This window comes from Sciurus carolinensis, chromosome 5 (genome assembly GCF_902686445.1).
Source record: "Sciurus carolinensis chromosome 5, mSciCar1.2, whole genome shotgun sequence".
In the NCBI taxonomy this organism is placed as follows: domain Eukaryota; kingdom Metazoa; phylum Chordata; class Mammalia; order Rodentia; family Sciuridae; genus Sciurus; species Sciurus carolinensis.
In genome coordinates, this window is record NC_062217.1 from 104,645,270 (window position 1) to 104,717,358 (window position 72,089).

Consider the following 72,089-nt stretch of genomic DNA (forward strand, 5'->3'; position numbering starts at 1 on the left):
CTTGGGGATGTCCCTGGCTGCCCTGTACTGGTCCCTGAATCTGCCTGTGGGCCGGAGCTCATCGTGATGGCTCAGGGACTTGGAACTGGTTCTGTGCAGAAAGTCTCTCACTGGGGGTCCTGCTCCAAGAAGCAGGAGAAGCTGGCCATGTGTGAGGAGTCCACCAGAGTGCGCAGGGCTGCCTGGGGAAGACTCTAGCTGCCCTGCCCTACTGTGATAAGCCGCCCCTATCTGGGCCTGCTGCCCAGGCCGAGCTTCACCCGGTGGGGGAGACTCACCCTGTGACTCTATTTTAGTCCGAGTCTCTCAATGCCTGGGTTCTGGAGCAACTGGAGATGCAGTCACCCTCTAGTCCACCATCTTGGATCGCCCTGTGGAAAGCGCCTGCGGCCAGAGGGGGCAGGGCCGCCTCAAGAAAATTGTTAAAAATGTGAAAAAAAACAGAGAAGAGCTAAATAGAAGATAATTGTAAACAACAGTATGAATTTGGAATATGTCTTCTCAAAAGAGATCATAGAAATGGCCAATAGATACATAAAAAGACATTCGACATCACTAAACAAATGAAAATCAAATCCACAGTGAGATTCCCCTTCACTCTATTAGGAATTTTTATTACTCCACTATATAAAGAAAAATGACAAGTGCTAGAGCGATGTGAAGAAAAGGGACCTCTTGCATACTATTTGGGAGAATTTGTTACTTACTGTTATGATAAACAATATTGAGGCTCCTCAAAAAAAATAAAAATAGAACTATCCTGTGTTAGTTTTTCTGTTGCTGTCACCAAAATACCTGAGAACTAACAACAACTTAGAAGAGCAAGAGTTTATTTGGGGCTCACAGTTTCAGAGTTTCAGTCCATTGTTGGCCAGTTCCATTGCTCTGGGCCTGAGGCAAAACATCATGGCAAAACAGTATGGTGGAGGAAAGATGCTTAATTCATGATGGAAGAGTACCAAAAAGAGAAAGAAGATTCCAGGGCCAAAATACAAACCCAAAAGTCATGTCCTCAGTGAACTTCTTCTTCCATCTCTCATCAATCTATCTGAAGTTAATAATCAGTACAGCAAGTCTTTCAACTTATTATTATTATTATTGTTATTATTATTAACATTTGGTACTAGGGATTAAACTCAGGAGCACTTGGCCACTGAGTCACATTCCCAGTTTTTTTTTTTTTTTGTATTTTATTTAGAGACAGGGTCTCACTGAGTTGCTTAGTACCTCACTTTTGCCAAGCCTGGCTTTGAAGTTGCAATTCTCTTGCCTCAGATTCCAGAGCCACCGGGGTTACAGGCGTGTGGCTACCATGCCTGACTCAAATTATTAATCTATGGAATAGATTAATCCACCAATTAGCAGTTACGAGTCTCATAAACTAATCATTTAACCCCTGAATATTTCGTCATTGTCTCACACATAAACTTTTCAGAGTACACCTCATATGTGAAACATAACATACGCTATGATCCATAAATTCCACTAATGGTTACATAGGAAATGAAATTAGTATGTCAATGACACATCCATATTCCTATGTTCACTGTTACACTATTTGTAAAAGCAAAGAAATGAAAACAACTGAGTGTCCTTCAACTGGTGAATGGATAAAAAAATGCAGTTTATGTATACACAATGGAATACTATTTAGACATTAAAAATAATGAAATCTTCTCATTTCTTACAACATGGATAAAACTGGTATGTTTCATCATTATGAAAAATTAAATAAGGCACTCACAGAAAGACAGACATCACCTCAACTCACTCCTATGTGGAATTCAAATGTATTAATATCATAGAAATTAGGAGTGGAATGATGGTTACCAAAACCTCGGGAGAGTAGGGAGAAAAGAAGGATGGGGACAAGTTGTTCAAGGAGTACTAATTTACAGTTAAGTAGAAATAACAATTTTGCTTTGCTATTCATTGAAGTGTTGACTATAGATATCATAATATATTTGTTTAAAAGAGTTAGAAGAAAGGACTTGTGATGTTTTCAACATAAAGAAATGATAAATGTTTGGGGAAATAGATATGTTAACCTAATTTAAGTTTCCCAATATATGCATTGATGGAAACATCACATTGTTTCACATAAATACACAAACTTTTTCTTTATGAGTTAAAAAAAAATTAAGTAAAAAAGGAAAAGAAATTAAAATCACAGGGGCATGCCACTCTGGCAGACATTCTAATGAATCTGACAGAAGCTAAAACTAAGTATGTCATATAGTACTTAATTGAGCTACTATCTCAGGTGAATTCCAAACATCATGAAGAGACCAATCCCCAGTTTTGCCTACAATTATGTCTCCTGCCAGCACCCTGGACTCAGCTGATTGTGAACAAGTCCCACACAGGATCAGGAGGTCTACTTCTAGATAGCCAAGAGATATCCTAAGGTCAAGTCATTATCTCATTTACAAAGTAATTGAGATTAACCTGCAGATCTTTGGACTGTCAACAATTCAGTCAGCTTTTACAGTGCTATGACCAAAAGACCTGACGAGAATTATTTTAGAAAAGGAAAAGTGTATTTTGGGGCTCACAATTTCAGAGGTCTCCGTTCATATGGCCCACTCAGTTGCTCTCAGCTAGAGGGTAGGCAGAATATCATGGCGTAAGAGTGTGGTAGAGGAAATAAGCCAGAAACATGGCACTAGGAAAGAGAGAGAGAGAGAGACAGAGAGAGAGAGACAGAGAGAGAGAAACAGAGAGAGAGAGAGAGAGAGCTCCGCTCTAAAATAATGAAATATATACCCCAAAAGTATACCCCCAATGACCCACCTAATCTAGCCACACCCTACCTGCCTACAGTTACCACCCAGTTAATCCCTATCAGTGGACTAAAACATTGTTTATTTAAGGCTCTCATAACCCAATCATTTCACCTCTAAACTTTCTGGCATTGCCTCACACATGAACTTCTGGAGGACACCTCATATCTGAACCATAACAACATAAAGGATCAATATGTGGGTCCAAAAGAAAAAAATGGTCCTAACCAAGATATTTTGTGTTCTACACTCATCCACAGAAACTCATGATCTAAAAGTAACTCGGATTTGTTGTAAAATTTGATTTTGACTTCCATTGCATTGGTTTGGTGATAGGAAGTATCACCAAGATGTGGTGGAATTGATTGTCTTATATGAGTTAACGAAGAGGAGAATAAAATTTAGAACCAGCCATGTTCATGTGCATTTTTCTATTTTTAAGACAAATGGACGGGATACAAACCCAGCAACAGGCCAGATTGCCAGATATAGTTGCAGTTTGATTTAGGCAATTGTGTCCTTATCAGCCCCATTTATCTTTGGGGATCTGACCCCAAATACTAAGGTTGTTGCTCTCTCTCTGCCACCATAAAATCAGTGTTTTTCATTTTAGTATGAATATTTTTACATTTTTTCTAGTAATCTATCTGCACAGACTTTTCATACAGAAATCAGGAATAAGAGCAACAAAATCATTTTTAAGTCATATGTTGAATTAGAAACAACAGGCTTCTGTTGGTCATATTTCCACCCAAAATATATGAAATCAAACTGGCCCAAGTTTACTTTCAGAGAAAAAGCAGAACCATAATATGCAAGGACTGAGAGAATAAAGAGACAACCTAGTGGGGGAAAAAAACAGAATCCTGTCATACGCAGGAACATGGGTAGAATTGAAGGTTGTTGTTATTACTTGAAATAAGATAGATAGAGAAAGAGAAATACCATGTGTTCTCATTTGTAGAAATGAATAAGTCAACCTCTTAGAAGAACAGAATGTAATAGTGGTTATTAGAGAGTAAGAAGGGCAACAGGAGAGGTATGGAAAGAAGGTCAATAAGGGACATCAAACGTAAAGGCCTCTGGCTAAACATAGAGTGGAGGAATTGGTTCTGGTTTTTCTGAAGCTTAGGAGGGTAACTTTGGGTCAGAACAATCTATGATATATTTCAAAATCACTAAAAAAGAAGAGAATGGAATTCACAGAACATAAAAATGATTAATGTTTGGAGAGATGGAAATACTTATTGCCTTGATTTGATTATTACATATTGTGTACATGTTTCAAATTATCACAACTGCATCCCATAAAGATGTACAGATATTATGTCTCAGTAAAAATATAAGAAAAAAAATCTTTTAAAATTCCAAGAATTATCTAGAAAAATCCTAAAATTTAAGTAGATTTTAGTAACCTTCCCACCTTTGTTTTGTTCATTACTTAGAAAGTCACAAAAACAGAAGGTGACCTATTTAGGAGACAGCTGCAGTTAGTGATCTAATGTCTTACTAAGGTATGTGAGTCTGGAGGAGGTAAAGTAAGTCAAGTTAGAAATATTTTTAGACTGGTTTTTGAGAAGTCCATTCCAATGCTCAACAATTCCAGACATCTGAGCGTGACAAGGAGCAAGATTGCCTATTAAATTCCTCGACTGTCAGGCCATTGTCAGAGAGATTTTGTCAGAAAAAGTAAAAGATATTCAGACTATGAATGGTTTAGAAAACCAAAAACATGAAGTGGACAAGTTTCAAGAAGTACAAAGGTTATGTCTGGAATAGACTAAATCAGGTTGGAATAGTGATAATATTCACTGAAAATTGTCAACAGTGGAGAGTCCCCATCTGTAGTCATAAGAGAGGGCTCAAATATGACATAATTAATCAATGGAGAGTAGGCAAGGTCAATATCAAATGAAATGTCCCCTTCGTGGCAAGAGAAATAGAGCAACTTTGAGCTACAGACATTCAGTCCTGGATTCTTCAGCAGAATCTAAGCTCATCAGAAAATGAAATACTTTGAGTACCTTATATTAGTTAGCCAAACAATCTGATCAGTTGCATAATTGTTTCCATAATTTGTAGCCCCACATGGGGTGTTTTTCATTTTTTATTATATGATCTTCCTAGCCAAGAGTCACTGAAAATGTAACAAGTCTTGCCTTGGGGAGTATTCACTAAACCTGTGAGAGCAACCTTGAGTTCTAATCATTGAACTACATGACCATAATAATTTTCGGTTCTGAGTAGCCTGCACTGATATTGAACAGATGCAGCAGCCCTGGGACACCATCAGAACTTAGCAGAATGTCAGTGAATCCTGTCCACACATTTAGGGGAATCTCAGTGAATTCAGGACCTCATTGAACCAAGAAATTTGTTTATCAATGAGAGAGCAGAGGATAATGTTTTTATCAAGGAGGTAATTGCAATACCCTTGTGTAAAAACGAGATGATAAACCACATCAGGCAAATGTGCCATTTTCACTTGATTAGGTAGGACCCTTTCTTTGTCAGTCCCTAGGTCTGAGAGGGAACATCAGGCCAGAAAGTCACAAGCCCTCACAGGGCAGGTAAACAGTTACAAATCTTTTTTTAGAAAAAAAGTAAAGGAAGGAAGTGAGAGAAAAAAAAGAGAACAAAGAGAAGGGAAAAGGAGAAGAGCAAGGGAAGGGGAAAAGGAAGGAAAAGGAGAAGGAAGAGAAGAGACACTTGAAACCTGAGCCAGGCAGGTGGTGCTGTTTTACTGGTAACTAGTCTGGGAAATTAACTGCACTGGAAATTCAACTAGGACAGTCATCCAGTGCTTCATTAAAGATATTCTTTTCTTTTTACTCTGGGATTCTCCATTGCTTTTTAGATCATATGAAAAAAGACAAGGAATCACCACTCTACAAGGAAAGTCTCTGAACAAAAGTATCTCCTGATTATTTATGAGTATTTACAGCAAAAATTCATAAGATACCATTAACACTAATTCTTCATTCCTACACAATAGCATACTGAACTGGGTGAGAGACATCCATCTACACGTCTGTTGGATTTATACTTTTTTTTTTCCCAGTAAGTACACATGTGACACTTGTGATAAGGGACTAGAATAGCTACACAGATACTGTACTATCCCCTGCCTTAGTAAGGTGAATATGAATGGGCAGGCTTTAGGGGACCAGGTTTAGGGGCAACCTGAGAAAGACACTGGGAGCTTGGGAGTCTTTTAGTTTGGTTTGCCCTCTGGGTGTGTAACTTATCACCAAGGTTCCTTCTAACTCTCTTAAATGTCCTGGCTTAGAGGCCTCCTCTGTAACCCTTCCTGTCTATGCAGACTATCACTTTTGCAGTCTGCATTGCCACCCCTGTGCCCTTGGTGTCTGGTCGGGTACACAGAAACTGGAAATTTTCAGATTTTGTCAAATGCAAAGATGAAAGTGAAGGATGCTTTGATCATTGCATTATCAATTTAATACCACTGAGATATTCATGATCCTGGCCTTCAGGTATCTTTGGCTAACATGAAAGCTGCTCTGTGCAGCACTCTAGGCTGGCATGAGAAACTTCAATTCTCAATGAAAACAAGACTAGCAATTTCTAATGTGAAACCCTTTCTAACTATTAGAAATTATTATTTCTTCCACTAAAGATTCAGCCAGCTCTCCCAGATGTTCTCATACCTTATCCTCTCTGAGAGGTTGTTTTCTAATCTTGTGGGAGGAACCCTGCCTGAGTATTAAGATGGGAGATGCTTCTAGAGAGCTAGGTTGAGCCATGTCCTAGAAGTTGTTGAATACTATATGATTTTGGATTAAATCTTAGAAGTGATGACAAAACACAGAAAGATTATGTTAGATGGTGAGTAAAACTATTTCAGATGATAAATTTGTATGTGATTAAGATTATTCTGAGTGAATTAGGGTTTTTTTAAGAGAGAAAAATCTAAAACCAAGAATCCTCATTAAGCTCCATTAGAATAGTTTTGAACAGTTATTTTCAAGACTTTGGCCAGGGATATAGCTATGCAAATATGGAAAAATATTCTTTTATGAAGCAAATGTGAAGATAAATAGGACAAGAAGGTCGTTACTCGCATAGGGAGGAAAAGAAAGCAGGGGAAGCAGAGTGACGAATGCATGGGTTCCATAGATGAAAACCATTAAAATGACTAGGATATGGTTAAGAAGCAATGTGCTCAATAGAATCAGGGGTGAATTGATAAAATAATTTCTCTTTAGAATATGCAGAATTTGAAGTTTTGGGGCAACGAAAGAGGACATGTCTACAGAATGCATGCTTAATTTGTCTGCCATTAAAATGAGTATGTTTTTGAAAGAAATTAGCAATTATGTATAGTTATTAACAACAATTGGCATAAACATGGACTATTCTGGGTCAGGAAACACCGATACCCCATTTATTGGATAATATACAACAAAAAAAAAGAGAGATTAAGGTTGACATTTTCAATTATAGGAATCAATGTAAAACCATCTCATAAAAATATATTTTTGCATTGTATTTCTCTTTAATTATAGCAATTGATATACTGCTTCACAGTTTTCAAAGAGCTTTTTTGTTTATCTCCTGACTGATAAACAGATGAAGTAAGCCAGAGGGAGGTCCTGCTCTACACTGGTGAAATATATCTGATTGGTCTCTTTTCCTTCCAAATAGTTAATATTGTTTGTACACTAGAATAGACAGTAAACTCCCTGGAGATTTTTCTTGTTCCATGTAGAGCTATAACCCAAATACCAAATGCAGTGTCTATTTCATAAGAACAATCAATACATATTGAATAAATGAACAAAAGAAATTTCCACTGTGAAAGAACTATCATTTTGGAGTCTATCATGATGCAAATTGTCTACCTGAATCTCAAGAAAAACATTTTACTTCTTGTGATTACTTATTTCAATCCATTTTCTGAGATGTGTACTTCTCTGAAGTAGGAAGAAAATGATTTGGGGAACAAAAGCAGGAAGAAACTTGAAATTAGATTGTGTCATGCTATCACATAAAATTAAAAATTTAAAACATGTACAAGGACACTTAGAAAAATTTAAGACAACAATCCAGTATTTGAAAGTCCTTGAGTCTGTTCAATGGAAGCAAATGTAATGAAAAATTATTTTGACCCAAATATTGCTATTGAACAAGTGTAAAAAAGAAAAAGTATCTTTATTTTTCTATAGCTCAATTAAACCTTTTCAAACTCCACTCAAAGAGAGATCTAAACTCTCTAATTATCAATTTATCAGTGTTTTCTGGCTTAAACAGTCTACCTTTTAAATTTTTTTTATTTGTTCTTTTTAGTTATACATGACAATAGAATGTATTTTGACTTATTATACATATATGGAGTATAATTTCCATTCTTGTGGTAGTACATGATGTGGAGTTACACTGGCCATGTATTCATGTATGAACATAGGAAAGTAATGTCCAATTCACTCTACTTAGTCTACCTTTTAGTAAATTCTTAGATATTCAGCTCCCTCCTTCACTCCTCTTCCAGTTCAAGATAATGTCTGGAAAACCGCAGAGTTGCTCAGAGTTTTCTTATGATGACATAGAAGCAGGATCTTGGATCCAAGTATAGGTATTGCAGCTCTATGAGTCCTTGCTTGCATATGATGATATTTCCCTTTGTCATCTATTTATAGTTCTGCCTGTGGACATAATATGCTAAAATCTTCAAATAGTAAGCCTGTGACCTGTTCTCTGGTCTAGATCTTGTGACTTTCTCTGCTAACGTACGTCCCCTCTTCTTTTCCTGCACTTAGATATCCCTTGGAAGTCTCTCTGCAAATTTGTCTTCTGCCCCATTCCTCACTGTAACACTTGAACCTTGCCATACTGACCCTACTCAAGTCCTAAAGGCTGTGCTCTGCACTTTCTCATCTCTTCCATATCATTGCATGTGAATCTCTTCTATTTAGTGTGGGGTTGAAAGTGGACTGGCAGGAGCTAACCTTGGACCTCAGTCGATCTTTACAGCTGCTGATTTTATTTTGAAGAGTCTGTACATGTAGGCATAAAGCATCCAGAAAAAGTCTCCAAACTCTCAAACAAGGACCTAGGAGAAAAACTCTTGTGTTCTAACTCGCTTCACCATTCAGAGACATGGGGACAAGGGTGGGCAATAAAAGGAGAAATTGCAGTTGATACATGTCACCACCTTCTTCTCACAATCCAGTCACTTCAACCTGGAGTAAGTAGGTTTCTTTTTTCCTCTTCCTCCTCAGATGTGACTTCTTCTTTAGTTTAGCCATCTTAAAACGATTCCCCCTCCCCACACACTTCTTTTATTTTATTTAAGTAGTGTGTATAATATGCAGGTTTGTTCTAAAAGCTTAGCAAAAGTTATCTAATTTAATCCTCATAACGACCCAGAAGATAAGTACTATTATTATCCTCATAGATAAAGGGTTTAGCTAGTAGTGGCACAGCCAGGATTTGGGCCCATGTGGTTAAGCACAAATTGAAGTTTAATCACCAGGTTATGCTCTTTCTATTTGTTGGTAAGGTGCAATGACAAACAAAAAACATGAATTATACATGAATGGTTCATCAGTTTAATATGTTCAAAATATTACTCAACATCCTTTGTTATTAAGGTATTCAAATGAATAACAGGGTTTGAGATGGTTTTATAAATCCAGGGTATGGTGAGAAATGAAATAGAGAAAAAAGGCCAAGGGTAAGGGTTGCTAACTCAAACAGGAAAAAAAAAAAAAAGGTTGTTGGGGAATAATGTTGAGAAGTGGTCTCTGATTTTAACAAAAGAAATGCCCAGTAGTATATTCATTAGTACACTGAAGTTTGAATCTGTGCTTTCTCTGTGGGCATTTTCTCCATTATGTTGCTTAGAACTTTTTTCTCATGCATCATACATTTCATCTTACATATAAAATCTCTTAAGTGATGTCTCCTGTTCAGATTTTTTAAAGTGATTACCTAGTTTGTATATGTAATATAGTCATAGGTCCAATCTACAGAAATAGATTCCCTAATGATTGAGTTCTTGCCTAACATTACACTTACATTTCTATTTCCTGATCTCACACTATTGCATTTTATGAAAATGTGAAATTACATTATGGGTAATTTTTAGAACATAATTTAATTCTCTTACATTTATGGCCTTTACACAAAGTTATCTTTTTTACTTGACTTGCATCTTAACCTGGGGAATTCTTATGGCCTCTCCTCTTCCCTAATTATATGCAAAATCTTGTCTCTCTGACCACCGTCTACTGTCCTTTAGGCATCTGTCCTCTAAAAAGTCTTTCTTGACTTACAGATTAATTTCTGCAGCCCTTTATGGAAGTGCAATCAGGTCTATTAATAATTTCTTTAAGATGGCACACAGACACTGAGTTCACACTGACTTGTGAGATTCAGTTACTAAATTTTAAAGTATTGGAAGCTGGTTATTAAGGTATCAGTTCCTAGAAATTGACCATGGTGGGAGTGTTTATATCATGCAAATCTACAAACACAATGCATCATTTTTCTTTTGTTTTTCTGGAGAGCTGGTTTACTAGCACATAGTTGAAAATAATGTTTGTATCTATTGTTATTCAAATATGAATATAAAATACTAGTATGATGGGTAAAATTAAGCTACACAAGCAAGCATTTAAGATGATGTCATATTCTTCAAGTTTATACCTATCTTTTAGGAGACTGTTTTATTGGTCTGAAAAATGTTTCCTCGTCTAGAATTTCAAGGGGGGAAAGACACTCCAAACACATCTGTATTCTGAAGAAATGGGTTTGTGTTTACATATGCCATCATCAGCAAACAACACAGCTTAGAGCTGTGAAAATTGCAGACCTTTACAACATGGTTGTTGATTAATGATTTAATTAAAGTAGGATTAATATAAATCTGTTGGCAAGAAAGAATGCTAGTGAAAGTCGAAAATATTCTGGCAGTCTACCCTTCTTGCAGTCACTGTAGAAGGTGATAATAACAGAGTGACATCACCAACTTCAACACATGAAGATCTGGAAGAAAGGCTGATGTTTGCAAGCACTGCAAGAAGAAATTGAGAAGCGAGGGAATAATTTTAATGACAGCAATGTATCATATGGTGTACTTTTTAATAATGACTCAAAAAATTTCTTCAGTTCTTGGCAAAAGGCAAAGTTGAATTCTCTTAAATCATTGCTTTTTTAAACTTTATGCACACTATGAATTTTGGACCTAATCCTATTTCACTTTTTGATCTGACAGAAGAGATCAGAGCTTTATTTGTGGCCTAAATAACTAATGTATAAAACGATAGGCACACAGTCTGTGTGCTAATCTAAGCTCTCTATTTACTCTTCCCCTATCTTTATTTCCCTTTCATCACACTCTTTCAACCTGATTTCTCCTCCTGTGGACTTTGTATTTTTGTAAATCACCCTAAGACACTTTTTGTTCTGAAATGAGTTATAAATAAATAACACAGACAGGAAATGGCACAGACCTGGTTCTTTAAAGCAGTTGCACTTGGAAATCTTGCTTGTTTCAAAGGAATACTATGCTCATTGTTTCAGTTTTCACTAATAAAGGTTCTAGGACACTTATATCCAAACTAATTTTTATAGATATGAAAATTGAAACAGAGTTTGAAATCTGATCAATGTAATATAGAAACAAAGGAATTATATAGGTAAGATTTATTCTCAAATTTTCCCCACAGATACAAACATTAGGAAATGATTGAATAATGACATGGTGGTGACTTAGAACCCAAATTATTTCATCCCTAATGCAAAGATCAGTAGTTCCTTAGCAATATTTGTCTCCCAGTAGCAAGAATATGGTATTAACTGAATGATCCTATTTAGATACTCATTTCTTGTCTATACTTATTACTAACCAGGTAAATTAGGAGAATTATATCCCAATTATACATACTAGTATAAGTAAGTTTTTAAATTAATTTTAAAAGGCATTTAGTATGTATATCTTACTTTTAAAATCATACCTTTGTGGCATCTGAAATACACAGTTTTAGGTTCCCCTAACTAAAAAAAAAATTTTTCTTAATTTTATCTGAATTTATATATGTACCTCTGAAAAAAATGCAGTATCTTACATGGAAATAGTACAATTAAAATATTTAAGCACATAAAAACAATATTTTAAGATTAATATACTATTTTTTTTGGTACCAGGGATTGATATTAGGGTCACTCAACCACTGTGCCTCATCCCCAGCCCTATTTTTTATTTTATTTAGAGACATGGTCTCACTGAGTTGCTTAGCGCCTCACCTTTGCTGAGGTTGTCTTTGAACTCAGGATCCTCCTGCCTCAACCTCCGGAGTCACTGGGACTACAGGCGTGCACCACTGTCCCCAGTGAGATTAATATATTATATTCATGAATTTAATGTATTACTAAAGTAATTTAAATGTAAGTGGATTTTGGTTTTTATCATTCATATATATTTAAGGCATATATATTTCCCCTCAATGTACTATAACTGATATTTTTGTAAGATTAGAGAATTCTGATTTCCTTTTAAGATATGTCAAGGCAAAGTAATCTGAAAAGGCATAAAAGGTAAATGGGGTAAGTTCATACAGAGTCATAGAGTTTGACATTTCCAAAACTCCTCTATCATTTATGCAAATGATGCCATTGCAATTAGGGTAGGAAGAACATCTCCACATAGGCTAGATTTTGATAAATATCTTATCTCTTAAGATATCTGCTTAAACCAAGCCATAACCAAGCCCTTTTTATTTTTATTTTGAGACAGAATCTCAAGTTGCATAGGGCCTCACTAAGTTGCTGTGGCTGTCTTTGACTTGGAATCCTCCTTCACCAGCATCCTGAGCCACGGGGATTATAGGTGTGCACCACCACAACCTACAATCTACTTTAAGGTATATTTAAGGTATTTACATTGAAATGTGACATATCAGATGACAGATGTCTAAGCACTTCCCTTGATCACAGATACAAGGCTCGGAAACAATCTTTCTTGTAGCTTAGCTTCTTAAGGTACTCTTTAACAGTGCTTTTCTCAATTTAAATTGAGCAGAGGCCCAACTCTGAAGAAGAAAAAAAAATAGGTTCCTTTTATTTCTCTTTAAAGGCATATATTATTATTAGTCCCATAGAAGAAAAACTATATTTTCTCATAACTTAAATTATCTACTATGTGGAAAAGGTCAAATGAAATTTACATTGGCCACTAAGAAGGTAAAATACAAGTATGTGGACAAATCTGTGAAAAAGAATATAAGGCAAATTTGTAACCTTTTTACTTCATGTATACCATCAAAGAACTGGAAAAATAAGTTTAGATTTAATATCTGATTTTATTTCTTAGCTTAGGGGGGATGTCTATATTGCCATTTTCCAATGAGATAAATGGTAAAATGGTTGACACAATGGTATATATTATAAAATGATAGGGTGGGAACTTATTCACTCTATTTACTAAAGTATTTTTGTTAAGTTTATTCAAGGAGGTATGCTGCCCACTGGAAATACATGGATAAATAAAATTCTGTTCTATTATAGGTAGAATAAAATATAAAGTGGCAAAAATTCTCTTTGTTTAATATGGTTTAAGATGCTTAAGATAAGGTGTTTCAGATTATTTGTGATAAAAGACAGTTGAAATTATTATATTACCAGCATTAAAAAGTTAGAGCTTCATGTGTCCAGGAAAGGGAGATCATATTCAGATGGACAGATAGGTGGATAGATGGACAGATGGATACAAATACAGATATACATATACATATGGAGAGAGAGGTATATTAATTATGGATCTTTGAAATATTGAAGATATTTCAAAGATATATTTGAAATATTGAAGATATTTCAAAGATATATATTGTAGCTTCACATTGATTATGCTTAATTTATTTTTGCTGTCATTTATCACTTCTGTGAACATAATTGACAGAATGTATGCAGATACTCAGTGTTTACATGATTATAAAATGTTTCTATGAATAAGTAAGCAGTGTGTTAGAAAACACATTCTCACTCTACAGAACTTGTAGCATAAGCACATGAGTGAAATGAAAAAAAGAATGGTTAGGAGCTTTAAAATACACTTCTAAACATCATAATATAATAATTTGCAGAGAAGTCTTTTCTTTTTATTGTGAAACTGAAATACTAACCACTTAAATAGGAAAATAGTTACTGGTTTTATCCATCTGACGCAATAATGAGGAATCATTTTTTTCAAATGCAAATTTATTTTTGAAACATTGTGTAATGTATAACAATGCATTTTTAACTTAAACTTTCTAATTCAGATTCTTCATACAGTAACATAATATTTGTTAAGGAAGCATGGGTGTTTGGATAAAGAAATTGGGGAAGCAGTGGTATGCTAATAATTTTTCAAACTATAGACAACCTTCAAATCTTTCATATATGTGCTTAACTTACCATAAATTTAAAATATGTTATAATGGAAAAAAGTACCAGTCTAAAAGTAAACATTGTGATTATAAAGATCGAGGCCAATTAATGCAAAAACAGAAGAAAAAAGTAAAACAAATCCACTTATCATTTGAATATAGGGGAAAACTCTCCATGAAAAAATAGAGGTCCTCAATACTATTTTGAACCTATCCCTCAGCCTTATCGTTGTGTTATTTGCAGGCACCTATAGGCATCTGCCCTGAGAATAGATTATTAGCACTTTCTGCCTATTTTACTAGTTAATTGAAGTGGTACATAAAACCCACTTATGGTATAAATTGCAGACGGTGAATGAAGCAGAACAAGAGAAAAAACGAGAATTATGAAAAAAAAAGAAAAAAAGTATCTTCCTTCAAGAATCAGTATTCAATTATTTCTGACTCTACCTAATACATAAGTGTTATTAACAATTCTTTAATAGTAACTACCTTAACCATTAGGAAGAACCTACTTATGGTAAGTAACATGTTTTAATGTCCCTATTACAATTTGGTTTAATAACATGAGTGACATATCACATATAAAATTCAAGGCAAACTTTTTTCACATGTTCAAAAAAGATGCTTTTGGTCAACTTATAGTTGCAATTCTATGATAACTGTCAGGGTCTTTAATTAATAGAAAAAGATAAGTCTAGAAACAAAGGTCAGCAAATGTGACTTTATGGTTATTGTATGACAAATGACCGTGTCACCTTGATCAGATATACTCCTTTTAGCTCACCTGTCCCTTAATGCCCACAAGACCTCCTGAAATCAGTGGTTTTAGCAATATTGTTCTTATATCAGTATACTCTCATTGTATCAGTGATTATCTGCTATTTATTTTGAATTATTGAAAGCTGGTGCTGATTAAGAACAAAAATGAATTCCTGCACCCTTCTAGGAAAAATAACCATAAATTTCTTTATAAATATTTAAATAGGAAGGTCATTCATATGAAGTATTCTTAAGATTAAACATACTCGGGAATTTCCCCTGTGTTCCACAATTTTAATCCTGAGTCAAGGATTTATAAAATAGTGAAAGTTTTATCAAAGTAACTATTCAGTTGGCCCAGATTTATTTAGTTAGTATTAATTTTGCTGCCCTCTATTCTTTCTCCCCAAAATACTGACCAAATATTTTAATTAGTTGATCTACATAAATACTGCTTTAGACTATCTCCAATAAGGTATAAATTAACTTCATGATCAATTTTACTAAAATGATAATTTCAAATGTAATGAAATATTTATGATAAATAGCTTAAAATATTTGCATTTTTCCTTGTAAAAATTGTGCCAGAAAATACAACAGCATCTCATATGTCAGGATATTAGTCTTCTGCCAACATATTTCCAGAACATTGTCCAGATTGCAACAGTGATCAAAGAACACTTCTGAGAATCACACAGCTGTTGCCCAAATCCACATACCTTATCCCCATATCAGTCTTGATGATTTTTAATAACAATAAGCAAATAAACAAACAAACAAAAAACTCTCCACCAGTATATTAGAAGCTGCAACTGAAATAAAATTTTTGAGAAAGGCATAGTAATGAGTTAAATTTTATAGTCAAAAAAATTGCAGGAAAAATACATTAGGCTGTATGCACAGCAATTATTATGGAATACTGGATGAGAAGACCTTGGAACATCAAAATAATACTAAGTTATAATCAGTGATCTGACTGGGCTCATAGAGAAATAAGATATGCTTAATCTAACTTTTATATAAATGATTTTATAGTAAAAATAATTGTTTTAGGGCTTTAACGAATAAGCCCTGAAGTTCAATATACAGATCACTGATTCACAAAATTTAATGTATATTCAAATCAACTTAGGATCTTGTGAAAATGCAGATTCTTGTTGGGTAGAACTGGGAGGTATGGGCATGATTCTATATTTCTAACAAGCTTGTATTAATGATGATAGTTTTTCCAACAAGGGTATAAAAATGCATTGATTTCCAATCAAATTAGATAAATGAGTTGTTACTATGTCTTATTTCAAATATTTTTGAAAATCTGAAATGAACACATACTAGTAATATATGTTGGCACACTTTGGAAATAAGGAAATAGCATTATAATAAAGTGTTTTAAGGTGTGAAAAATGTAAGAGGGGGTATAAATAATAATGTGTTATTCAATCCTTCAACCATATACTAAGCATGCACGAAGCAATGTGAATGAAATCTGGAATTGGTCAATACTGTGCAAAATTTGAGGTGAGCTATATCTCTATCATACTAAGTCATAGTCAATAGAATTCTGAATTCTCTTAAACTATGTTGTTTCATTCTTTCTACATCTGGAGAGTACGCAACATACAAGGCAAATTTTTCTAAAAGAATAATTCATTGTAGTTCTATTAATGGTGAAACACTGTGCTTTGTTCAGGGGTGAAAAATGAACAACTGTTCTTTGACTTAAAATGAAAAATGCCCAGGAAATCATTTTCTGACTCTGAACTATAGAACCATAAATAATAAAACCAAAATAAACTATAAATATTTTGGAACTTGGAGAAGTTAAATATAATAATACCTTTGAAGTTATAGATTTACAGCCTTTGTAGGCATTTCACGTATTATACAAATTTGTGACTCTGTAAAATTCTTTTTTGCTGGGTTCATAAAATATTCATGTCCAGTGATAATATGGTGAGACTTTTCTGGTCTTACCATGACTTCCACAATGAAACTGTGGTTCTAGGTGCAATACTGCCTATTTGACCATTGACCCTTCTCAGTGAGTTTTCATTGAGGGTGAGAGATTGTTTTGTTGCTCCAATTATTAATTTCAAGTAGCTAAATGAAATTATCTACAATGTGTAATATGGATAATCTGTTTGTAGCGGGAAGCAGGTATAATTGTAAATTAAGTTCTTAAAAAATTATGACCTTAATTGTTCCATGTTCCGTCAAAGGTGTGTGGGTGTGGGTGTATGTGTGTGTAAAAATCTGTAAAATTTTAAAATGGATAATAAGAAAAGTAAACTCATGATTCAGAATAATTTAAAGGTTATTCCAACCTTTACTACTATCTTTCATTTAAAAAAAACAGGATAATATAGACAACAATTATATAAATCTGTTACCTATAAAAATCCTCTAATATTTTTCCCCATTTGCCTATTGAAAATAAAACTATGTATACTGAAAAATGTTCTGTGAAGCTATAAATGAAGCACAATCTATGTTAATTAACAAAATGTGAATGATTACTTAGTAAATCATGTGTTTACTAAAATGAAAAATAATTCAAAACACCCAAAATAGCTAAATGTTTAAAATATTGTGTTATTTAGTGAATTGATTCTGTCCAAAAAGATTTTCTGGGAAAAACAACTAATTGATACAAATGTGAGTGCAAATCTGTTTTTTAATTTTAAAGCATATTGTTCAAACTTTTAGCTTGTGTGCATGATATAAATCCCATACATTGTTTTCTCAGTGACAATAAAAAGCACAGTTCATGAAAAACTGAAGTAAAATTTAAAATAACTTTTAAAAACTCAGTCACAGTTTTGTCATTGGTATATGGAGGTTGTTCCAGGGACCCATCCAAAGCTCTTCATCGTCTGACTGTGTGTGGTCACTAAGGAATTCCACAGTCTCCTTGATGTTCTTATTGTCAACCATGGACTCCTGTTACACTGTGCTTTTCAGCATACTCCCCAATGTCTTTGCTGCTGTATGGTCAGTCACCACAGGGCAAGGAACAAATGTAACCAGCTTTGGTCTTTTGTTCACTTTCTCAGTAGAAAATGGCCCCCTTGACAATGTGTTCAGAGGTACATTCTCCTCATGTGTCACTGCCAACTTGTCTAATTTCTTAAAGTGCCTGCCCTGACGGACAGGGGAAGTAACTTTCAAGTTATCAGTGAGACAGGCACGGCGGGTTCTCACCACAGAACCATTCTGTGCAATATATATATTGCCATTGATATTACTGTGGATATTAGCATTGTGAAGACGGTTTCTCTGACATTCCGGAGCACTGTCTTCTCCAGTTGAGCTAGTTTCATATTCTAGATCAACAACTAATTTCATCATTCTCTTTCTTGCCCACTGACAAAATAAAAGGGGGGGGGAAAGTGTTAGTCATTATCAAAGGAACTAAAGAGTCAAAGAACACAACACCTGTGAAATTTTAAAAAATGATATTTAAAAAGCTATCAGGGGAGTTTCAAGATGGGGGACTAGAGAGCAGTTGCATTTCATGTTGCTCCAGGACTAAGGATTCAAAAGAGGAGATAGTGAGAGACTTGGAACCAACTCAAAGACACTGGGTGAGTCTCTCCCATTGGGGAGGCGTCCTGGATGGAGCAGTAGCCCTGGAACGCAGGGAACTTTGTGAAGTAGAGTTGCTTGGCGAGACGCCCCTCCCCCCACTGGAGCGGTAAACACGGACCACTGGGATCATCGTAGAGGAGGCAGCTCAGCACAGCGCTTGGACTCAGAGCAACCACTGGGACTCCGGGTGGCTGCCTGAGGAGGAGCAGCATGGCGAGCTGTTTAGACTCAGAGCGATCCCTTCTGAACACCGGGGGGCTGACCGTGGGAAGAGGAGGAATGTGGCGGGTCGCTTAGACTGGGACTGACTGCATCAGAGCCACAGGCGGTTGCCAGAGGAGGAGGCGAGTGGTGAGTTGTTTGGACTCAAAGTGACCACTCCTGAAAACCGGTGGTCTGCCTGGAAGAGTAGCACAGTGGGTCCCTTGGTCTCTGAGCAACCACTCCTGAACACCCGGGGGGGCTGCCCCGAGGAGGAGGAGGAACACGGTGGGTCCCTTGGACTCAGAGTGACTGCCTAGGGCTACAGGCAGTTGGTGGGAGGAGGAGATGCGAAGTGAGTTGCTTGGACTCCTAGTGAATGCGTCGGAAACCGGGCGGCTGTCCGGAGGAGGAGGTGTGTGGTGAGTCTCTGGGTCTCGGAGCTATTGTACGGGGCTCCAGGTGGCGGCTCAGAGGAGGGGCCGCATAGCCAGGCGATTAGGTGAAGAGCAGGGTCCCAGGCCCTAGGCTGCTTCTTGCTGGAAGAGCCGCACCGAGACACACCTAGGGGCAGAGAGAAGTTTCCAGGACTGCGGGTAGATTCTCTGAGGGAAGGCAACCTAAGGAGACTCGTCTGAGAAGGGTGAGGCTCCCAGGCCAAGGAGGTAGGTCCGGGCCCCTGGGAACATTGCAGAGGAAGACAGCCCAGCCCAGGGGGTATTTGTAGATTGAGGGGAACCTCTAGGAGGGGAACTGACCAGCAAGACCTCCCCATCAGGTGAGTCTTCCCCGCCAGGTGTGGTTTTCCCACAAGGTCAGTAAAACCAGAGACACAGGAACAAACAGGCCATGCCTCAGCCTGCAGCCTATTTCCCCTTTGGATGACCATTGGTCAACAAGTGGAGGCACCTCTGCCCACTATCAGGGAATATACCTCACCTGAGGGTCTCCAACCCTGAGAGGCAGTTTCCTTGTGGAGCACCGCATTATCAACTTCCTCCAAGACTGCAGGCCACTGAAGGATAAGAGGGGATATACTAGCAATCTTCAGGGACATTATAAGTCAATAGAGGAAATCTGCAATATCTTAATGACCCACTGATTCCTGAACAATATGAGAAAACAAGGGAAGAAAATGCCCCAAACATATCTAGATGTTACATCAATAAAATCCAACAACAACATGGCAGAAGAAATGACAGAAAGGGAGATCAGAATGTACATAATTAAAATGATCAGGAAAGCAAATGATGAGATGAAAGAGCAAATGCAGGCATTGAATGATGAGATGAAAGAGCAAATGCAGGCATTGAATGATAGTACCAATCGACAGTTAAAAGAGCAAATACAGAAAGCAAAAGATCATTTCAATAAAGAGTTAGAGATATTGAAATAAAACCAAACAGAAATCCTTGAAATGAAGGAAACAATAAACCAAATTAAGAACTCCATAGAAAGCACAACCAATAGGATAGAACACCTGGAAGACAGAACTTCAGATATTGAAGAAAAAATATTTAACCTTGAAAACAAAGTTGAACAAACAGAGAAGATGATAAGAAATCATGAACAGAATCTCCAAGAAATATGGGATATCATGAAGGCCAAATTTGAGAATTATTGGGATTGAAGAAGGCTTAGAGAAACAAACCAAAGGAATGAACAATCTATTCAATGAAATAATTTCAGAAAATTTCCCAAATCTGAAGAATGAAATGGAAAATCAAGTTCAAGAGGCTTATAGGACTCCAAATACACAAAATTACAACAGACCCACACCACGGCACATTATAATGAAAATACCTAACATACAAAATAAAGACAGAATTTTAAAGGCTGTGAGAGAAAAGAACCAAATTAGATTCAGGGGGAAACCAATACAGATATCAGCAGATTTTTCAATCCAGACCCTAAAAGCTAGAAGGGCCTGGAAAACATTTACCAAGCTCTGAAAGACAATGGATGCCAACCAAGAATCCTATACCCAGCAAAACTTACCTTCAAATTTGATGATGAAATAAAATCCTTCCATGATAAACAAAAGCTAAAGGAATTTACAAAGGGAAAGCCAGCATTACAGAACATTCTCAGCATAATATTCCATGAGAAAGAGATAAAAAACAAAGAAACAAATCAGCAAAGGGAGGAATTATCCTAAAGGAACTGTCAAATAAAGGAGGAGCCAAGTTGTGTCAAAAAAATAAATAAATAAATAAAATTTAAAAAATGAATCAAATGACTGGGAATACAAATCATATCTCAATAATAACCCTGAATGTTAATGGCCTGAATTCATCAATCCAAAGACATAGACTGGCAGATTGGATTAAAAAGAAAGATCCAAAAAAATGTTGCCCTCAAGAGACTCACCTCATAGAAAGAGACACCCATAGACTAAAGGTGAAAGGATGGGGAAAAACATACCATGCACATGGACTCAGCAAAAAAGCTGGGGTATCCATCCTCATTTCAGATAATGTGGATTTCAAGCCAAAGTTAGACAGAAGGGAGAAAGAAGGACATTTCATACTGCTTAAAGGAAGCATAAATCAGTAAGATATAACAATCATAAACATCTATGCCCCAAACAGTGGTTCATCCATGTATGTCAAACAAATCCTTCTCAATTTTAGAAACCAGATAGACCATAACACAATAATACTAGGTGATTTTAACACACATCTCTCACCACTGGACAGATCTTACAAACAAAAATTGAACAGAGAAACCATAGATCTTAATAACACAATCAATAATTTAGACTTAACAGACATTTATAGAATATACCATCCAACCAAGAACGAATACACTTTCTTCTCAGCAGCACATGGATCCTTCTCTAAAATAGACCATATATTATGCCACAAAGCTAATGTTAACAAATACAAGAAGATAGAGACACAACCTTGTATTCTATCAGAACATAATGGATTGAAGTTAGAAATAAATGAAAGAGTAAAAAACAGAAACTACTCCAACACCTGGAGATTAAACAATATGCTATTATATGATGAATGGATAACAGAAGATATTAGGAAGGAAATTAAAAAATTCTTAGTGGTAAATGAGAACAAAGAAACATCACATCAAAATCTCTGGGACACTATGAAAGCAGTACTTAGAGGAAAATTTATTTCATGGAGCACATTAATAATAGAAGTAAAACCCATCAAATAAACGACCTAACACAACAGCTCAAAGCCCTAGAAAAAGAATAACAGACCAACACCAAACGTAGTAGAAGACAGGAAATACTTAAACTCAGAGCTGAAATCAACGATATTGAAACAAAAGAAACAATACAAAAAATTGACAAAATAAATAGTTGGTTCTTTGAAAAAATAAACAAAATTGATAAACCTTTAGCCATACTAACAAGGAGAAGATGAGAGAAAACCCAAATACTAAAATTCGGAATGAACAAGGATATATCACAACAGACACGACTGAAATACAAAACATAATTAGAAGCTATTTTGAAAATCTATATTCCAACGTAATCGAAAATTTCGAAGACATCAACAGGTTTCAAGAGACATATGAATTGCCTAAACTGAACGAGGAGGACATAAACAATTTAAATAGACCAATTTCAAGTAATAAAATAGATGAAGTCATCAAAAACCTACCAACAAAGAAAAGTCCCGGACCAAATGGGTTTTCAGCCGAGTTCTACAAAACCTTTAAAGAAGAGCTCATTGCAATACTTCTCAAAGTATTCCATAAAATAGAAGAGAAGGGAACCCTCTCAAGCTCATTCTATGAAGCCAATATCACCCTGATACCTAAACCAGACAGAGACACATGGAGGAAAGAAAATTTCAGACCAATATCCTTAATGAACATTGACACAAAAATTCTCAACAAAATTTTAGCAAATCGCATACAAAAACATATTAAAAACATAGTGCACCATGATCAAGTGGGTTTCATCCCAGGGTTGCAAGGTTGGTTCAACATCAGGAAATCAATAAATGTAATTAACCATATCAATAAACTTAAAGTCAAGAATCACATGATTATTTCGATAGATGCACAAAAAGCATTTGATAAAATTCAGCACCCCTTCATCCTCAAAACACTAGAAAAAATAGGGGTAGTGGGAACATTCCTTAACATTGTAAAGGCCATCTATGCTAAGCCCATGGCTAATATCATTCTAAATGGTGAAAAATTGAAAGCATTCCCCCTTAAAACTGGAACAAGGCAGGGATGCCCTCTTTCACCATTTCTTTTCAATATCGTCCTTGAAACTCTAGCCAGAGCAATTAGACAAACCAAAGAAATTAAAGGGATACAAATAGGGAAAGAAGAACTCAAACTATCCCTATTTGCTGGTGATATGACTATATACTTAGAGGAACCAGGAAATTCCACCAGAAAACTTTTAGATCTCATAAATGAATTCAGTAATGTAGCGGGATATAAGATCAATGCACATAAATCTAAGGCATTTTTATACATAAGTGATGAATCTTCAGAAAGAGATATTAGGAAAACTACCCCATTCACAATAGCATCGAAAAAAATAAAATACTTGGGAATCAATCTCACAAGACAGTTGAAAGACCTCTACAGTGAGAACTACAGAACACTAAAGAAAGATATTAAAGAAAACCTCAGAAGATGGAAAGATCTCCCATGTTCTTGGATAGGAAGAATTAATATTGTCAAAATGGCCATACTACCAAAAGTGCTATACAGATTCAATGCAATTCCAATTAAAATCCCAAGGATGTACCTTACAGCAATAGAGCAAGCAATTATGAAATTCATCTAGAAGAATAAAAAACCCAGAATAGCTAAAGCAATCCTCAGTAGAAAGAGTGAAGCAGGGGGTATCACAATACCAGATCTTCAACTCCACTACAAAGCAATAGTAACAAAAACGGCATGGTATTGGTACCAAAATAGAAAGGTGGATCAATGGTACAGAATAGAGGACACGGACACAAACCCAAATAAATACAATTTTCTCATACTATACAAAGGGGCCAAATATATGCAATGGAGAAAAGATAGCCTCTTCAACACATGGTGCTGGACGAATTGGAAATCCATATGCAACAGACTGAAACTAAACCCATATCTCTCCCCATGCACGAAACTAAACTCAAAATGGATTAAGGATCTCGGAATTAAACCAGAGACCGTTCATCTTATAGAAGAAAAAGTAGGTCCAGAGCTTCAACATGTCGGCTTAGGACCAGACTTCCTCAAGAGGACTCCCATAACACAAGAAATAAAAGCAAGATCAATAAGTGGGATAGATTCAAACTAAAAAGCTTTCTCTCAGCAAAGGAAACTATCAGCAATGCAAAGAAAGAGCCTACAGAGTGGGAGAATATCTTTGTCAATCATACTTCAGATAGAGCACTAATCTCCAGAATCTATAAAGAACTCAAAAAACTCTACACCAAGGATGCAAATAATCCAATCGACAAATGGGCTAAGGAAATGAATAGACACTTCATAGAAGAAGATCTACCAGTAATCAACAAACATATGGAAAAATGTTCAACATCTCTAGTAATAAGAGAAATGCAAATCAAAACCACCCTAAGATTCCATCTCACCCCAATTAGAATGGCGATTATCAAGAATACAAGCAACAACAGGTGTTGGCGAGGATGTGGGGAGAAAGGTACACTCATACATTGCTGGTGGGGCTGCAAATTAGTGCAGCCACTCTGGAAAGCAGTGTGGAGACTTCTTAGAAAACTTGGAATGGAACCATCATTTGACCCAGCTATCCCACTCCTTGTCCTATACCCAAAGGACTTAAAATCAGCATATTACAGTGATACAGCCACATCAATGTTCATAGCTGCTCAGTTCACAATAGACAGATTGTGGAACCAACCTAGATGTCCTTCAATTGATGAATGGATAAAGAAAATGTGGTATATATATATATATATATATATATATATATATATATATATACAATGGAATATTACTCAGCCATAAAGAATGATAAAATTATGGCATTTGCAGGCAAATCGATGAAATTGGAGAATGTCATGCTCAGTGAGATAAGCCAATCTCAAAAAACCAAAGGACGAATGATATCACTAATAAGTGGATGATGACACATAATGGGGGGTGGGAGGGGTTAGTGTTAGGGTTAGAGTTAGGGTTAGGGAGGGAGGCAAGAATAGAGGAAGGAAGGACTGTATAGAGGGAAAAGAGGGATGGGAGAGGTAGGGGGAAAGGAAAAAATAACAGAATGAATCAAACAGCATTACCCTATGTAAATTTATGATTACACAAATGGTATGCCTTTATGCCATGTACAAACAGAGAAACAACATGTATCCCATTTGTTTACAATAAAATAAAAAGAAAAAGAAGAAGAAATGTCCATGCTGCTCTGCCATGAGAGGTATAGAGTGAAGGTTGCTACCTGTTAGCCAGGAAGAGACCTTCGCAGGAGACTAACCCTCTGGAATGGAACTCTGAGCTCAGATTTCCACTCTCTAGAACTGAGAGAAAATAAATTTCTGTTTTTTAAAGCCAAAAAAAAAAAAAAAAAGCTATCAAATGTAAATAAGACAAGAGGGGTACAGGTTAGCAACTCTTTATTCACATCAGTTTATTTTCACAATTTTTTTATTAACTTTACAACATAATATATTTGAATAAAGTGTTGCTGAGCTAGGAAGCAGACATTCCAGGAAACACATTCTCTTAGATTAAATTGCTATTCTACATGAAAAGAAAACTATGTTATTTATATTTGATGTAGGAACTAATCCATTGGTTTGGAGTTGCCTTACTATTCAGGAAAGTTAAATTGGAAGCAATGAACAACAGTAGATTTTTCAGTTCATGTTAAAAAGTTTCTATTCACGTATTTGAAAGATATTCTTTAAATACAAATTTGCTAATTTCTTCACTGCTGTTAAACAGAATTTTTTATGTTTAATGCATTCATTCATTTGAAATGCTCTAGTTTTCTGGGTCATCCCATTCAGATTGTTGCTAACTTAGAAAATATATTCCCAAGTTGCATAATTTATTTAGTATTAGTACACAAATTATTCAATAGTATACATAAAACCGAAAGCTAATTATTCTAAACTTTCCTTTTGTAAGCAACTGAAACACAATGGAAGTTTTCACCAATCATTTTTCTCTTTCCAATTAACATTAGAAAGTTCAAGGGACAAAGGTTGAGCTGTATTCTATTTTTTTCTGAACGAAGTATTATTACATTTTGGACTAGGTAAACTATCATGCCTGGCACTGAGTATGTGTATTTCAAAATTGTTGTGTCTACTTGCTCAGATAAAAAAATATTATGATTTTTACAATATGGTTTTAAACAATACAGTTCAGAATAATGGTATTAACTTTTGATTTTTAGTATTTTATCTTACTTAACTTGTAAGATTTGAAAGTGGCAGCTGTAAACTTATTTGAATATGTTTGTGATATCTTTGAAAATACCTTTGTCAGGAAAAATGTACATATTTACAAAAGCAGTCTGGTCATGATCCTATTGTTCAAGCTCTTCTTAGGTTTTGCAAAACTGATGTATTACATTATCTATCACCTATCTTTCCATCTAGCTATCTGATCCATTCCAACAGACTATGTATCAATCTACATTTATCTATATATGAAACTCATTCCAACAGAGAGGTATTGCTGACAATACATAATGTCATATTTAATAATAAAAATCCTGCTGAAAAATAGTAAACATTGACCAGATGATTACATGTGTTTCTATTTACTAGTATAGGAAAGATTAGTCTGTTTTAATCTAACATATTCTAATATACAAATCTGTTTGGATACAGTGTGTTACTTTTCTGGCAAGTTTCTGATCTTAAGTCACATAAAAATCATATTCAATTAACTCCCCTTCAAGAGTCATTTCAGAGAACACACAGAAGGCACTGCACACAGGAGTATTCATCACTGCAAAATCCCACCTACTGTGATCTCTTTTAGAGGGCTGTGTTGTAACCTTCAGAGTTTGCTCCTGGAGACTTCCTTTGGTGTGCCTTCTTGCTTCTGTCATAGTCTGCTACCTGAAAGCCCCAAGGACCTCCAGACTGACTTTCACTACTACTACTACTACTGCCTAATTCTGATTCCTCTTCACTTTCTACACCTCCTTCTACAGAAGCGGATTCTGCACTGCCCTCCTCAGGGACATCCTGAGCTTCAAGGTCTGCAGATTCATCCACAGGGGCCAGGTCACTTTCTCCTCCTGGGTGTTCCTCTTCTTCTTCTATTGTGGGTTCTCCTTGCTCTTTAGGTGGCTCCTCTCTTCTGCCTTTGACTTCCTTGATGTCCTCCACAATGGGCTTTCTTCTTGTGAGCACTATGTTTTTTCTAGCTTTTTCTCCTTCTGACTCTGTGGATTCAGATTCGTCTGATTCTTCAGTGGAACTCTCCTCCTCAGAGGGTGTCTCCGACTCAGATTCCTCTTCTGTGGTCTCAGACTCACGGAACTCAGATTCTTCTTCACTGTACTCAGTATAATCGCTGGAGGATTCCTCCTCTGATTCTCCAGTGCTTTCTGTTGCTTCATCTTGGTCTAGAGTTAGTTTCAGATAATCTTTATCCTCTTCCTCCAGGTGTCTTTGCCACTCTTCAACCTCAAGGTCAATGACACCTCTTTTATCAGCTAGTCCTCTGACTTTCTTAAAGATCATGGGGAATATCCTGGCCCTATTCCATGTTGTGTATGTGGGCTCCACTGCAGGCGGCTTTTCAATAGTTACTACCACTTCCTCGTCCTCCTCACTAGGCTCTCTAATTTCAACTTTTGGTTTTGTAATTTTCTTTGGCTTTTCCTGGAAATTGTGAGAATGCAATTGAGGTGTCAGTGTGGGGATAGCTATGGTATGATCTTGTCCCATATATAAATTAAGTAGAAATGAATATGCAGGGTGATAACTTTACTCAAGTAATATAACAAGATTTCAGAAAGCATCACAAAATTCTCTACGACATGTAGACAGAGGTAGATTCAGTGTGAATAAACTATTTTATTCTTGGTTATCTTCAAAAATCTAGTGATTTTTCTTTTTTTATTCAAAGTTTTTGTATCTTAGATCAAGAAAGTAATAGGAAGTATCTCCTTCCTTTCCTAGCTCTAGATTTTGGCAAAGAGCTTGTTTGTCTCCCTTTAGCTAACGTCTATAAAGAGTCTTTTAAGGTCATGAAAATTTGCCAGTTTATCTAATAGTTTACATAAAAATTGACTATTTTCTTAAATTTTGAACAGGCTAGACCTATCCTGCCATTCATTTATCACTATTGAGAGAGAGAGGCTAAATCTGCCAATTTAATATTTTAGAAAAAGAATTTGATAAAAATGATTCATGCTAATTTAAGTATGATTACATAATTTCCTCAAATATGTAGGTAGAAATATTTTTATCCTTGCCCAATGCTTGAAAGATGGAGACTGTTCTTCATGATTTTTATATATGCTAGACAGTATAGGAACAAAAGTATCCATTGTAATGTATAATTTTTAAACATATTTGATTTTATGCTATATATTTGATTATATATTATATTCATGGAGCAACATTTACAATTTTAGAAAACAAAAAATTTTTGTAGCTTTTTCAAGATGTTTAACATTTTATGGAAGGGAACTGATTAAACTATTAAAATTAATTTCCCTCCACAGATAAAGCAATGAAAGGACCAGCATTATTAAACTTCTATGGAAAACAAGTAGAAAATAAATAGCATTTCTTAAAGATGGAAATATTCTATATACTGTTAGTCAAATAGGATTAAAATTTTGCTCTTTTAATATTATCCTATATAATGGAATTATGGTAATTACCTCTTCCTCTTCGTATTCCTCCTCAGCTTCACCAACCACCTCACCATATTCCTCCTGACCAGCAGGTGGTAACAATCGACGTGGACTTCCATATTGAGGCATTTCATACCTATAAAACAAACTTAAAACCTAAAATGTTTTTTCCTGTGGTGTGTGTAGGATCTACCATGATCTCTGTTTTCTTCTTTTTCTTCATCATTCAGTCTACAGATATTTATACAGCATCTACTTACGCTTCTTTTAAATTAGCTACAAAACTATAGGGTAAGAACTACTACCTGATGACCAAAGATTTTTGCCATAATGGTACTCTGGAATAACAATAAAGAGAGTTGAGTTATTTCAGATATAAGTTTTGAGAGACTAGAATGAGAAGAAAAAAAAAAAAGCCATAATGCTCCTTAATTAACTGAAGAACATAGGACACAAAATAGGTTCCTTTCAAAAGTGTAATAGCTAATTCAGAACATAAGGTCTTCATATTTATAGTAAAGGTTTACTTCAAACATGGTGGTCAACAATGGGATTTACATTCTTCTTTTACATTTGTTTAAGCAGTGAAGTGTACATGTGTAGAAATAAGTTTTGAAATATTTGTTACTGGATTCCTAAATATGTTTTCCATTTCTTTATCATTTGTGAGCAAACTTTACCCAGACTGGTTTAAAAACGGTTAAACATATCATACGAAAGTAAAGGTGAATTCAGGAATTGAGCAAATATGTTTGAGTTTTATTTATAATTTAGATAAATATGAATAATTTAAAAACATTTCTAGAATTACAATATATGTCAAATATAAAAATGGTTAAAATTTGAAATCAAAGTCAGATACATTACTCATTTTTAAATATAAAATTAATGAAATGACTGAAACAATAAATGCAAGTAAAATAATCAATAAATGGCTCCCTATTATTTGTAAATATTATCTAATATTCTGAATAAAAAATCTGAAGATATACCCATGCTCATAACTGTAATAATCTTGTCCATATTCCCGGCCAGGATCAATTCCAGACTCCATGGATAACTCCTACTGTTCAAAAAGAGAAATTACATTTGAAAATAAGTTCTCATCACATTTCAGCTCAAAGTAAGATTTCCACACCTAGAATTTGATGATTCTGAAAATATTCCTGCCAAAATAACTATAATTAAAAGTGTTACTATAACATATTCCTTTTTTTGTTTGTTTTCTGGCTGCAAGTACATTACAAAAAATAAGATTATATTATTAGACTTTACTTAAGGGAAGGGGACGTAATTTTTTCTAATTAAAAATCTGTTAAAATTTTCAAATGAGTAGTTTCACTTATTCCTGGATGACTTTTAAAATTACAAATAGGCAGTTAAATTTAACTATCATGAATTACATTATTATTAGACTTAAACATTGATGAAAAGTATTCATTATCTTTAGCATGTATTCATCTTTTTACCAATGGTTTTCTGGTACCCACTATTCTTCCATTCATTTAAACTCTTTATCTAAAATTTTCTGATATTAATAATAATTTATACACTAATAGGTATCTGAGTTAATGTGTAATGTCTCCCAAGGCTGTTTACATTTTAAGATACTTAATGCTAATTCTGGATTTAAGACTTTTTAATTTTTTTATTGTTTTGAGACAGGGTCTTGCAAAATTGCCCAAGTGGACCTCATCTTGCCATCCTCTTGTCTTAGCTTCCTGAATGAGTAACTAGGAGCAGGTATGCACCACTGCACCTGGCAAAGGCCTTATTTAAACAAAGGGGTCCTATCAATGTTTCTACTTCTAAATGCCAGATAATACCAATTGTTTTCAAACTATGTTCTTAAAGAAATATTTTTTCCTGAGGATTACTTTTTAAAATAATTTTTAATAACTATTAAATGTTAAATGCAATTTCCTTATATTTGCCTTTTTAATTCTATTTTAACATGTGAATCAATGGCTAACCAAATTAAATTTGCAATAGAATAACAGGAAAAATGCATAGCTATCCACAGGAAAATGGGTTGATATTTATTTAAGATTATATGCTATTTCTAAGAATTAATTTTGTTAATACAGGCATAGTGATGAGTGAGGAAAAATTGTACTTCTCCGATGTCAGAAATATATTATTTAGGAAGTGTGGAAATGTATAACCTGCAGGTAAGTACAGATAATGACTTTTAGTTATTCTAAGATTGGTCAAAATCATTAAAAATATTGAATTAGTTGCCACCAACCCTTAGAGAATGCCATCAAAAATATGGATTTTTCCCGGGAGTGGTGGCACACACCTGTAATCCCAGTAGCTCAAAGGCTGAGATAGGAGGATCTAGAGTTCAAAGACAATCTCAGAAAGAGTGAGGTGCTAGGCAACCCAGCAAGACCCTGTCTCTAAATAAAATACAAAACAGGGCTGAGGATGTGACTCAGTGGTCGAGTGCCCCTGAGTTCAATCCCCAGTACCACTCCCACCAAAAAATGGGATTTTGTTTTCTCTTGAAAAACAGAAAGATGGCAGCAGTAAGCCTATATTTCTACATGTCAAAGATATAGGTGGTAGTACTATAACTTCTAGCAAGCATATTCTCTCTTGGTTACTGCATCATGCCCAACCATACTATTTACAACTATACCCATTATCATCTTAAATCTGGCACCTGCCTTTATTTTTGCATCTATAAACTGCATTCTCTGGTTCCTATAGTTATATAAGTTTGCAACTTTTCTGCTATACTAATATGCTACCTAATAACTTTATGGATTACAAACATTTTGAAACAATTACAGAGATATTCAATTATGATGTTAAAATGAGATCAGTTTGTCCATGAAAATTACTAAAATTAAAAACATTAATAATAAAAATACCATGTGTTGGGAGGAACATGGAGTAACTGGGACCCTCCTACAATTATGGAGAGATGATAAATTGGTAAGACCCTTGGGAATACGTTTGCAATAACAATAAATCAAATTCATGCATCTATCTTTCAAATAAATTCAATTTATAATTATATACCCAAGAGTAATAAGTACATTTGTGCACCAAAATACATTATTCATTATTGCAAAATATTGGATCTAATGAAGTCCATTAACTAAATACACTACATCACACACCCACAGGTGAATCTCTCCAACAGAATGATGAGCAAAAGAGGTAATGTAGGAATGAAACATACTGTATTATTCAACTTGTATATTAAAAACCAAACTAATATGTGTGCTATAAGCCACTTGAGTAGTTTAGTTAGGAGAATGGAAATCAATGTCTGGGTGATGTCATGAAGGAACTGCTGGAGAGCTGGTGGATATGCGCATAAATTCTTAACACCTAACCATAAGGAAGGATTTGCACTTCTTTGCAGCAATAGGATTTATTGCAACAACAACAGCAACAACAAAAAATAAGAAGCAGGGCATGGCATGGGGTAAGAGAGACCAGTAAGAAATTAGAACAAAGTTATAGTTTAGATGTAAGTTGCTCACACTAAATAATTTTTAAAAAGATAATGGTAACACAATGGTAAGCTTAGATTTTTGAGTCATCTAATAATGTAATAGTTTCATTCTTTTAAAATGAAACAAATCTCAGAACTAATACATTTACACTTCTTCATCAATGTGTGTTTAATATAACATATAGAGACTAAGAAAAGACTTTCAAATGGTTTTAAAGTAGAATTTTAATATGGACATGTAGTTTTTTTCCTAGAGAGAGAATAAGGTTCAGCTCTTCCCAACTACATTATATATAAGCAGCATCAATTACTTTGACAAGGTAATAAAGGAGAGACAGGACTGGCAAAGGAGCCCAGGACACTCAGGGAGAGTCTTGAGTCTTGACTCAGTCACTCTTCAGTGACTTTGCTGGGAAAGAGGGGATAAAAATACACATAGGGGTAAGCTGACACTGGGAAGGCTGGAGGTGGTCACCCAGCTGCTGTGGGATAAAGGTAGGCATAGGGCATAGGTCCAGGATCAGTGTCCTGTTGGTTCTAGCTCATTTCAGCACTCTGCAGGTAGAAGTGGACCCCTCCTACTTTCATATCTATCTTCTTCTCTTCCTCCAGTGGACTAGTGCCAAATAGTCTCTCCCTGCCAGTTTTGATATCTTCTCTGGCTTCTCCAGCTTCATTCACTCCTCTATTTTTAAAGTGCCAAACAAATCCCTTCCCTCTTTCTTAAAGCACAGTGATATGGCACTGGGTCCTACCTAGCACCTCAGTGGAGGAGACCTACTTGCTCTTAACTTTGGTTCCAGAATCTGGAGTGGGACACAAATATTTGCTGGGCTGGACAGGGTGAGGGGAGAGCTGCGGCCACCTACAAACTGCTGCACCCTAAGGATACAAACATGGTCGGTCATGTTGCCCCATGCCCAGATGATAAACACTGAGCTGCCAAAACTTTTTTTTATACCTGAGGAGCCCAAGGGAGAATGGTTATTTTGGTGGAGGGAGGGTTGTTCATAGGGCCATATTCTGTAGAATCTATTTTACTAACTGATCTATTTTGGGAAATGTTACCCAAATAAAAGATGTTTCTACAAAAAAAAAAAAAATTAACAGAAAAGATTGACTTGAAGTATGCCTGTTGGATGCTTACACTACTCGTGGATGAAGAGCAGAGAAACATCCCTTCAAAAAAAAAAAAAAAAAAAAGAAAGAAACAGAGTGCTGTGTACTGTGGTGCACACTGTTAACACCAGTGAGTTTGGAGACTGAGGTTAAGAGGATCCCAAGTATAACTACAGACTGGGCAACTTAGCAGGACTCTATCTCAAAATAAAAATTAAAAAGCACTAAAAATGTAGTAGATGTAATAGTAGTATTATCATGTCACACTGGGTTTAATCCCTAGTACTGCAACAAAAAAGGTGAGAGGAGAGACATATAAAAAGAAAGAGAGAAGAAATAGATGAACTACCCAGTGACTGGGAAGAGTGCTGAATTGACCTAAAGAGTCAATGGAATGTTGCTCCTCTTTATTGTACCATGCAGTCTCTTTTGGCATTCCCTTAGTTGGTAAGTACTAAATTTTAGAAAATCATGCAAAATAACATACTAAAAACTGATTTTATGGGTAGATCAAACATTTAATTTTATCATTTTTTTGTTACTGCTCAGAGAAAATAAAGTTCATTTAGATTTTATTATAAACATACCTATGCAAACCAAAACAACTATTTTAACTATCATTTACTGAATTTTATCCTGCTACATTCCAATTGCTGAACTAGATCTTTATATATTGGACCTTACTGCCAACAATTTTTAGAATATGAAATTGATGTTCAGGAGGATGCATATCGTGCAAGGGTTTTACAGTTAATAATTGGCATTTAGATTTTGACCTTGAGTTTTCTGATTCAATGTTCTAGGAAGTCTTCTCTTCGTGGCAATTTTTGTTAAAAATCTTGTAAAACCTGGATATCCTTGCCACTCAATCTCCAGATTATAAGGAGTAAATTCTAAGCAAGAAATGCCTTTTTTAGAAAAGGTAGGATTCTGTTCTTAAGGAAAAGGAATAAAATATTTATAGATGGAGCTTATAAAAAACTGAATTTATCACAAAGAAAATAAATATTTTAAACTAACCCTACATTATTTTTAATTGTGGCAGTATATAGACATACTAAATATATATGAGTACTATGCATTTATCATATGACATTGAAATCTTTCACATTGCAGGAAAAAAAAATCAAAGACACTGTGCAATACACATGTGCTGAAAAGCAGTATTTTGAATCAGGAAAGATGTTAGCATTCTTTTATATTTTGCCTAATCTAGGTCTGACTTCAGGAATGCATCCGATGAATCGCTATGTACTCAAACAAGTTACTACCAATCAGATTCATGAATTGCTTCATTCAATGATGGCTTATTTGCAATAAGAGTACAGACAATAATTTGCCTAATTTCTTCAAGCTACACATAGGGATTTGGGTCAGTATCCAGCAGTGGGGAAGTGACTTGTTTGTGTATTTCAATTAAAGGTAGCTTTTCTCTCATTTGTAGAATTATAACACACTAGCAGCCACCCACACTTTGTCTACATGTAAGATGAACATAAAAGTATTAAAGTCACATAAATATATTGTGAAGGGTTAGTAAGGTTGAAAAGAAAGTGAAAATTGATACCTCTGGTTTAAGGAGAGAAGGCCTCAGCAGTTGTTGTTGCTGCCAAAGAAATTAAAAGAAAAAGATCTACAAAATAATTCAGATGGAAAAGACAGGTTATGGTTGAGAAGAGAAGGGAAAAAAGGCAACAGCTTAAAACTGGTTACTTTGGGATTATGACTCATTATTTATGTGGCAGTCATCAAAAACATCAAATAACATTTTGGCTAATTCTCTATATTGGAACATTAAGTAAAAAAGGATTCATTTGTTTAATTTCATAATTGTTTTAATTAACACCAAATTTAATAACCTTAATAAAAAAAGAATCTACAAAGATTTTTGCTTTAAGTTTCATAGTTCAAAGACTTGCATGTTCAAAGAGTACTTAAGTGTGACATAATTATTTTTAACAAGAGCTTTGTTTTAAATCATCCCTCCTCTTCTTCTTTCCAGTCATGTTAAATATAATCAGATTCATTGGGAAGAGCAGTAGAACACATAGAATGATATGGTTGTAAGGTATTTGAAATCATTCAAGACAAGGTCCCCATTCCTTCTCCTGCTTATCAAGTGGATGGCTTGTACTAAAGCATTTTTTTCCACAAAGTCTTTTGTAAATAGGGAAATCTTTCTTCCCCAGATTTGGTGAGGGGAGTAGATTTCTTCCTATCTCTTTTCTCTTTCACTCATACTGATTTAAGAGACTAACTAAAATCTCTGTTGGTTACTTTCATGATAATTTAGATTTTAACCAGATGAGAACAAGACATAAAGTTCAAATTTAGGATTATCAAATCTTAGGAGTTTCATAGTTGTGTAACATATCTTAAAGAAAGCACTGGAAAGGTGAGTAAGAGATTCTGGGAGATAATTTCATCAATGAAACATCTGCCAGACATGGGCAATAAGGCAACTATTTATTTGAAGGGTAGCCATTCCTTAATAAAATTGTTATTGAGTTAATCTAGTTATGGTGCTCATTTAAAGGGAAGGGAAGTTTTAGTTAAAAATGCTGATGATATTTGTTACATAGTATAAACTGCTGTTCATGTAAGCATTCAACTTGATTTCTACATAATCTAGGATTTATGCATTCTAAAGTATAAGTCATTTAGGTTATGTACTTATTTAACTATTTAAGAAGTCAAACTCCACTCCAATATAGTGATAAAACTTTAGATTGGTAATAAAACCAAACTTTAAGCAATCCCACAATTTCTAAGTTAGATTATGGTATTAGAAAGAAGAATTTAGAGGAGTATGAAAGTACTGAGTAACTGTAATTCAGGACAAAAGAAATTTATCCTTGAAAATAAATCTTTGTTTATCCATTGAATCATAGTCTTAAAACCCCAAAGAACAGAAGCAACATGTATGAAGGAAAATAAATAAAAAAGTATATTAACAGGTTTTGGTTGAATTGAAGAATAATAATCTTGGTTCAGAACAATGTACATTAGTCCTGCCTATTACACAGATGATCTCTCAGGAATCTTGATATAACACCATAAATCCCTTACCTCTGGTGCATAACCTCTCCTGAAAGGCAGAAATAAAGAAAGCAGAATTAAACACCCAGATTTTCAGATTAGAGAAAATTATAGATAAGGGCCATTAAAAAGAATCTGACTGAAATAAAAAGATAACTTTTACTAATAACTGTCTCACTGGGAAATGTATTTTGTGGCATGGACAAGACCAGTTTCATGCCTGAATTACTAAAATCAGTTATCACCCCAGACCCTCATTTGGTATGAACAACAGAACATACAAAGACTATTTTATCTAAATAGTGTATAACAATACACACTTTGACTCTGTCGTGATCAGTTGGGATAACAATAATCTAATATATCTCTGTCCTATACAAGTCTCAATCTATATAAAATAGTTATTTGGAAAAAGATATGTTTCTTACATGAAGAATGGCAGTGGACACAAGATGAAAAATTACCTGCATAACTAGACTATCATCTTCCAAATGATGGTAAGATATATTTTTTGTTTATGTCAACTTAGTTATAAGACTAATGAATAAAAATATTAACTACCCTTTGAGGGTGAATTACATCATTAGAAATAAAATAAAAACATTAAAGGTACAATAGCCAAATATTCAATATTACATAAATCTTAATTAAGTACATGGACTACAAGTTGGTGAAATATTTGACCATACTTGAGAGAGAAAACGGGTCATAGCATATCTAATGTGAATGTCACTGTGAGAAATTAATATTTATTATGAATTAAACAGTTAACTTAAAGTATTAAACTGATGCTGCTGATCATGCTATATGAAATTAATATGCTACTGTAGTGAAAATTTATTAGTAAGTCCAACAAAACAACCTCTGTAAAATATGTTTTTAAAAATCCAATATCTTCATAAGACAGATAAATCTATTTTTCTGAAAGTGTCTTAAGTTGTTAACACAACTTGCTGAAACTTTTGGTAATAAAGTTAATATAATCCTACTTAAAACTATTTTTAAAGAGTTTTATAGTACATTTTATACAGTACCTATGTTTCTCCCAATATTTATAGGAATGATCATCCTTCTAATGCTTTTAAAAATTTAGACATTTTCAATTTCTATTTAATTTCTATTAGAGATGAATTAGAGAAAACTCATATATTCTGGTTTTAATAATGACAAATGAGCCATGTACATCACACAAAATGAAACTTTATTTTCTAGATATTTCAATTTCTATTCATTATCAATATTTTCCATAAATATTAGAAATAGAAAAATACTGTTTTCATTAATCTTTTTTTGCCTTTCAGGTAGTTATTTATATTGCTTGGTTTAGCTCAAATGAAGAAATATATTTAAAAGTGTTACATAACAGGATCAATATTTATAATTACCTGTATGTTTTCAAACCATGACTATTGAGAGTTATAAAATAAGTAATATAATATTGATGCATTTTAGTGTAGCTTATATTCAATGATATTTATTAGATTTATTCTTTAAAAAATTTTAGATGTTGATAGAACTTTATTTTTTATTCATTTATTTATACGCAGTGCTGAGAATTGAATCTAGTGACTCACACATGCTAGGCAAGCGCTCTACCACTAAGCCACAATTCCAGCCCCTACATTTATTTTTAACAGTAAGAACAAATGTATGATAATCCTGTCTAAGTATTTTAAATAAGATATCTAATGGTTCCTTCTGTGTTAATTTGATCTCAATAAATAAAGAAGAATGTTCTCTTTCTAGAGACTGATTGTCAGGTTGTAGAGATTAGGTATTGAGGAGAGGAAGAACATTTGTATTTGTATACTCAATATTTATAGGTCTCATATTACAGAAGATATTTTAATTAATATATATGAGGAACTCAGGGAACTCCAAATGCAATGTGTCAATGAAAGACTATTAAGTACAAAACAGAATAAATGCTTCATGTGAAAGTATAAAATATTAATAAAATATTTAGATTATACAAATATTAAAGTGTTATAGAAAAAGGCAATGTAATAATTTAATAAGGCTTAGGTACTTACAATTATTATTATTAAAATTATTATTTGAATTTCATATAACATGTCATTGGTCACTAGTTAGAAATTTCATTATCAAGGAATTCTAAGTTTCACATTTGCAAGAAGTTGGTAGAAATTGGCTTAAAAGTACACACACTCACATTAAAGGCTCACACAAGTGTGAATAATACCTTGTCAGAAAAACTCCAACTGAAGTTTTTCAGTGAAAGAGAGAAAAAAATCATGTTCGAGCCCCAAGCAAGAAATTACTCTTGTTTTGGATGAAAAGAATCTGAAGTGGATGGGCTAATGAAAATAATTAAACCTACAACAGATTTTTTAAAAAATCTTATCTCGTTAATTAGGAATGCCAGATCAAATTCCTGAAGAAATGTCAAATAATATCAGAGCTGAAGAAATCTCTGAGATAGCACAATGGAGGTCCCTCAAACTATGTGAATATACTTAAACAATTAACTATCAAGCTTAACTTTCATGGAAGTTTCTCTTATTTCAAAGAAATAAGAGACACTATGGTAACAATCATAGCTTATTTGCAATTCTGCTATTTCCTGGAACATACATATAGAGCTAATTCGCAAATGTACCTTTCTCTGGTCAGACATATCTTCTAAAATATTAAAACTCCAGTGCTAAACAATAATTATACTTCTATTCAAAATAGGGATTTCCAGTAAATGAAATTCATTGCACATGTTTCATTGGAAAAACAAACCAATTACTTGATGGTCACGTACTATACATTATATACACATATACAAACATGTATATATATCATTGTATACAATAATATGCATATGCATGTATAAATATGTAATTGAGCTAAAATACACTCAGTGAAAGTGTAAGTATCATAAAGAAATTAGGAAGAATGTCCTAAGTTTAGCTAATGTTTTAGGAATTTAACAAATTGAGCTCTAAGATACTAATAACTATTATAATTATAGAACTATCTTTCCATAGAATAAGATTTATCTTCTTGCTGAAAACAAGAAGCAAAGGCCTAAATAAAACTGGTGACAGTTCACTAAATATAATACTTCTTGATTTTGTATTAAAGTTAATATTATTTCATTTATTAAGCTGGACATAAATATTTTCTTTGAAGGAGAATATTTTAAAATTATAATTAAAGAGATGATATAATAATGTGACACAGCAAAATTAAATAGCACTTCAAACATTTGTGGGAACAATGAAAAATGTCTTACAAAAGTCAACGTCTCAAGATTTATTTGCATTATAAAGAAGAGAAGGGAATGCACAATGAGAAATAAATAAGACAGCAATTGAAAAAAGTAAAAGAGTTATCAATTTATGAGCATACTAGTAAGACAAAAGCAAGTCAGAGTAAAGGATGTTCTTAAAAGAAAACAGATGACTACATATTATAGCACCTGGGGTTTATTTTGAAACACCTTGTGTCTGTCATCCTCTACATTTCTAGGTACATAGGATTTTACTTTGGAAGTACTTCTTCCTACCAAATACATAGGCTTAAGGAAAACAAAACAAAACAAAAAAACCCAGAATCTATGTTATCACGTTTAGCTTATTTGTAGCAGGCTACCTTTTTCCTGAAATATACATGTGAAACTATGATCAAAAGGTAAAATAAAAGCATCAACATGATAAACAATCCTTTTTGTTGAGGTTGGGTATCTAACTTTCATGCCCGTATCTCCCCATCAAAAACAGATTAAAATTACTTACTTTTTAAATAAATGTAGGACAAATAATGCTACTTTGTAGTTAAGAAAATTAAGGTAAATCTACTATATGAGTAATGATGAAGTTAATAATCTTGTAAATTAAAAATATGGAAAAAACAGCATTGTATTGAATTTGGGGTAAAACAGTGGAATCTTCTTTGATGTTCAAATTTGATGTTCAACTTGAAGATATGATCAACAAAAGATTCCCAGTTAAAATAGGAAAATCAGCATTACAGTGCAGTAGATTGACTGGGAGATTGTTTTTCAATTCCCTCCACAGTATTGTTTGAATTCTCCTGGTTTTGTTCAGATGTGATTTCCATATTTGTTATCTCTGAAGCACAAGAAGTTTGAAGTTTTGAGATGTTTGTGGGTGGACAGTTCTTTTGTGTTTGACTATACATGTTAGCTACTGACTTTTCAAGTTCTGCTAAGTTTTTAAAATGTTTGAGTATGCCTTTTGGTTCTTTTTGAGGGTTTGCATTACACACCAATTTTGATGTTGATAGCTGGTTTGTAGCAGATATAATTTCCTTGGCAGGAGTTGTATTTGTAGTGCACTTAATATCTGGTATACAAATACCATCTGTGGATAGAACTGAAACTGAAGGTGGTCGAAGACCTGGAAGAGGAGGAGGTGGTGGAGGAAGAGGAGGAAAGGGATGTAGAGAAAAAGAATCAGGGGAACAAACAGTAGGAATACAAAGTGGAAGAGGTGGAAGAGGAGGAAGATTAAAGGAGGAGGAGGAGGAGGAAAGGAAAGAGAAAAGGGGGTTAGGGCAAGAGGAGGACCAGGAGGAGGAGGAGGAGGAAGGGGAGGAGGAGAGGGAAGAGAATGAGAGGAGGGAGAGATGTTAGGTGAATGGGAAAGATTTTCAAAAATGTTCCTTTTGGTTTCAATATCCAACATACAAGGGAGTCTCTGTCTCTTAAAGACTGAAGAATTTGAACTGCAAGGCCTTGGAGGAGAAAGTTCCAAGGAGCAGTTGTTGTGCCCAAAGGCTCGAGACCCCACAAGGACCACCAGAGACCACGATCAATGCAAGCAGCAAAGAGTCATTTAGTAGCAAGTTCGAACCTGGTCCTCTGCCTCCTTAACCAGTGACACTAAGAGAGGCCCCGAGCCCTCTTTAGGAGGGTTTTTATAATGAAAGGCAAGCAGTTTAACAGTGTTCTTTTAATTCGTTAACATTTGAACAGCTAAACATTAGTCCTCCTCTGGTTGGGTCCGGCCAATCTATTTGATTTTCATTGGGTCTTGCCAGAACTGAACGGTCCTAGTGGAAGAAGGGAGGAGGGAAGGGGTGAACTATGCAGGAGATGAGTCGGGCTAAGCCCCGCTCCCATCCTTGACGAATAAGGTCTCCAGGCAACCGCACATTCCTTGGACAAATATCTCTTAACAACCTTGGTAAGCACAGGGGCCCATCAGTCCTATTTGTCCTTGAGACAGTTAGCAGCACAGATACCACCCTGCTCTCAACATCACCCCTTTCCAAGAACATTTAGAGAGCCAATCTTAGGTCTCTATTGTTCTAATTCTTGCTGCTTAATGGGCTGATATTGGACCTTTAGCACCATTAGCAGTACTGTATTTATTTTATCTTTAACAAAAGCAATTAACTTATTGATTATACAAGGTCCTACAGTTAAAGCTAGTAACAACAATCTTAGGGGTCCCACTGTAGCGGACACCAGAGTAGTTAACCAAGGGGAAAAATTGTACCAGGATTCAAACCAGCTCTGACTAGCTTCCCATTCTTTCTTTCTGTTTGTTAGTCCTTCTCTGACTTTTGCCATGGATTCCCTCACTACTCCAGAATGATTAGCATAAAACCAACATTCTTCTCCCAGAGCTGCACATAGACCTCCTTGCTTACAGTCTTTAAAGGCAGGTAAATTTGGTAATTAATGAGCTCCGGAGATCCTTGACATTCCATTCTTCCAGGGGCAGTCTCCAACTTCCAAAGGCAGATGGCTTCATGGCTTCATTTCCTCAAATTGACCCGATTCCCTATTTCTACACTAACTACCTGTCCTTAATTCTGGCTTCATTCCCCCCTTTAGCTTTAGGAACTCCTAACTGCTGTAAGGAAAAGAAAGAGGTGTCGATCTTTCTGGCTGCTTCAAAGCTGAAAGGGGGCAGCGAGGGGCAAGCAGTTTGGAGTTCCTTTTTAAAAATCGGGTCAATCGAGGGGTCCAAGGCAGAAGTCTGGTTGGGGAAGAGGAGGTTGTAAACTCATCTGGGGGTGGGTGCTTCTATGATAGAAGAACAAAAAGACATGAGTACTGAAATGAGATTAGTACAAAGTAAATGTTGCAGCATCTGAAACATGCCACTGAGTATCATGAAAATGACAGAAGTCAATCTCTCACCAGGAGGTGGAAGAACTGAGAAATTGTTCCCATAACTAGGCCTAGCAAAGGCTGGAGAGGACAAGGCCTTTATTTGGGGACTTTAACATTGTCCAGGTTATCAGGAATGTAGACACAATATTTAACTCTTAATGTCATTGAGGTCCCCAGAAAATATAGTTAAGCTACTTAATGTCATCTGATTTTTGTAAAATCTCCCTTTATTGGTATAACCTGTGTTTAGTAGAGATCTCTATACTTCTGTTACTTAGGGATAGATAATCATATGAGCAAACATAGATAAAGCCTACCTGTGACTGTAGGCCTTAAACTGACTAAAATCTTCTGACTCTGGCAGTTTCCCTTGATAGTTATCAGGCACATTTGCCTAAGAATCTTTCTTTTGTAGCTTCCACTCTTAATTTTAGTGGGTTAACACAAGTGTACATCTTAAGTTACTTTTAACTATTATTTCTTTTAAATGCCCAAGAATGGCTACATTTTGGTTTTAACTGTTTTGCTGGGTGTCCAAGACCAAGCTGGTCAAATTGACCTGGTTCCTGTCTTGTTAAAGAGTCAGCTGAGTTTCCACAGGGGCTACTCATAGAGAACTTAAGAGCAACTTCTTAGCTCCATTAGTGCCATTGGTTAGGCAGGGTCTTCTCGATGAGGTGGCTTTCCTTGAAAGCATTAGGGGTGTCTCCCTTTTTCCATGACCCTCCTCTGCAGCAGATGCACTGAGTGATTTTCATCCTCTAGTCTCAACAATCTCCTTGATCAGGAGGTTGTGTGACCCAGAGTTGCAGCGCTCCTTAGAGAAGTCCTCTTATTCCCTGGGTTCAGGCTGACTTTGAGGGCAAATACTGTTTTTTTCTTGGCCTCTGTATTTAATTCCAGTTTCTAAGTTTGATCTTAATCATCCAGCAAGCCAGTCTCACCAGTCATACAGTAAGAGTACTGGGCTTTAACTTTAACATCCATAACTTTACAGTCATTTACCCTTTTATTAAAGTACTACCACATACTATCTGTTTTGAAGGTGATGGCCTTTTATCACAAGTTACCTAGGTTGTATGTTCTGGAAGCAGCTCCTTTTGCATAACAGTAACAGGCAACCATTTTACAAAATGAAATTAGCAAGAGTAAAAACATATTTAGCTTGTACAATAGTTATCTTGAATTTTGGCTGAGTTCTACATTATATACCCTGTTTGAGATCACAGTAATCTTTACAACAAACATCAAACTTTTGAGCACAACTTTAAATGAGTTAAAGTCTGGCTTACTTTGGAGTCATTCTAACATGTAGCAGGGTGAGGCAGAGCCTTATCTCAGGTAAGGCAGGGCTCTTCACAAGTCTTAAGTAAAATGTTCTAACCCTAAAACTAATTTTTGCCCCTTTTGTCATGACCAGCATGACCAAATTTTCAAGTTCAGTGAGGGTCAAAGGAGTATTAGAAAATAAAGGTTTATAAACACAGATTTTGAAGATTAAGCTGAGATCAGATGGAGCTCTGTTCTCTGATGGAAATGCAGATCTAAAGAGTTATGTTAGCAACATTTATACATGTCTTATTATTAAGTTAAAGACTATGTAAGCATTATTCTTTGTTTTCAGGAGAGTTACAGAGACTAGACCATCTACATAACTTTTTCCCACAACTGCAAAGTGCAATGTTAGGAACTCTGTGTAGCTCTCAAAGAAGTCCACTGTCCAAAGTTACTGTAAGGTTGGCAGGAACTAGAGAAGGGAACTGATGAAACACTGGTTATCTAGCAAAACAATTTCTTTCTGCCCAAGAGCTGTGTGCCTGATATCAATGTAAGAGCTGATAGGACTCCTGTACAGAGCCTCCCCAGGGAGGTTACTGCCACAGCAGTTAGGCATCTTGCGCTCCTACACAGGAACACTCCCAGGCACCAGGCATGCTACAGTCATGAAGTCAGGGACCCCAATCTCAGTCATTGTTGTCCCATTTTTGCTATAGTGCATTATACTCTTTCTTAAATGTCATTTTAAGAAGTTTACATATATTGATTTCTGAGTCCATATGAACATTAGTTAACACAGTCTAACATTATATCCAAAACAGAAATCAATCAAAGAAAGGCTGAGAGAGCTTTTAACTTTTCTTTTGTGTAGCAAAATGCTTTCACCTTCTACAATATGAACCTTTAAACAAATCAGGCTGTCACTAACTCTTAGATATACATTTACATTTAAATTTTTATCTCAGTGAAATAAGTAACCAATTTTACATATACCTTACTGGTAATATGTCCCATAATAGAACATTAAGTGATAGAAATAAATCCCCAATAAAATGTACTCTTTAAGTTTAATATTACCAGTACAGACAAGTTTATTCTGGAGAATAGCAGCTTGACAAATTTCCTGCTTTAAAAACTTGTATACCTGGAAAATATGAATACATTTAATATACAAGGGGTGACCATTTCACAATTACCTTGACACTTTAATCTTACTAAATTCAGTTTTTAAAGAAAAATTTAGACTCTGTAACATAGTACAATACTCTTAACAGTTGTTTAACCATAATTGTATAAACCCCAATTTTTAAGACTAATTATTTTAAAGAATAAAACTTAATAGACACAAAGTTAAGAGTAAATTAGTGTTTCTAAGAAATCCTTGTTATTTTACCATGTCATTTTACCATATAGATTTCTTTGGCTTATATCAGAACATCAGTATTTCACCTTAGGAAAAATCTTAAATAGCTTTAGCTGTCTCACATACACACAACCAACTTAGTTACACACAGACTTGTTGAAACTTTCCCTTTATTTACACACAGACTTCCTTAGCACTTACTTAGACCCTCATGTATTCCATCACACAGGCACTTTCTTACACAGAAACATTTTCTTTTCCTTTTTATTAAATATATTTCCAAACCCAGAACCTTTTATTCTCTCTTTCCTATCTGTTAATCCCTTTTTGTTTACATTCTGAAACAACTCTAACTGAAACACAGTGAAAGGGGAGATGGTAACTCTAAATCCAAATCTAAGAGCTCCTTGGAGCTTTGCAGAACTGGACGGGGAGCAGGGGGAAGTGGTAAGGGAGCAGATGGAACGCTCACCCTCCGAGTTGAGGTTTTATCTGTTATAACATAACTCTTAATAACCTTGTTTTTAGTAATGACACAAAGCAATTTTAAACCCTTTTTAATTTACCAACCTATGAAAACACCAATAATGTTTAAGTATGTTACCCCATGTAATATAAGGACTTAAAAGTACTTGATGTTATTTAACAATGAGCATTTTAGATTTGCAAATTAATCAGATGTCACCAACAAACACATTTGAGTAATCCCATACATGTTAACTCTAATTCACTTATTCTGTAAAAACCAAGATATTAGACAAGTGTCCTGAACAGTAATTGCTGCCTTTTTCCTGTTGAAGAAAAGTCCTAGAAACAATTGATATTAGACATTGTTTAACATCAACATTCCATTAGTTTGAGCACCTAGAGACTTGCGAGTTATTTCTAAAGACATTTTACTTTTATTAGTTTACCCAATTTAAATTGAACCCTTGTAAATCACGTGAATAAAAGTATTTGGATCCATTTTAAAATTTTAATTTTAGGAGCGCTCAGTTTTGATACAGACAAAACACGACATTAGCACGACATACAAATAATACAAAATCAAAGGTCTTGTAACTTTATAGGTGAATCTCCATTGCAATGTAACAGATGTTCAAAAACTCTAGTTGAATAAAAATAGAACTGATAAAAAAGAAAAAAAATCATTAACCTAGGTATGCAGGATCAAAATTATGAACTCAAAAATACAGCATTAGAGAAAAACAAAACAAAACAAGAATCCTAGAGAATGAGTTACTTCTGTGTAGCAGCCCAGAAGTTTAAAACGGACACCTTTTTTTTCTTTTTTTCTTATCTTCAGGTTACCCCCCTTTCCCACTGAGACTGCTGCAGCCTACATTCCAATGCAGGCTTCAGCAAGGCAAGGCAGAGGGGAGGGAGGATCACCCAGGACTTGTTAACCCTTTTTCTTCCTGGTTGAGAAATCAGGTTAGGTTTGAATGCAGAAAATCACAAAACATTATTTCTTACTACTTTTGAGGAATGGAGCTGCTGAGCTCTCTGCCTAGGGGGATTGGAGTAAACAAATCTCTCAGGAACAAGGAGAAGGACTGTAAAGTACCCTGCAATGAGTATCCCTAAGCCTAAAATCGAATTAACACAATGAAGAATTTAATAGAAGGCAAGAGTAAAGACCATATAGTACAATACACAAACAGACAGACACGTAGCGCGCTAAATCAAAAATTGGCTAGCTGGTACTTTGTCAACAAAAACAAACAGTTTCCGATTGTGTCAAAGAGTTGCCCAAACGCAACACAATGCCCAAATGGGACAAAGAGTTAACCAGATGCGACAAGTCGCCCGAATGCAGCACAGAAGCTTCCCAGATGCAGCACAGAAGCTGCCCAGATGTGAGAGTCACCCAAATGCGACAGAGTCGCCCAAATGCAGCACAGAAACTGCCCAGATGCAGCAAGGAAGCTTCCCAGATGTGAGAGTCACCCAAATGCGACAGAGTCGCTCAGATGCAGCGCAAAAGCTGCCCAGATGCAGCACAAAAGCTGCTCAGATGTGACAGAGTCACCAGATGCGACAAGTTCCCCCGAATGCAGCACAGAAGCTTCTCAGATGTGACAGCGTCACCAGATGTGACAAGGTCACCCGACGGGTCGAGGGGACATTTCCCGAGACCCTGCTGGGGTCCTATAGCGCGTCTGCCAGGACTATGCCAGCCCAGAACCAGAACCTGCAGGCAATCCAGACCAGAAAACACACGGCAATGCCTTACTCACCGGCCGAAGGTGTCACTTATGACTCTATGATCAGGTGTCTGGGTGGGCTTGGGGCATCCCGGACGAGCCCCCATATGTTGTGCCCAAAGGCTCGAGACCCCACAAGGACCACCAGAGACCACAATCAATGCAAGCAGCAAAGAGTCATTTAGTAGCAAGTTCGAACCTGGTCCTCTGCATCCTTAACCAGTGACACTAAGAGAGGCCCTGAGCCCTCGTTAGGAGGGTTTTTATAATGAAAGGCAAGCAGTTTTACAGTGTTCTTTTAATTGGTTAACATTTGAACAGCTAAACATTAGTCCTCCTCTGGTTGGGTCCGGCCAATCTATTTGATTCTCATTGGGTCCCGCCAGAACTGAACAGTCCTAGTGGAAGAAGGGAGGAGGGAAGGGGTGAACTATGCAGGAGATGAGTCGGGGCTAAGCCCCACTCCCGTCCTTGACGGATAAGGTCTCCAGGCAACCACACATTCCTCGGACAAATATCTCTTAACAACCTTGGTAAGCACAGGGGCCCAGCAGTCCTGTTTGTCCTTGAGACAGTTAGCAGCACAGATACCACCCTGCTCTCAACACAGTCAGCAGGAGAAAGGATGACATCAGTCTCTGATTTGAGTTCCACAGTTCTTGAAATAGTTGGCAAAATGGAGAAAGATAAGTGAGATCAAGAAGAACAAAATGAAGAGTCTAAAGCTAGAGATTTCAACTGTTCTGTTTCTTTTATAACCAGTGTTTCTCCTTGCCTTATTTCTTCTCTCTCTGTTGGATCTATATTTTCAGTTGTAAACAATGGATTGTTACTACCATTCTTGTTGGAATAAGTTCCAGGGCCTTCATTTTCAGCTCTTTGCCTGGTGTTCTGCCATTGCACCATATCTATGCTTTCTGGTTTGTTTGGAGCCTTCCACATGAGTCTTCTAGGTAAGCTGACTGGCTGGTTCCACATTCTCTCAATCTTTTCTCTTGGGCCCCTCAGGGACTGACTCTTGACTTGTGTTTGCATTAAAAATGGGTCTTCAAAATGTGTTCTCAAGAAAATGTCTTAATGTGTAGATATTTGACCTATCTTTTCCTTATAAAGGGGGTTAGAGGTACTTAAGTCATCCTTATCAGATAGAAATGTGAATTTTCTTGTGGACTTTTGTTGGTTGTTTTTAAGTGATCCATCTATATAAGCTGGTTTGTGAGCCTCAAAGGTATTGGAAGAAAAGGGCATCACAACTTGCTGATTTTTCCTGTCTTCTGGGAGTGAGTTATATTCCCTGCTTTTTTGAAAATGGTAGAGAAGGAAAAGACTTGAAAGAAAAGAAGATAATGAAATGTAAGGAAACAAGTTGTGACAGCTTTCATGAGAATGATGATTTTATGGTTCTCATTACTACTTCAAAATATAAAATGCCAAACAACACTAATCTACTGAAGCAAAACGTTACTTTCAAATTCCTATTGTCATAAATACAAGGCAGTAAAATATTGAGAGTTGTGAGTAGCATGAGAAATATTTTACCAAAAAAGATGTGTCAATCTATAAACTGTTTTTTTCTCTCCTCCTCAGTTAGTTTGATTCAGCAAAGTATTCAGGTCTTCACATAACAGTTCACTCATGCATAAATCACGATGCTTCAAATTTAATACAAGCAACTTGGCCTTTGATTCTGTGTCCTTAGCCTTGACTGAGGATGGTCAGAGCTGACTGTTATGCATAAGAGATCCTTGGTTGTATCTGAATCAGTATGTCTCCACCATCCTTCATCTCAGTAATTTTGGCCTAGAGCTAAAAGTATTCTGATCTGAGTCAAAATGTGCAAGAGAATACAGAAAGGGGCATTCTATTTTTCAGATTAAGAGAATTAACAGTGCACAAACAGAGGGAAACTTCTCACAAAATTCAAAATCACATTTGACTTTAGGCTACATTCCTGAAGAGAGATTATTTTCCTGATGTTTAATTTTTATTCTTAGTTTTAAAGCATTATAAATTATACCAATTTTCAGAGGAGGTGCTGGTCTTTCATTCATATATGATCTGCATAAATTTTAGAAAAGACTTCCCTTATTGAGAATATTTAAGTTAAAATTATGTGGCTTTAATGTCATTGAAAGATTTGCTCCTCTGTGAATGCTGAAATGTAGGTAGCTTTGAGATATAAACAAATTTGGAAAAGCCAAAGAGCACAAATTAAGCACCTCTACTGAAAACCTTGGGACCCTTCCTCCAGAAAGTTTGGGTGATAGGTGGTTTAAAATTGTCTCTAATTAGGATTTACTCTCAAGTACAAACAGAATAACAGATTTATTTTAGTAATTATTTAATATTTACCTTCCATAAGAAATGGAAATAAAATGGGGAATATTTTGAATAAAAACTAAATAGTCATGTTGAAAAATTGGGGTAATAATTTAAGCAATAAAATTATGTATAAAACTGTTATTTGGCAAAAGTATGAGTTCTAAATAAAGAATGCTAAGAGGTGAACCTAGAGTTTCAGGCTCATCTGAGTAATTCAGAAAGTGCTGACAATTTGGAATAAGTTGGCAACCAACACTTTTATCTTTTTAGATCCTGGAGAGACATTTTCTAAGTATGTCAAAATTCATTTAACTTGACCTTACTTGGTTATTGCTTTGATCTTTGGAGATTTGGTCTTGAATTGATCTTGATTTGATCTTTTGTGGACAAAATGATCTACATAATGATACCATATAACTTACAATTTAAAGAAATCTATAAATATTTGTGTTAAATTAAAAACAAGTATAATTTTGAAAGCTTGGGATATCACTGGGAACATTGGTTTTAAGCTCAGGCCATTTTAAGACATCGAAAGGAAATTGGGTGTGGAAAGTTTCCTTTTAAAAGAAAATGACTCCATGGTAAAAGATGAAGATCACTGTAGTTATAGTAAAATAGCATTTAATCTATTCTATTACATCTATTTTCTAATGTCCTTGAATAGAATGATATTATTTACTTACTTATGCCTATGTATCCACAGGTGAGAAAGAGAAAACATGTGATAGAAAAAAGAAAGTTTTAACTACAGTTAATTTGAGATGATTATAAAAATACTAACAGGAAGTTGCTTTAAACATTTAATACTTATATTCAAGAAAGAAAATGCATGATTTTTTAAAAATTTTCTGTGTGCTTATTCATTAAGAATGATATTTAATAATGTCTTAAGTAAAATCATATGGTATTTATTTGGATGTTTTATCACACCAAAATATATCTAGCAATGTATTTACTATACATATGTAAAGTTGACCTGTATGAAACATGAATAATTATAATCCTAAAATAAAAATTTTAAATGAGACTGTGAATTGCTATGCTTTAACTCTGAAAAATAGGTTAATGTGTGCCGATTTATAAAGAAAATATATTTTGTTTGGGAGAAAGTAAATACACAGATACTATGATGACTATTACAGAATGAAAATTGAAACTATACAAAGTTATTACTTGGTGAAGACATTTATTCAAAATGTTTTGATTTTTTAAATTTTTTTTAATACTTTCAAATAAGTCACTTGGAGCCAGTTTAATTAGTGACCTATCATTAGAATTCCTATGAAAGGTTTTGAATGAATAAGTTAAACATTTCCTAAAGATAAGATGATTAAATACAAAGAACTTAAAATATTTTAATACATATAACTACAAAATCTTTTATTAAGTTTACTATCATTTTTCTAGTAAAACAATAGTCCATAAGGGTTGCTTATTGCAAATTGCCATTGTGAAACTACTTTGAATTCAGATGCCTTTGTTCAAATTAATACATATCATTCATTCTTATACAGAAACACACTTAACTTTATACATACTGCTTTTTTCTTTCTAAAATTGTCACTAGTAGATGTGGTTGACATGATCGAAGAGAATCAAATCATATTGGCTCAATTCCTACATTCACCAATAGTTCAAAAACAACCCTCATTTTCAACATGTGAAAAAAGTGAAAAAATGTATTTGAAGCATGAATCCCATTTTGTATTGTTTTAGAAAGAGAATGTCATGTATTAAACACAGATTTAAAGTTAGTTTTAGTGTTAAAAAAGCATTAATAACAATTTCATCATTATTGAAATTAGAATCTATCATAAAATTATTAATATAGCAAACACTAATAACATCTCTTCCTAAACCATTTTTCCAATTAACAGGTGAATTTCATTTTTTTTTTTGAGGCTTGCTTTACTCCTACTAGTAAATGCTAAAAATTTAGAGATAGGTTTCAGTCCCTCTACTTGATCAAATTCTAGTTAATAAAAGGGTTTCTGAATTTAATTTAGCTATTTTCAAAAATTTATAACTATGCTTGATAATTTTATGTAACATCACTAAGAATTACTCTTGAATTTTAAAAATATAGACAAGCTAAACATCACTAAAAGGAATCAGATTATGTGAATAGAATCATTTATTGGAAATAGTTGTTTAAGTCTTTTAGCAATAAGTTAGTGGTCTCTTTTAAAGATATCACTTAACAGTGGTTGGAGATTCCAAATAGCATAGGAGAAACATTGAGCAATGATATCAATCTGCCTATATTTCACCATGCAATCTTCACAGATTTTATGCCAAAATTTTTGCAAAAAAGTTGGGTGCAACCATTATGTGAAACTTTTATAAATGATCGTACCAATATTACTTATAAAATAATTTATTACTAAACTGTCTTTGGTGCAAGATTAGGATGCCCAGAAAACTCTTGTATGTTAATGCTCAATTGTGACCATTCTGCAGTTAGTGAAATAAAGTAAGAGTAAAATAATGAAAAGCATGTTCTGTAATAGTTGGGCATTTAGCAAGTGGATTCTTTTCATGTGGATCTTAAGTACTATATTATGTAATGGTCTAAAATGGTATTCTATGAAAGTGTATGATATTAAACTATAAAATTTAGTTTCAATTACCACATGGGGGTTTGGTTTCGATCCCAAATAAGGCATTATTGTTTTAGGATTGTTTAGTTTCTTATCTTCTATGTGTAAAAGTTTTTTTCTGAGAATCTATTTATAATTTTTAGTGGCAGGGGGAGATGTCTGTGTCACCATAACATCAGGTACAGTACATATAATATTAATATCCTAGCTATAAATTTGTTTTCTCAAGTGAGTACTGCTTTTCTCTTAGGTTGTGTTTTTTTTTTTTTTTTTTAACTTTTTGGCTATTACTTTTCAACTTTTCTTAGGTTCTGAACAATTTTTTTCTGCTTATATATAAAAAATAAACAATCCAATAGACTAAAAATGTATTTCTACATCTGGTTGGAATTAAACATACCAGTCAGTATCCATTAAAACTCATTTACTTCTCAAAGTTTCTCAAAGACCTACTTACATCGTGCTGTCTCCTAGTTCTTCATAGAGATGTGCACCGGGAGGGGGCGTGGGCTGCGGGTGCGGTGGTGCCATTGGAGCACAGGCTGGTGCTGCGGGCTTTGCTGCAGGTAGCGCAGATTGAATTTGTGCTGTCTTCGTGCATTCAGCTTGCCGTTTTGGGTAAAGTAAGATTGTTTCATAAAATTCTCTTTAGAAATCATATGCTTTTCAGCAAGCTATCTTAATAATGAGATTGAGTTTGAACCACTTAAAATATTTCACATAATTATTTGAACTCATAAACTGATACTGTGACAGAAGCATCCTCGTAGATATCATTTACATATAATTGTCCCTTAATTCCTTAAAATATTTACTCCTTGAAGAAGGGGGACATTAATATGAATATTTGCAAGTTAAATTACATAATAATATTAAAGTTACAATGAGGGGAAATAAGTTGTGGTGTTCTATGATTGCATAGAAGGGTGACTATGGGTATCACTAATGCAGTGTGTATTTCAAAACACTAGAAAAAAAATTTTTAATGTTTTCACACAAAGAAACTATATGTGTTGGAAGATACAGATATGCTTACCCTGAATTGAACATTACACAACGTATGTATATATTAAAACAATAAATGGTACTCCATCAATATATACAATTGTATATATCCATTAAAAATTTAAAAAAATAATTTTACATGATGGGTAATTAAAATTGTAATGGATCGCCTCATTAAATGAGGCATATAAGAGATTTTTCCTTTATTTTTCATCTATTTTGAGAAAAGTTATTTAAAAACGATTTAAATATTTTTGACATTACTTCACAGCAGCTGTGTAGGTATACTATAAAAAAGGGAGATTTGGTTAGCTGTTTTTCTTTTTTTTATTATTCCTAGGAACACCTGTGGTTCTTGTATTACAGATAGGTCACTGTTTTTGATTATCATGGGCGTTTATTGCTAAAGTTTAGAAATGATTAGAACACTCCATTTTATGTTTATTTTAGTTCTATCCAATTCTAAAATCAGCTCAATTCCATATATATCAAACCAAAGAGTACACAGCTATTATAAATGCCAAGTAAGTAATTAATACATAGTTCTGAACAGGGTAACTACTTGAGAAATATGATATATGGTTTCTATTTTTCTATTTCATAAAATCATGTGAAAAACATCCATAATTATACTTACACTTTAAACCTGTTTGGGAAAGCAATGAATAAGAAAAAAGAGAAAACTACATTAAATATAGCATGCTTATAATATTTTAACATATGATTTATTTTAAATAATGAATAATTTACTGGTTAAACTCATAATGACTCAGTTAATGGCATAGTAGGGAGATTAAGGATTTCAATTCAAAAAGTGAAAGTGGGGAGCACTTCATTATTACCATTACAGTTATAAAAGTTTCTAAAAAGTTCATTACAGGAAAATAAATAAATGAGCTAAATGGAATAGGAAAAACTGGATTAAAACACAGTGATGTGAATTTCAATTCTAACAGAAATGGAAAATTAAAGATGATTTGATCTTTTTAATTCCCTTGTTGGTTTCATTCAGATTGAAGAATATTAAAGGAATGAAGAAAGTCTTACAAGAAGCCCTGATTATACTCTTGTCCTTCCTTTAAACTGAAGTTAAACTGGAAGGTGGAAATTCATGACAATTTGCTTTATACTTTTCTACACCTAGCAAATTTCAAAGACACATCATAATGTAAAAGAATAGCCAACCATTTCTATCTTATTTACAGGCAAAATTTGAAGGTACAACATTAGGTCCTAACATGTTAGATTTTTTTTTTTGATAGCTAAGTAGAGCAGAACTCATTTTCTATAATTCTGTTAATCTACAAAAAGTAATAACTGAAATAAATGTATAAGGTAATGAGCTGATTACTGAACTAAAAGAGAATTAAATAATCATCTACCAAGGGTTTAAGTAATAAGCAACTCAATTTTTTTTAATTTTAGACTGCTGATAATAACATATAAATGCTTCAGTTTTGATCATTGTACTCTGTGTCAAACATAAGAATTTTTCTCACTAATTTTTTTTCTACCAGGATATAAAATTGCTCCTTTGGGAAACAGATGGATGAGAAAGGATAACTGGCAATACAAAAAGTTAATATTGGATTAATGACTTAATTTAAAATAATTTACCCAGTATTATTTGTTCATACCTTCAGATTCAGCATATTGATTGATATATTAAGGATACATTAAGCTCCGTGACATCAACCTAAAGATTATGCTGGCAATTTCACATTGTTTTTGTGATGAAAATATTACTCTAATGTCTTCATGTAAGTCATAATTTTCAAACTTCAGGTTGAAATCACCTTACCTTACTCAATTACTTAATTCAGAAGAAATTTTTCAGTGTTTGAGAGTAAAGGTAATAATTTAAGATTATATTAGGAATATTTTAGTACTTTCTCAGTAAGTATTTTAAGTAATTAATAACAGTTTTACTATTACTTCTTACTACTTGTTACATTAAGTAATTTATATAATTCATGATGCCTGTTTTTTATTTTCTTTTTGTAGCACCCTCAGGGATACCTAACTACCTTTTTTTGGGGGTGGGAGGGAAGTACCAGGAATTGAACTCTGGCACAGTCAACCACTGAGCCACATCTCCAACCCTATTTTGTATTTTATTTAGGGACAGGGTCTCACTGAGTTGCTTAGCACTTTGCTTTTGCTGAGGCTGACTTTGAAGTTGCCATCATCCTGCCTCAGCCTCTGGAGCCGCTGGGATTACAGGCATGCCTCACCATGCCTGGCATGGCTACCTAACTTCTTGACCAGTTCTCTACTTTTTTCAATACAGGTGTATTTAAAATAGTTATACATCAATCACAAAATGTCTGATACCTAATATCAAACCAAGGAAGGATATTGCTAGTGTGCCTCAGCAATAGATATTTAAATAGTAATAATTACTTGATTATTTTGAAGGTCAAAATAAATTTTTAAATATAGATATTATAAATGGATGTGTTTGACTATAAAAAATGGAAAACTAAGGCTCTACACAACCAAAACATATCATCAGCTATTATAAGAGGTTAGATCAAGGTTACAAAGGAAGAAAGAAGTCACATGGAGAATTATACATGATATGCTATGATTTTATTATGATATTGTTAATACTGTGATCATCTGCATGAAGGTAAATTTAGCATTATGGATGAAAACCTATTATGGCAATATAGTGAGGTTTCATACCTTTCTTCAGAACTTGGTGAAGTGGGTATCTGGATATAACATTCTATTGTTTATTTTCCATGATTAAATCAATGATACAGGTAGAAATTATTGTAGTCAGGAAGACAATTAGTCATCAAGTTATCATCAAGTTAATCCTATTATTCTTGCAAATCTTTCCTCTAAATAACATAATACTAACTATGGGTATTACACTGTGGAGGAGACTAAAGGAATAATTATCACTTAATCTTATTATTTGGTTTCATATTTTGTACTATGATTAGTAGGCACTATATTTTTTCAAAATTTCTGGATAACTTCTGTAAAGTCCTTTATAAATGCCACATATGATACAATACTTATATCATAAATGCCACAGAACCACAGATGTTTTATTAAGTTTTAATTTTTTAGGATTTTTATTTAAAGGTCAAATCTTTTAATATTAAAAATTGGAAAACATGAACTATTTCAAGAAAAAAAAATTACACATGATTCTGTGATGCAAAGACAACTGTACTCACTGCTAAGATCTTGGCATATTCAAACTAAATCTTATTTTAAATTAATGAGTATTATTAAAACATTTTGCTTATATAGCACAAAAGAGTAATAGTATTTTAAAATTATATTTCCTAATTCAAAAATACCATTCTTATGTTGAAAACCATGGAAAACATAGAGATTCGTGAAAGAAAAGTTTTAAATGGCTCTAAATTTCACCATCAAAATGTAATGGGTAGAGCAGAAAGATAAGAAAATGGGGAAGGGTTGATCAATAATTATCGAGTTATGGTCAGAATATGGTTTTATTTTTATTATTATTATTATTATTATTATTATTATTAGTTAATTAATTTATTTATTTGCATACTGGGGATTGAACTTAGCAGCACACGATCACTGAGTCACAACCCCAGCCCTATTTTGTATTTTATTTAGAGGCAGGATCTCATTGAGTTGCTTAGAGCCTTGCTTTTGCTTTGAAGTTATGATCCTCTTGCCTAAGCCTCCCAAGCTACTGAGATTACAAACATGAGCCACCATGCCAGGCCGAAGTAATATTCTATTATGATCTTGCATAGTAGGATGACCATCAATAACTATTATGTACTTTATATTTCAGAAAGCTTGAAGAAAGGAATCTGAATATTTTCACTATAAAGAAATGATACATGTAGGAGCAGATAGGTATGTTTGACCTGACTTAAGCAATATCCAATGCACTTTATATCATAATATCCACACTACCCAGGATACACATATTTTTTATGTCTTCTTGTATTAAATAAAAAAAAAATAGCCAAATGCCATGCTTTTGGATTTTTACAGCATATTTATGCTTTTTGACACTATTTGTTCTAATTTTCAGCATGATCATGCAGATTTTAAATTTATTTAACATTCTCTTCAGACCTTTCATACACGAAAAAAAGATGCTTGGTATCAGATGAATTCTAATAGATAGTTTGTTAGTCATTCAATTTAAGAAACCTAATGGCCCAGATAATTCAATTTTGGGTTTGAAGCTACATATTTTCTTAACTTAAATTTTCATACTGCAACATAAGGCAATTACAATGCCTTATTAAAATCATATCTGGTTTTTATAGATGAGAAATAAACTTTTTATAACAATTCTCCTAGATTATGTTTTATGTGTTGAACAATATAATAAAGTTTTAGTCATTTGTTTGAATTTCTTATCAGATAAAGAAAGACATTCTCAATGAAATATAGATTAAGAATCAAATTGTAGGAAATATATTATTAAAAGTGGGAAAAATCAGAACTAAAAGATAATCATTAATTGCAGGGATAATCTACTCTTATCAAGTGAAATTGATTTGACAGATCTCAATTTACTGAACACATGTCCAAATCATGTAAGGAAGATTTGTTAGTCATACAGGTGATCCCTTTTGAGTTTGTATCTAGACTACTGTACTACTTTTTGTACATTGCCTAAATATTTTTGAGTCAAAACAGTTTTTTTCCTAAAAATATGGTGAATTTTGTTTTATTGCTCTTTGGAATTTTACCAAGCAAATTAAATGTATTTTATAGAGCCATAAAAGCAAATAAGAAAAAATAAGCTAACATTTTGATGAACTGGTATGTGTATATTCAGAAATAAGGTTAAAGTAACAGAAACCTGTTGAGGGTCGTCTTGGACAAGATGGCACCTGGCAGTGAACCAAAGGGCACTGGCTACTAAAATAAGGAAGTACCCAAAAAGGTTGATTGCTTACTAGTTCCTTGGAGACTTAATGACATGTTAACGCCACGCTCAGGATTAGCTATCTAATATCATGCCGTGCATGGACAGCTCGTGATTCATATAATGCTATGCTGACATTCCTCTACATGCTCTCCTGCGTGAGAGAAAGCTTTGCTATAATTGGCTGATAAGCTAGGAGCCTGGGAGAGGAGAGAGGGAGAGGGTAGGAGAAGGGAGATAGTGGAAGAACAAAGGAGGCAGAAAAACAGGGAGGATGCAATAAATCTCGTCAACTAAAGATTGGTGGTGGCTCCTTTCTCTGTGCCGGTTCTGCTGGACGAAACAGAAACCCACAAAGAAAGAAGCATTTTTACTCCTTCTGAAATTCTTTTCCATAAATGTCCATAAGATAGATTAGGGACAAGATGGGAGACAAGAGAAAAATCTCTTTCAAGGAGCAAGAGCAAGAAAGAATAAATCAGTTAAGGCTGTGGCATGGGCACAAACACTAGACCATTTCCCAGAGATTATCTCACACATAACAAGAGTTTCATGCAGGGGATGAACCTCCATCCCTAGAGTTCAGGCAAAGGCATATGTTTTTCTTTTGCATAAGCAAAAATCTACTACATCTAAAGGAGGAGCAGTAGGTCCCCTGGGCTTAGTATCCTCTGCACCAGTACAAAGTGGAGGTTTCATGCTGGTTAAGCAGGGGCAAAAGACTCACTGTCAAGACAAAAAAAAAAAAAACTACCAAAAGCAAGGTGTGCCTGTCACAGGAAGGGGAGGACAAAATCTGAAAAACACCACCCCAATGTCTAAACACAGCTGGAAAATGAGAACAAAGGAACCTCCCAATCCACACCCCAAACTTGGATTAAGATTAGAACCAAGGCACAAGTAAGAGCAACATAACACTGCTGGAAGGAAAAGAGGGAGGGGAGGAGTCTATCCATGGCACAGGACTTCAGGGACCTTTAGCAGGGAAGGGTTTAATAAGAAGTAAGAGAACAGTCCAGCACTTCAGGCTCTATTTTAAGAATGAAGTGACCACATTCCATCAGGAGAAAATGTGAACTCTGTGACACAAGGAAAGTAATGACTTTTCCAAAACTAATTCCTGAATAGATTTACTCAACAGAAAAGGGAGTATGTGCATGTATCCTCATAAACTCCTGCTTACTTCATTTCTTACAGTTTTACATATCTGGTATTCAATCAAATAAGACACAAATTGACTAAAAAAGAAAAGAAACACACCAGTCTTTTCAAGTAAGAAAGAGAGTAACAGAACCAGATTCAGTTAACCTAGATGTTGGAAATACCAGAAAGGAACTTGGATACAAGGCTGAAGAATACAATATAGAATTCAGAAGGAAGTGGAAAGCATGCCTGAACATGGGGAGATTCTCTACAGTGTTGAAAACTATAGAAAAGAACCTAATGGGAATGCTAAAGATTTCTACTTAAAATGATATCAAGATGAAGAATTTATTCAATGAACTCATCAATAGGCTCACACAGATGAATCCATAACTTAAAATCAGGGCATGAAAAAGTATCCAAATTAAAAAACAAAGATAATATTGGTATGGGAGAAGGACCAGATCAGAGATCCAAACACCATGAGAAAAACTGGATTGTCACTGTAGTCACAGAAAGGGAATAAAGAGGAAATGGGACTTCACAACTATTTGAAAATATTCAGTATTTATAGCAACATTTATTGAAAAACTTCTCTTTCTCCAAGTTTAAAATTTTGTCAAGAAGCAGTTGGGTGGAAATGTGAATTTATTTTTGACTCTGTATTCTGTTCAATGATCTATGTGTGTTTTGATGGCAGTATTATGTTTCACAATATATTTTGAAGCCAGTAGTGTGGTGCCTCTGGGTTTGTTCATTTTAATTAAAATTGCTTTGGCTATTTGATTCTTTTGTGTTTCCATATGATATTAGACCTTTTTATTTTCTATTTCTGTGAAGAAGACTTCTGCTATTTTGAAAGGGATTGTACTTAATCTGCAGATTGGGGTAGTATGGACATTTCTACAATACTCATTGTTAAGTAAGAGGAATACTTCAAAAATGGTTATAGACTGGGCAAATATAACAAAAAGTAGATGGTGGTTATCTAAAGCCAGGGTGGAGGAGAGAAATCAAAAATAACAACTAATTGTTATGAATTTCCCTTTTATGTGATAAAAGGCTCTAAAATTAGTTGTGGTGCTGGTTACACAACTCTGAACACTAGGAACCACTGGATTAAACACTTTAAATGGGTGATTATATTGAATTACATCTTAAAAAAACTGTTTAAAAGATAAATATTTGAAGTGAAAAGTTTGAGGAATATTCTAGTAAGAAAAACAATAAAAATAACAAAAACAAAGGGACAAACAAAAATGTTGGTCCCATAAATTCAAAACTAGATAAATGTGGTACATATTTATTACAAAGAATTAGTCAATTCGGATATTCACAAATACCAAAAATCAACATACCAATAAACTTGCCAAACAATACAAGTTATTTACACATCAATAGGAATCATTTCAGTCTTCTTCATGTCTGTACAGCTTTTTATTTTTTGTGTTTGCTTAATTTAAGTCCATTATATAAAATCAAGGTGAACTTACTACAGTAATTATTATTGCTTTTATTATTGTTTCTAATCATATGATCTGAGAATTCCAACATCTTCAGTTACTTAGATTTCGGGATTAAGAAAAATTGAGGAAATAACCCTATATCCACTGTCCTGGGGTAGATAGCAATTTAACATTCTATTGTATTTGTTCAGTGTTAAAAACTAAATTTTCAGTAATTTTTATTACTGCAGAAGAAATGATGATACATGTGCGTAATCAGTCTGGGAATATGTGTGCGTGTGCATAAATTTTTATTGTAAAATATTTCAAGGAACAATTACAGGGTTAAAAAGAGACCAGTGTTTCCCAAATAGTTCAAGATGAAAATTGGTAAATTTTAATAATTCATGGCAACTCTACCCTCTCCTCAGCATAAATTATTTTTATCTTTTATCAGTGTTCTCTATTTTTTCCAACTATTATATCCCTAACATGTTTGCCAGAATAATTCAAATTATAATTACTATTATTTTACTCTTTAAACCAGGTGCATGCATATTTTTTTATTTAGGAAAATCATTCTAAACTCAGTCTATTATCAAATTTTTAAATAAAACAAGTTTAAATAGAAAACACAGAATGTGGGTGGATTTTTAGAAAAGAAGAAAAATTCTAATATTTATAACAGAAAGAATATATGTAGTCTAGTCCTTCAAAATTTTTTAAATAATAAAATGCACAAAATTGGCTTCGTAGGTCTGAATATGACTTTATTTGGAGAGTGATTATATGTAGCCTGAGGGAGCTATTACTTTAGTCATCTCTATTTTCACACAGTGATTAGTGTACTGTCTTTCATAAAAATGCCTTAAAATAAATTGATCAATAACATACTTAATAACAATGACTTTTAAAATTACACTGATAACCATTATCTTGTTGCTAAAATAGAAGCAAAGAATTTTTTCAATAAGCAGATTTAAAATTAAATTGAAAGTTTATGGATTTTAGTGAAAATAAGTAGGTATTTGCTAAATAAATGTATACATACATATATGATACATGTAAATTTGAACATGGACATCTTTCTATGCTGTTTAGTATGAATAGACAAATTTAAATTCTGAAACCATGATATTTGGAATAAATTTTGTATAAGTGTTTGTAAATATACAAACTATTTTGAATAGATGCATGTGATTTCATATCAACATGTATTTTAAATTAAAAATGTTTACATGGAATTATAGTCTAAGAATCTGTTCGTCACTAGGTGTCACTAGAGTAAAGCAAAAAAGTTAGGTTTTTTTTTAAAGATTCAACTTCTGTAATAACATCTAATGGAAATAAGTAGGAGCATTTTATTTGATTCTGACCCCCATTTTTTAAGGAGATGTAACTCAAATATTCAAGTCCACCCCAAGTTTATACCAGGATGAAATACACATAGGGTATAGACTTAAATTGGTGTGATTTTTTTCTTTGTTCTCCACCCCCAAATCAAGGTGGGGGAAAAAAAAATCAAGTGCTAATTTTTGCTGACTTGACAGACTTGTGAGAAAGCTGGAATTTCTTCCTAACAGTCAAGTCTACTGAAATTGTTGTAGGGAAACTGCTGCTCTAGGAATCTGTATTTTCTTCTCAAACACGCAAGGTCTTAAACAAAAGTGAGACCCTAACATGAAGGGATTGCTAACTCCTCCTTTTTTTTTTTTTTCTTTTTCTTTCTTATTTTTATTTTTCCTTGTTTTGGGTATGCTGGGGATCTAACCCATTGCTTCAAACATGCTAGGCAAGCACTCTACCACTGAGTTACATACCCAGTCCTAAAGCGACCTCAAAAAGTTGTTTCTTGCTTATAACAGACCCTCTGCTACCCATATGTTCTGAAGTCACTGCAGCTCGAAAACTTGAACTTCAAAACTTAGGTGTGAGGAACATAGTTTTTCTCTCTGATTTATTACTTGCACTTCACTTGCAACAACATTTTAGTGGGTTTTAAACTTTTAAGTATTTATACTTAAATTAGAATTACCCAGGGTGCTATTGTAACCAGAAAGTTATTACCAATTTAAAAAAAGTACTTACTTAAAAAGTTCGTTTCTGTCAATGGCTCTGTTGGTTTAGGGATCAATTGCGTAGACAGTCAGGTCACATTTGCTGTAATCTTCTAGAGAAAAGGCATCCCCATGCCGGCGAGCACCAATTGACTCTTCCACCACCTTGGCACCAGGAATTTGATCCTGAACACAGCGATCCAAAAACCTATAAATCAAGGGAAGTACAAACATGACATTATGATGGGTTTACTAGGGGAAAAAAAAATCACCCTCAACTTGAAATGACATTTAGGAAATAAAAAATGAGGACAGCCTGGTTTTCACTAATATTTACTGAATGTGAACGCTTGAAGGAAAGAAAAGAAAAAAAAAAAAAACAATTTTTTCAGCTCCCAACAAATTTTTTAACTCCCAATGATGCTAAAAGTCAAATAAGGTAGAAAAAGTTCACCAGACATGTCCTATTTAAGTCTAGATTTTTGAATTTATGATACCATTTAAGCTTGTATGTGGCACATGGGAAAGGCCAAATATGTTGTACAAATAAAACTGTCTCTGCTTTAAAGGAGTCAAGGGGGTCTTTCGTCTCTTGACATCACATAGTCAATGTCATAAATTATACCTTCCACCTATGTCTGCAATACCTGGCAGAGCTATATGCTAAGGTAGAGGATGAGGATATCTGATTTCTTAAGGGTGCAAAGATCCTGAGGGCATTATAGCAATGAGAAAATGTGGACATATTTTGCATGGTAAGTTTACAAGGTTAAGATAAAAATATTTCATGCAAACATAAGAAGCTATTTAGGAGAACATGATCATCTGAAAGATATATCTTGCCATATTGGAATAAGTAATAATAAATAGAAAAAAACAGATATAATATTAGTAGGTAACTTTCTGAAAATTGCAAGTCTTCCAATTGGATAGCTTGATTTTAATTGAGAATACAATTTACTACCAGATAAAATTTGCTTTCCATTTTTCTACAAATGGCAATTTCATTATTATTTCCTTATTTTCTTATTAAAAACTTTATATTACTAACTCTTGTAGATTAATATTGGAATGTATAACCATATGTGAAAATACATTTAAATTGCCTATAGGTTCAATGCTTCTTTTGGAATCCAACTGTGAAGTATTTTCTTGGGTGGATAACATATTCTAAAATCCTCTTTTGCTTAAGATATCAAATTGACCTATTTTCTGCTCTGTTAAAAATAAAATTTCCTTAAGAGTTTGACATGTACTTGGTTTGTCCTTATTACAAGAACAATCAGGATATTAAACTTTGGAGGAAATGGCTGTGCCAGTGTATGCCAGGGGACGCTGCCAATGCTAGTGAGATGCTCTGTCCATTTGTTTTCACATTTTTATAGAGAAGTTCAGTTGAAGGCTGTTCATTCTCCTCCTTTCTCACCACTCCACACTCATGGCCTTTCCACTTTGCAGAAATTTTTCTGATGAGATTCTTGCAGAAGAATGAAAAATGCAAATGGGAGTAATAGCACTGAAGAGCACAAAGTTTAGCCTCATTTTTCACCATTTACACATCAACGACAGCATATTAGACAAATAATTGTAAGCTCTTAAAGTCTGTTTCCTTAAATACAAAATGAGAACTTCATTCCTTACCTGACGTTTTGTGTGACTTAAGTGAACTAAAGCTTTTATACAAATCTTTACTCATTTTTTTTTCACATAGGAAGTGTTCCACAAGTTATAATTGTTAATCTTATGATTGTTGCTATTAATTTGAGTCTAGTGTTTGCATTAACAGGCTTCTTCCTTGAATCTAAGTGAATGTATTTAACTTGTAGAAATACTAGAAAACCTTATTTCTCAGTGGTACAATTGGTTCAGAAATCTAAACCAAACTGAATGTGAGTACACAGTTAAAAACATTGTAGAATGTGGGCTAGCTGTCTCATTGCTTCAGTTTAATAATTTATATCTTCTGCAGTTCCTTTTGGTGTGATTTGATATATTTGAAGGAAATTCCACATGTATACGTGGATTAACTGTGCACTATCCTACAATGAAGAAACATTTCTATTGAGCCTATATCTTCAACTGTATTTCAATGCAATACTGCAGAATTGTGTTACTAAAAAATTAGATATAGAATGAAATATTGCTGTACTAATTCCTTTATCATTTCAGAGGATCATAAGTCGATGAAGTCTAAAATAAATGGTATCATTTTAAAAATGCCATGTCTTCTCCCTGAACATATTTTTCTTAGACTCTTAGAGATCTTTTCAGATAAATATATCCTATGATAAAGAAGAATGTGTCTCAATTGAAATTCTTCCTAAAGTTTTTCTCACAGAAACCTGAGTTTAATACTTTTTTATAAGAACACATTTCATAAAAATCTGCCTTCCACCTACCATCTGTATCTATTTATTAAGCATCTTCTATATCTATCTTCATTACATATATTGCATATATGTAATTTTATTATATATATAGTACATATATACACATATATGTGGATATACATACATATATAATATATTTACAGAGAGATAGTATGAAATGGTGTTTATCTAATCTATTATATTTATATCTGCACAAACAAATTAAAAGAGAGGTCTATAAAGATGTTTATACAATCTTAATGATACTTAGGATAAGGTGGTATGACTGACTTTAATTTTTGTGATTCTTCTTATTTTGTTTGAATTACTTATAGTAGGTATAATAAAAACAATATAGTCATAATTTACAAAAACATTTCTTTAATTCTCCATCTCCTCTCTCTCAACTTCTTGAGAAAAAAATCTTCATACAAGTCCTTATATTTAGAACTGAAAAATGTAAAAAAATTAAGTTGGGTACATCGTCATCTAACAAATTACAGGAAAACTCAAGTAAGAGTTAAGTGGGAAGATTTTCATTCATTCATTCATTCATTCATTCAATAGATTGTATGTATATGTCACATTATTTTACCCATTCATCTGTCCGTGAATATAGTTGTTGATTCTATAATAAGGTTATTGTGAAAAACACTGCAATGAACATGGGAGTGTAGATATTTCTTCAACATCTTGATTTCAGCTCTTTTAGATATATACCTAGAAGGGAGGTACTAGATCATACTGTAATTATATTTTCTAATTTGGGGAGAACCTCCATTCTGTTCTCCATAGTGCCTACATGACCTGCTATTTCCATCAACAGTGTGTAATTGATCCAACATGTTTCTTTCTGCATTTTGGTAACATCCATCCTAATAGTTGTAAGGTTATATCTTATTATGCTTTTGATTCATATTCTCATGATGATAATAGATATTGAGCACTTTTCACATACCTGTTATTCATTTGCATGTTTTCTTTGGAGAAATGTCCATTCAAGTTTTTTGACCATTTTGGCCGGGGTGAGGGGAGGTTGTCCTACACAAAAAGTAACTAAATATGAATTAAAAATGATTAAATATAAGGTCTGAAACAATAAAAATCCAGAAAAAGACATGGGAGTAAATGTCTTGACCTTGGTCTTGGGGATGTTTTCTTGAGTATGATAACAAAGGAACAGGCAACAGAAACACAAATAGCTAAATAGGACTACTGCGAGCTACAAAGTTTCTGTACCACAAAGGAAAACTCAGCAAAGCAGAAAAGGTCACCACCAAAGTGAGAGAAAATATTTACAATCCAAATATCTGAAAAGGGGCGATTTCCAAAATATGTTGGAAAGTTCTTCCACATCTTTAAAGCCCCCTTTTCTCTCACTAACCACTGACTTTACAAAATAATTATTTTTGGAAGTATACCTAAGTTTTATAAAGCTTAATTTAAAGGAAGCTAGGTTATTATTGGGTTGGGACAGGGGATGGTGCCTGTATTTTATAATTTTATCTTTACTGAGAAATTTATTATCTGACTCAAAAACACATACGATTTTGGTACCTCTAAAAGAATAATGTCTTCTGGACACAAAGCAAAGAATATATGATTAAAATACTAATTACATTCCTATATCCAACTTGGATTCAGGCAAAATTCCCTCTGACAGTTGGCAGTGTCAAATTTTACCTCTGCCTTGTCTTTCTAGAAAAGAGTGACAGTTAAGGGGTCCTCCTACTTTTCTGTGTTCAGAGAAACCACTGACTGCAAAGAACCCAGCCTTCCCACTGTGACTTAGATAAGACTCCTGGTGACTCCTGGTTTATCTATGAGGAAGACAAACACACACCTTCAGATCCTCATTCTGTGTTTCATGAGTGATTAGTTGAATTGTTTTATCACTAATGATTGATCAAATCAAATCAATATTTTGTTAGCCAAAACCTTTTAAAAAGTCAGCCAAGGAGAATAAATGGGTTAAATTTTCTCCTTCCTTGATCCCTTTAGGTTGACTCCCCCTTAGCCCAACATCTCATGCAACCTCTTCTTAAGTCCCCTCCTAAAATAGGCTGATGTCAGGGTAAAACATTCTGTAATTTACTGTCTGGTCATCCTTCTTTCTCCAAATCCAGTTCTTTCTAGCCTCCCTGAAAAAGAAAATTTCTTTCTCCCTAACCTTTGAGGTATTTGCAGAGCTTTTAGTCAGAGAATTCACCATTACCAGTCCTCCTTCCACCAGCACATTCTTTCCCCTCTCCTACAAAATCCTTTTGAATACCATCTCTTCTCTCTTAAATCTAGATTTGTCTTTATTTGACATAAAATGCAATTATAGAAATTATTACTCCATGTTTCTCTTTATTCTTCTAACATAAGTCTGTAGGACTAAAGAATATTTTTTATTATACCAACTAAAGCATGTAAAATGCAAAGGATTTTCAGCAAACTCAATGTGAATCAAAATAATATTCTTTATTCCCTTTCCTGTTCCAATGTGTTATGGACTTCATGTTTGCATCCCTCTAAACTTCACATGTCAGGGTCCTAATCCCTGTATTGTGACTGTATTTGGATATGAATTCTCCTAAGAAATAATAAGGTTAAACGAGGGTCCTAAGGATGAGCCTTGGTCTAATGTCTTTAGAAGAAGAGACACTGGGAGCTCCCTTCTCCCTCCAGGAACCCAAAAAAGAGTACACTATGAGAAGCATCTGCCTTCCACTCAGGGGGAGAGCACTTACCAGACATCTACCCTACTGGCACCTTGATCTTGGACTTCCACAGATTTCTAGAACTGTGAGAAAATAAAACCTCTGTTGCTAAAGACACCCAGTCTGTAACACTGTCATGGCAGTCTGAGCGGGCTAAGATGCAGTGTGAGTCAGCCAAGAGGTCCCCAAATTTCTGATTGTATTTGTCAGTTTTCTTTCAATTAATTTGTGTGAAATATGGTCAGTGCTACTTAATTATAATTAAAAACTGTTCAAGCAAACTGTAAAATAATAATGTCTAAACCATTTTGTTTGCTGCCACTAAAAATAGTAGTAACAAACAAGCCCTAACCAATTGAAGTTTTGTTCTCCCCGTTAATGAAATGCCATCCTGTATACTTTGATCCATGGGCATATAGAGTCACAAGCTACTTCAATCAGTTGTTTCTATTACACCCAAAAAATATGCTTAGGACTGGGCTATCTATAACATAGGAATTGCATTTAATCTTCATAAAAGCTACAAAAGAGGACACTATTATTTTTGTCTGACTGGCATTTATGTTCTTTCCCTGAAAACATCCTGATATTGATTTGAGAAATTAACCTTGTCTCCAATAGTCACCTATGGCAGGACATAAATCAGGGATCTTGTATTGCCCTAGCTCCATGTCAAAACAGATTACATGTGACCCAAATCATGTCACTCATTCTTTCAAACTTGGTTCTGGAATCAAAGACAAAGAGTTTTCAATGGTTGAAATTTCATGCAAGATATATCTTCACCAGATGAACACTGTGTATAAAACTATTCTTACAGTTCTTGCTTCTCTGGCATTTAGAGTCTCCCTTGTTATTAAACTTGTCCACTTTTTTCCATTCTCTTAGTGATACTGACATCTACCATCAGCCTTCCAATATGTTTCCTTTTTCTGAAGTGAGACTGAATTTATAGCACATTGGAATTAACATTATATACTTCATAGCAATACCAAAGCACTAATCATTTTTTAAATTGTTTCATGGCAATGTTTGTATGTTTGTCCTGGTCTTTAGTTCAATCTGTCTTTGTAGTTCTTTTGATTACATAATTTGCATTATGCTGAAAGATAAATGATCACTACATAATTTGATAGAAATATGTAGTCTGGATAAATCGAATTAATTACTTAAATTTGCCTTGAATCAAAACTGCCAAAACTTGGAAGCAACAAAGAAGTCCTTCAGTAGGTGAATTATAAACAAACTGTGGAGCATCTAGTCAGTGGAATATTATCCAGTGCTAAAAGGAAATGAGTTATCCAGCCCTGACAACATGGAGCAATCAAACTATCACTAAGTGAAATAAGCCAACTTGAAAAAGCTACATACTGTACACTTCCAACTACAGTTGTCCCTCATTATCCATGGGGGACTATTGCCAAGACCCCTGTGAACATAATGTTAATGTTAATGTTAATATACCCTTGTACAAAATGACATACTCTTTCCATATAACCCATTAATATCCTCCTATATACAGTGAAACATCTCTAGATTATTTATGATATCTAATATAATGTAAAGCTCAAGTAAATATTTATTATACCACATTGTTTAGGGAATAATAACAAGAAAAAAGTCTATACATATCCAGTAAAGAAAATGTTGGTTTTAGTTTTGATTTGCTATTGGTTGAGTCCACAGATGTGGGACCCACCTATACAGAGAAAACTATGTACATCTTGCAAAAGACAAAACTAAGAATTAAAAAGTTGAGTACTTGCTAGGGATTGTGTGGGAGAGGAATGGATAGATGGAGCACAGAGGATATTTAGGACAGTGAAAATACTATATGATATTATAATGTGACATGTCATTTTACATTGTCTAAATCCATATAACATATAGCACCAAGAAAGAATTTAAAGTAAACTATGACCCTTGAATGATTATGTGTCAGTACAGGTTCAACTGTCACAAGTGTACTGCTGTGATGGGAATATGCTGATAATGGAGGAGGATGTGTATGTGTGGGGCATGAGACATCGGGGAAATCTCTGTATTTTCCTCTTAATATTCCTGTGAACCTCAAACTGCTCTAAAAACAACAAAAAGTCTTTAAAAATTCAGTAAAAGTGAACTCCTAATATTAGAAAATAATAGTGCACCAAAACATGAGACATTCTAAGTCTGGACAAGATTAATGGGAAAACTGTATGTAATAAAATATTCCATGCAATGGGTACAAATAGAGGTACATTCAAATTAAATCTCCACTTGTAGATATCTGTGTCTTTCTAGAAATTACATAAAGTCTCAAAGTTTTAAGTCACACCGCTGCACAATGGGGATACAAACCAAAGAGGAGAGAAAGAGATAGGGAGGGAGAGGGGGAGTAGAAACTTGCAGAAGAATTAAAGGCCTGACTATGTATTTTGGAAAACTCTATAAAACAACTGTGATTTAAATGTCACTAAAAAACAATACATAAGAATGTCCTATTTTCATATTATGATTTCCAATTATTTTTTATATGGTGAGAGACAAAGCTCTGGAAGCTAACCTGAACTGAATGATGTGATATTTGAAGAGCATTAAACAGATTAATATTAGTTAAGTTTACCCACTCTATGTTCTTTTTGCTTCTCTTCCCAATTTCCAGATTCTTTTTGGTAGAAAGATAAGTATGTTATAAGGTTAAAATCTTTTCTCATGCTTTTATGTTGCATTTCACTTAGAGAATATGAATAACCACTTCTCTTAAAATCACAGGAAAAATATTTCTGCATAATTTTTTTTGTAATCACTGAGATGATTTCTAAATTCTTTTAAAATATCAATTGCAAATCAAATGTTAAATTAAAAATATCTGATCAATATATTTGTACCTTTAATTGTTCTTTATGAATCAAATTGATTTTTCCTCATTCTGTCTCAAACTAGCCTTCAGTCCTACTGTTTTCTTAAAATACTCTCTTCAATATTTGTTAATTTTTATATGCTAATAACTATTTTTACAGGAAAAATGTGGAAAATGTAAGAATATCTTAATTTACTTAAAAATAAAAAATGTTTTAATTTCGTCTTCTATTAAAATATATATTAAACCTTGTAAAATTCTCCTTATCGCTTCTTGAAAAACAACAGCAATAGATATAAGATTTCAACTTTTGTTAGAATTAAGGGCAAAATGGGAGGTAATTATTGGAAGTATTTTTGTTTGTTCATTTCTTTATTTTTTAATTTATTATTACTGTGTCCAAAGTTTGAATAAAAAATGAAAATGATAAAGAGTAGAGATAATAATTCTAACAGAATATACCATCTAAGTATACCAGTGAAGCCTCCTACTTTATTTTAATCTATTATTTTTTATGTTGTTCAGAAATTTTGGGCAAACAGCACAAATATCATTTTAGTTTTTTCCTTATCATATCTATCAGATGGGAAATATTAGTTGAGAAAATTGATTTATTATTCTTCTATACTTTATTTCTTCCAACATAAACTGGTATAGTTTTGATTATAAGAACTCAAAAATTTGTTAGTTAATGTGATGACTATTTTGGACATCAAAATAAGAAATAAACTCACTGAAACAAAAAGTACAGCTTACATGACTCTTTACTAAATAAACAGAGGAATCTTAAAAAACCTATTTGATTTTGCTTGGGTTACTTCTGCTTATAGGAAAATAGGGACAAACTTGGAAAATGCAAGTGACGTAAAATAGAAAAAAAATGGTTTTAAAGAATATGAGACAATATATATTAATTAAAAATTTTAGATATTTTTAACAGATGACTAATCTTTAATATAACATTTATTTATGTTATGCTAGACAATAGTCCTTCAAATAACTTAACCAAGAATTTATAAATTCTAAGATCAACCTGAGACACTGCAGATGTGCAAGGCAATCCATAGGGTGACTAGGGTAACATACTTACCCTGAAAATTAATCTAATTAAAAAATGGATGTTTCACCAGGTATTGTGGTGCACACCTGTGATCCCAGTGACTTAAAGACTGAGGCAAGAGGATTGCAAATTCAATGGCAGTCTCATCAACTTAGCAAGACCTTGTCTTAAAATGTAGCTCAGTGGTAAAGAACTCCTGGTTTCAATCCCCAGTACAAAACAAAAATAAAAACAAAAACAGTTGTTACATGGAGAATTGGCCAATTTTATAAGCATAACATAACAAAAATGATCTTTAAAATTTATTGGAACCATTTAAGCTCATCCCAGGGAAATGTGGAACTAATCATTATCACCATTGTAGAAGCCAAGATTTACTCTAAGCATTCTAGTTTCCAGGTACTGTGCTGTTAACCATCAACATATACTAGTCTGGTTTGCAAAACATTTTCCATCATGAAGTGGATATATCAGGTCATTAAACTTTCCTTTCATCAACTCTCTCAATTTCATAATAATTTAGGCTTATCAAGGAAATCTTAGACTATGTTTTGA

General features: G+C 34.1%; 1 pseudogene; it reads right to left on the reverse strand.

The window, feature by feature from the left end:
• Positions 1-17,743: 17,743 nt before the first annotated feature.
• LOC124985697 (uncharacterized) lies at positions 17,744-52,779 on the reverse strand (annotated as a pseudogene).
• Between the last annotated feature and the right edge of the window lie 19,310 nt (positions 52,780-72,089).